Below are 50,893 nucleotides of genomic sequence, written 5' to 3' on the forward strand. Positions count from 1 at the left end.
GGTTCGAATCCCGGTTCGCCCCGATTATGTTTATAGGTTTGTCAGCACCATACCCGTGCTCGCGGGTTTCAACGAAGTGGTAAACGTCTGAGACCTGCATCACTTCGGGCTTGCCTCCCACATTAAGCTGACACGCCGCAATATAACTGGAATACTGTTAAAAGCGGCGTTAAACCCAACTCACTCACTCACTCACTCACTCACTCACGTATTTCACCAAGTCTTTCACTTGAAGTCACTACCAAATGAAAATCCAGTTCAATTCTTTGTGTATACACACATAAAACAGTTAAGCACTCAGCATATAACGTAAAAAAATATGATTATTTATCTAATTGTATGCCTGTACTAAAACAACATTTTGTAGCACGCCGTCGGGGTACGATGCCACACAATTAACCAAGTCTGACCACCCGATCCACGAATAACTTCGGCTCTTACGGCCAACATAGTTTACTGAGAACCAGTATAACTCGGAATTCCGGGTGGACGGATATAAATAACAACTAACGGTACACGACCTCCGCCACTAGACAATAATCTCAGTGTGGGTGGGCTACGGGTGGCCTAGTCATCTAAAACGCCAGAATTTGTTGTGTAGAGATGCTTCTCTTATAACAGCGAGAATCCTATAATCATGGGTTCGAACCACGGTCTACCCTGCTATGTTTCTAGGTCTGTCAGAACTAAACCAAAGCTCGTGGGTTTCACCAAAGCGGTAAGTGTCGAATAGTTGCATCATTTCGGGCTTTCCTCCCACATCAAACTGACACGTCGTGATGTAACTCAATTAATATTCAAAACCACGTTAACCCGGATCAACCGTGAACTAACGGGATCGGGTGGTAATGCTCGCTGATTTGGTTGATGCATGTCATTGTATCCCAATTGAGTGGATCGATGCTCATGTTGTCAGTCATTGGATTGTCTGGTCCAGACTCGATGATTTACAGACCGCCGTCATATAGCTGTAATATTGCTGAGTGCGGCGTTAAACAACTAAAAAACAAACAAACAAATTAACCCAGCTCACTCACTCCTTACGACTTAATCACATCTGTTCCATCCATTTCAGTCCTCGTGCACGTTGTTTCGACATTGTTGACCTAGTCGCCTTTTTAATGGTGACGTGTTGAATTAGTAAGACAACCAGATTTGAACAGGTTTGGAAAAAGTAACTTTGCTCACGTGTGCCTGACCAAGGTAACTATTTCCCTATGTTCGCTTGTATATAACTGGGACACGCCAGATGAAATAATCAAAATAATTCTTACACTGACCGTAATGATGTTTGTGTGAATGGGAACTATTACTTACGCTTTAGACAGCAACATTACAGCGATATCCCGGCGACATTTGTAACCCACAGCATATCGACAGGATGCGCTCTAAAGTCGGCCTCCTGTCAAGTCGACGCAATGACCGCAACCATCATAGTAATAATTTGATATGTGGTATGTTGTAATTGACATTGTTGTTAGGCCACGGGAAAACCTTATTTTGCTCCTTGTATTCATTGTGTAAGCAAAAGCGAGATGAATTTCATTTGTTTAGTATTGTTAATCATTTAACAATTAACACATGTAAAGATATCTCAAACCGCCAACGAATCTTACCAATTATAATGTTTCCATAAATATAACGTTCATTATACACTGGTACAAGAATGTTGTTGTTGTTGTTGTTGTTGTTTAACGCCGCGATCAACAATATTCTAGCTATTTGACGGCGGTCTGTAAATAATCGAATCTGGACCAGACAATCCAGTGACTGACATCATGAGTATCGATCCACGCAATTGGGATACGATGACATGCATCAACCAAGTCAGCGAGCCTGGGTACAAGGATGAAGTATATAGGTACATGAATGAGTAGATACGCGTTTTCACCAACATTTAGTATCCACAAAATAAAAAGTAAAATTCAAATGGAGCCCAGAACAATGCTTAATTTCAGATCATAGGCAATATAAATCACTCTAGACTTGGCTGTGGTTCCTTGTTTAATATAGTCTTTAGGATCTGGAGACAGACGAATAATCTATGTGCTTCCATAGGTCCCTTAATTAGGAGTGTCAGAATCATAAGATCGTGGATAGAACACAAGATTCACCCCCGTTATGATTCTTGTTTTTGTCACCAATGAGGTCAATGTCTAAGACCTACACCAGTTGGGGCTCGGGGCTTTCTTCCAAAATAAACACGATCCGTGAAGATCCGGGATCCACGCTTGCCCTAAGAGGCGACTATGCTTCTCGTACGAGACGACTAACGGGATCGGGTGGTCATGTTCGCTGACTTGGTTGACGCATGTCATCGTATCCCAGCTGCGAAGATCGATGCTTATAATGTCAGTCACTTGGTTGTCTTGTCCAGACTCGATTATTTACAGACCGCCGTCATATAGCTGGCATAATGATGATATGGCGTTACATAACAAACAAACAAACAAACAAACAGAGACTTAACTGACACGCCCTGATATAACGTAATATTAATACTGTTCAAAGCATCGCCAACTCCAACTCAACAAGTCCAACTCCCTACCTGGTTCATGAAAACGGAAATGTAAACAAGACTGAACCTCTATGTTTTATCCGATGACTTTATTCTATCAGCAACAGCTATGAAAACATTGTTAAGCAACGTAAATACCTTTGCAGGTTTGACACCCCTTCAGCTTCAATCATTTTCTGAAATGTAGAAATCTGCGTTATAGTGAGGGAATATTGTCGAGTAACGTCTGCTGTACATCCAGGAACATTACGCAGCATGTGTATACGAGGCACGTCTCTCTCTGAAATGAGTTCATTTAATAACATCCTGCGTTATGTCGAGGGGCCTGTGTATACAGCTATGCAGACAGCGCTACGCTGAAGTTTTATGACATTGTAAGAACTGAATGAACTTCCTCTCAACTGTTAAATCAGTCTGCCTTGTACCAAGACTTGGCTATGCTGCAAGCATGCAGATACAGTCATGGATGACCCGTCTCGTGGAGTCTCACGAGATGAAATCATGGACGTGATTTGCTGCTCTATATGAGATGAGATCGAGATATTACCGGAACTCATACGACACACAACAATTATTGACTATCATTATGCAAGCAGCGATAGAGGAAAGAACATGGTTATCGATTTGGGATAAGGATTCCGATCTAATACGAAGGTAAGTCGTGGTACTATACTATTTCTGCCTTATGCATGTATGCATCGTTTACATCAGAATACTATGGAGCTAAATACTAATTTTGGAATGAAGAGTGTGTGTTTGTTTTAAAAAGATATCAATGCATGAAGTCAAAGCTTTGATATTGCAATGGGGTGATAAATTTATTAATCAATCCATCTTAATTATTTTTTAAGGAATCGGGTCATTTTCAAGAATAAAGTTGAATAGTCTTTGATTCTATTACATGGGATTCCGGGTGAGACATTATTCCCAGCATGCTATGCTTTTCGGATTTTGTATGAATTTTGTAAAGAGATTAGATCATTTTTCATCTAGGGTTGCAAAACCAGGTATATTTTTAATAACTTTGAGCCTGAATAATATCTTTAAAGAGACACCTGCTACAATGTATTTTTTGGTGGCGACAAATCTTTATTTTCAATTATGTCTGAAGCATAATTATTTTTTAAGACTTTTCTGGGGCAATTTGTTTTCTTTCGATAAAATCGGGTGGTCAGACTCGGTGACTTGGTGGATGGAGCTGCATCGTACCCCTATGAAATGGATCGTTGCTCATGGTATCAATCACTGGGTTTTTTCTGGTCAAGATGCGATAATTTACAGGCCGTCGTGCTTTATCAGTAAGTGCAAACAGTAACGAGCTTATGATAATATGGACTGAGACCCGCTGCATCTTCACTTGATTCAGAAACCGTGGCATCTGTTTCATAATGGTACAACAGAGGTTAATGGAGATACGTGTGATGAATGCTTCTTGCATTCATTTGCGGCTTAACCTCAGGCCTTGAAGTATATAATGTAAGATTCCTTGTAAATTTGCAAGATTGATTGAGAAATTAATGGGTTTTTTTGTTTGTTTTTTGTTTTACGCCGCACTCAGCAATATTCCAGCTGTATGACGGCGGTCTGTAAATAATCGAGTCTGGACCAGAAAATCCAGTGATTGACATCTTGAACATCGATCCACGCAATAAGGATCGATGACATGCATCAACCTGACCACCCGATCCCGTTAGTCGCCTTTTACGACAAGCATAGTCGCCTTTAAGGCAAGCATGGGTTGCTGAAGACCTATTCTACCCCGGATCTTCACGGGTAGAAATTAATGTAATTATGCAGACGTATTTACATTGATCATGTAAAAATGATCTCAATCTTAGATAGTACTCATTTTTATTAAAAATATATTCTCAAAATTCTCGGGTGTTTCAATGCTTAATTGTGTATGTCATTGCATATTTAGAAGCCCACGCATGTACAATAACATTGTTACGTTAATGACGGTATGTGGTGATATTTTGCTGGACTAACACTTTGTTATGAAAACATTAAAAAAAATTTTTTTTAAAAGAACCTTTCCTCTTCAGTTATTTTCTGTTGTGGAACAAAGGAAACTAGACTTGGTTCAGTTTGATCTAGACTTTTATATATTCCACAGTAGTCATGGCGCAGGATTAATATTTTGCTAGATTGGCGATTTCTTTTAAAGTCTTCACTTAACTTCAACTGTGTCCATATTGAACATGAATTATATGACCTCGTTTTATTCAACAGTTCTACCTGATATGTCATAAGGTTTATGTCACAATCACAATTATCATTATGGGCGACAACATATGTGGATATGTCTGACATTCTTCTGATTGTGTAATTGGTTGGTTCTTCAGAACTACAGCATTCTGCGTGAATACTGAGGTCCAAGAAGTTCCTACTTTCCTACACATTTCCCACTTGTATTATTGTTTATCAAAGTCATTTATGTTTTTCACATCTCTTTAATTTTTAACTACTATTTTTTATTACAGTCAATGTTTTGCCTCCTATTACGTTTGTCATATTTGTCCAAATGCAAAATGTTACATGTTGGTGTGTTTACTTAAGAAACATATTCTCCGGTTCCAGACATTTTCAAGGCATCGTCTCTGAATACCATCATGACGGCATTCAACATCAGCCAACCAAATGATTCAGTATCAAAGGAGGACCTCTTGTGGGAGGAAAACGAAAACATGGCAAAGACTCTAATCCCTGCCATGGCATTTGTAGGATTTATAATGGTGACTGGATTCTTTGGGAACATTTTAGTGTGCTACATATTCACAAAAAAGATCCCTTTGTCTGTCAATACGTTTCTTCTCGTCTTCCTCGCGGCACTGGACTTGGTGAACTGCACATTGGCCATGCCCTTCGAAATCATGGACATGCGCTATTTTTACCTTTTTGAGAGTGAAGTAACATGTAAAATATTTCGCTTTATTGTAGCATTTCCCAACATCGACTCAGCCTTTGTGTTGCTGATCATTACAATAGACAGATACAAACGGGTGTGTAAGCCCATGTCAAATCAAATGACATTTAGGGACTCCAGGAAGTATGTTACCATAGCAACTGCTGCTGCAATCTTTTTTTCTTTACCAGCTGTGTTAATATATGGAAAACGAACAGTGAAAACAAGTATAGATGGACTGTATGGACACGATTGTACAACAAGTGACAATATGAAGGGTTCAATATTCCCCTTTATTTACCAGATATTTGGAGGAAGTGTCATGTTACTTATATCTGTGGCTATATGCTATATGTATATCCACGTTTGGAGAGAAATACGGAAACATAAAAAGAACACCTGTAACAACACACAATTTGTTCTCCATGAAAATTCAAAGAGAGGAAATATTTCAAGCACCAATTCCGATTTTCAAGATGAAGAAGTACCAGATGTAGGAAACCCAAAGCACAAATCAATCCGGGGTAAACGCATAACCGTCATTGCTTTTACGGTGACCTTTGCCTTCATACTGAGTTATCTCCCCTTTGCTGTAATCATGGCGGTGCGCAGTTTTCTACCTTTGACATTTCATCCTAATGGGGTATGGTTTGTGACGTACAACATCCTAATTCGGTCGTACTTCATCAGTTCAGCGATTAACCCTTCGGTGTTCGGATTCATGAGCCTAAGGTTTCGACAAGAGTGTTTTAATGTCGGTATTTTCAAATGTTTTTGGAAAAGACGATAGTGTTACGTTTAATGCCTTACAATAAATTTCTGGAAGACCATACATGATATGTTTGTATTTCCTTATCCAATGTCGCTGGAGATAGTTTTACAGTCATAAAACCAGTAAATAAATATGAAAAATAGATATGTTGAAATACACGATATAGTTTTTCTAGGTCCTAAAGGACTGAACATATATGACATTATTTGATCATCTTCCCGAGGCAAGGAAGTTAACTGACTATTAAAGTCTAGTTGTCACCCTTGCCTAACTAGACTTGTATTCCGGAGTAACATTTTGGCTCTGCATAGTCAAACCAAAATCGCCTAAAAAAATTGAAATCCGGTTTGTAAACAAAATGGATTTCAACATGCAGGTGTCCGTCGAGTGATTCGATCAGATCGTCTTGACTGAGCGCCGCCATTTGTTGGACGCAAATGCAAGTGGTATGAGAGATGGAATCATATCATATCATATCATATCATATCATATCATATCATATCATATCATATCATATCATATCATATCATATCATATCATATCATATCATATATCATATCATAATCGTGGTTTGGGATTGGAACGTCTTTGTGACATAAATATTTCAGGTAGTATCACCATGAGTTTTGAATAAAAAAAGACCCAGAGCTTTGCATATTAAATGATAATTCTTTCGATTTTTAATATTAATACGTACATGTGCATATAAGAAATTAGACCCAAGCACCATTCACAGATGGAATAATATATCAAGGTTATCGACTAAGGCAGGAAGTAAATCGTGAAAACAGAACCAACAGCGGTCCTTGGTCGTGATACGTGAGAGTAAGGACACATGTAGAATAAAATGACCCAATTTGGAAAATAAAGCAAACAGTAATAAAATCATATGTCCATTAACGTTATTTCCGTTCCACAAATTTGCTTTTGGTTTCGTGATAAAACTGATAATGCTGTTCAAGTTGTTTGCAATTGGTATTTATTCGATGGTGATGTATTTGAAACGGGTGACAAAGCTGTGTTTCGGTTTACAGTGTTTCGACTGTTGCAACATAGTAACGTTTTGATACTGTTTGTACGTTTTGGCTAACACATAGTTTTCAAGTGTATACTTTCTTTTGCCCCGCGGTTTATATTAGGAACAATTTATGAAACGTCGACAATGTCAAGTTGCGTTAGACGCACAATGATCTAATCATAGCACCCCGCTCTATAACGAATGGCGACGATGGAGCTTCGCGTATTCTACAAGTATGCACAATATGCTCTCGACAAAGGAAAACCTTAGGGCGGATGTAAGTCCTTATAGTGTGTTGCCTTCCCAGTCGCTTGTGTATGGTTCTATTTGTTGGTGGTTGTTACAGTCCAGCTCTATGATTGTTGCCTGTATTTAGTCGTGTCTGGACCACAAAACCCAGTGATTGATATTATGAGCAATGGCCCATGCTATCGTGTCACCAAGACTCACCAATCCGTTTCAGTGAAGCTGGCTCTCACAAGCAATAGAGCGCCGAGGAAGTTATATAACCCTGGACCGAGTGGGAAAATGCGCTTTTAAACCACACTGAGTATGTATGTGAGGGGTGCTGTGTACATCTGGGTTAAGTCAGTGAGTGAAATGGGATTAACGCCGCTTAGAAAAATATGTCAGTGAGTGAGTGAGTGAGTTGGGTTTAACGTCACTTTTAACACTATAACAGTTATATCACGGCGTGGCAGCTTAATGTGGGAGGAAAGCCCCAAGTGATGCAGGTCTCAGACGTTTACCACTTCGGTGAAACCCACGAGCACGGGTATGGTGCTGACAAACCTAGAAACATAATCGGGGCGAGCCGGGATTCGAACCCAGTATCATAGGTTTCTGGTGTGTCAAAGGGACGCAACTCTGCACAGCGAATCGCGGCGCTAAGTGATACAGGTCTCAGGCCACGAGATGATGCTTACAAAACGTGAAACATAGTAAGGGGGAATCGGGATTACAACCATGAGTACCCTAAAACATACCGATGCTGATCACATGTATTGTGAACCCCGTTAATACGGGCCGTACCGTTCTCGTTGAAACTGTACGGATTTCAAATGTCCTTATTTATGAATAATGAATATGAATAATCATGTCCTTATATTCTTAGACCGACCCATCAGTGGACGGAACTTCAGTGCGATCAGGGTTTCGGTGATCTGTGTTGAGATATGTCTTGTTTACAAGACGGCATGATTTCGCCGACAGCTTCAGGGACCAACTGTGTGTTTGTTTGTCAACTCTTTCCTTATCTGGGTCGTCTATGCATATGACCTTTGAACGCGGATGTCAAACTTTGTTCTATTCATGGATAAAATATTTTCCTTGTAATTCAAACGCCAGCCTTTGTCCCTCACGTTGTTAATAGATATGAAAGATACCAACCCAATTAGAAATTTATTTTTAGCTTCGTTTCGAAGTTGTGTTGTCCTGGTAAACAGAACACACCCATACATCAAATTGTGTTATGAGGATGTAAAACGGCTTTCCCAAAAGTAAGTATGACAACAGATATATCGCCAGTACTTTATAGCCATACATCGGCATTATTTGTTTGTTAAAGTGAGTGACCAGGTTTGGTTTAACGCCCCTTTGAACAGTATTTCAGTCATATCTCGGCGTGTTAGCTTTATGTGGGGGCGGGGAACCGAAAGGGATATACGACTTTGGTGTACGACTTTGGTGACATTAACGAGCACGGGCATGGTGCTGACAAACCTAAACCCATGAATCTGGATTCGAACCAAAGATCATAGGTTTCTGGCAAGCCCACGTAAGCTTAAGAAACTATATAATATATGATTGAGGTGCTGAACAATATTTTGGGGAACCATTTCAGGACATGCATCATGCCCAGTGACAAGAGTTGTTTTTTCTTTTAAAAACCTGAGACGTAGTTATGTAGAGGGGAATGTCCGAGTAACTCTCCATTCCTTAAAAATAATGGAGCAGAGGCCCCGCAGGGGCCGAGGCCCATTATTTTTAAGGAATGGAGAGTTACGAGGATATTCCCCTACTTAAAACTCATCCCTACTTTTACACTTTGACAAAATATTCTGTAGTTGAAAATATTTGAAAAATTCAAATGCTGCTTCAAGATAATGTACAGTTGACAAGCAACTCTCCATTCCTGAAAAATAATGGAGCGTTCAAACAATAGAATGACGTCACATATGTGTTTTAACTTTCTGTAGGGTTTTCATTTGGTTGGTTGGTTTGTTGTTTTACGCTGCACTCAGCAATATTCCAGCTATATGACGGCGGTCTGTAACTAGTCGAGTTTGGACCAGACAACCCAGTGATTAATATCATGAGCATCGATCCACGCAATTGGGATCGATCACATGCATCAACCATGTCAGCGCCTTTTACGACAAGCATAGTCGTCTTTTATGGCAAGCATGGTTTGCTGAAGACCTATTCTACCCCGGATCTCCACGGGTCGTTGGGTTTTCAGGAACATATTGTTTTTTTAATATGAAGTTATGATTTCAATGACATAGGTTGGTTTATCGCATTGATAACACTATCCATTGTGTGATAAATAAGAGTCACAAAACCCTTTCATAATCATGAGAAAACCGCTAAAAGCAGAGTCCATTGTACGATTCCGACAATAGTCTGTGCATGTGTTTATGAATCCCTATCAAATGTTGATGATATACCGTGTACGCAAAAAGATATCCAGACCCACTGGTGACACCCATCAAAAACACATGCAAAGGCAAGTCAAATGTTCACCTGAAAAACACACGGGAGCATGTAGTACACGTCAAGATAGGGAATTACATCGGACAACATCTTTGTCCCTGATGCGTCTTATTTGGAAATGTCCTCCACCTGTCCACCATCAAATCTTTTTAAAGCTTTACTAAGGCCTTGAATTGTGTAACCTTGATCAGACAAGAGAGGTATGATCATGACGCTCTTTGGAATCTTCCTAAAAAATATTGCTCGATTGTACCTTTAACTTTGAAATGTAGACACCAAAGGTTGGAGCTTCTATGACCTACATACGCTGTTCGGATGCAAAAAGACTCAAAGTTTATAAATATCCCTTCCGGACATAGAAGCTGACAGTAATCACAACTGACTCAAGGTTTATATCCGAGATAACAGTATCCTTGTGCCTCGTGTATTAGGAACCTTGCTTTGCTGGACCGAATGCGTCTGGCAACAGCATAACTGCCTGTCATAATTCAGGTGATAGGAGTGTTTTAAGGACATCAACTAGGATCGGATTGAATGCGAAAGGTAGCTATACATAAATATAAATATAAAAAATATGTATTTAACTAAATGTCATTTTCTTCACTTTGACAGTGCAACTGACCTTCAGACCTTCCTGTTAAGACGGACATGGTATTAATGTTGCAAGAATCAAAGCAGTGTAACATGCACTCACGGGGATATTTGTAGCACATTTTGATAAAACAAAGTTACCGGTTAGCATAAGTTAGTCGAATCTCTGTAATCAAAAGGATTCGCAAACTGATATGTATTATGAATTAGCATTTACTCGCCAAATTGAATAATTATGCAAAAGATATTTAAAAAACAGTTTTGTTTATTGCATATATAGTACACTACGGTTATAACGAACTCAAAGGGACCACTAGTTTTAGTTCGTTATAACCGTAGTTCGTTATAAGCATATATACAGCATACATGTATATACAACAAATGGCCGGGACTAAGAAATATGTTCGTTATATCGGTCAGTTCGTTATAAGCGTGTTCGTTATAACCGTTGTTTACTGTATTTGAAAAGTAGTCATCTCGAGTATGAAGACAGAAATACATTATCGCGGATGTATTTTCCTATTTTGCCCATCAGAAACACATGCTGACGATATACTTTAGTCGGGATCGTGCACTCGACTTTTAGGAGAAATGACGATAGATCTAGACCTTCAACTGATATGGTGGCCCAGAGGGGTCATTGCTTCATGGCCTTCAATTACGGCCGTATGGCAAGCCGTTTTCACATTTATTACGGAATTACAGATATCTTCAAATGATTTAAAGATATCTTGAAATGAATTGAAGATATCTTGAATGGAATTGAAGATATCTTGAATGGAATTGAAGATATCTTAAATGCAGATAATTGTAGATATCTGCAATAAAATTTAAGATATCTTCAATTGTTTTAAAGATATCTTGAAATGAATTGAAGATATCTTGAATGGAATTGAAGATATCTTGAAAAGAAATGCTGATATCTTAAATTCGATTTATGATATCAAAATATGATTTAAAGATATCAAAATGTCATGTTTTGTTATGATGTCATTAATTCAATTCCTGATATCTTGAAACTAAATACAGATATCAGTAATTAATTATTGATATCTTCAATTGTTGCCATTATTAAAGATGTTACATTAATAATGTTACTTAAATTAGATAACCGATACCAATAATTGATATAAAGATATCATCAAAAGTATTAATGGTATCTTTAATTGGATGTTTGATATCAGTAACGGTCAGAATTAATGATATCTTGAATTGAATTAAAGATATCTCTAATTGAATTAAAGATATCTGTAATGCATTTGTGGATATGTATAACTTATTTCAAGATATCTTGAATTGAATTTAAGATATCTTGAATTTATTTCTAATATGTTTATGTACAGTAGGATGGTAATTGTTTAATGATATTTTAAATACATTTAGAGATATCACAAACTAATTTGTTGATATCACCATAACATTTTAAGATATCAGTAATTGTATTATGGATATCAGAAATGAATTTAAGATATCTTTAATTATTTTTTTATATCTTAAAAACATGATTGATATCTTTAAATAAAATACCGATATCTGCCGCGTGAAAGCGGTAAGACGAGACGAGACGAGACTCTCGTCGTGGACCTGAGACGCCCTGAACAGGGTCAATCGTCAACATTTTGGGTTTTTGGTACCTGTTCAATAGTCTGCTAATCACAGACAGTGAAACATTGAACGTATTGGTCACTGCACGCTAACTGCCAGGTTCCAGCTTGTCAATAGTTCATACTCAAACAATGAATGGACTCAAGTAGCTCACAACTGTATGATAACCAGATTCAAAACGATTGACAGAAATAAGGTCCATTAATTATATAATTAATGATATTAAACGACCTTTTTTGAAAGTGTCAAAATCAGGAATGACACCCTACGCACGTGCAAACGAAAGGGTGTGTTTTTGTATATAATTACGTTTTACAGACGTGAACATTCTTGCATAGGATGGTTGTCAACACTTATCTTTGGTCTATTACTGGGTATTAACGTATATATTTTATGATACCCTACTTTTTTAACGGAATATAGGCAGGTGTATGCATTCCTCCCTGTCATATTATTAGCAGGATATATTATTTTGACAGGATTTGGGGGAAACAACTATATGATACGGACATATTATTTAGCAAGGACACTATTTTACTTGTCAATGACTGAATGTTGATGAGGTGAAACAATAATACGAATTCCTTAACATTTCACATATCGAGATATACTACTGTATATAAGAGCCTTTTTTCTAATTTTCACATCTGGCCACTATAATTTACTTCCATAGAAACTCCACTGTACAACCACTGAATGCAAAAAAAATGGTTTGCCCCCTATAACTTACATTTATTTTTCATGATGTAAATGTGACATGAATTCACAATGGCAATTAGAAAGTGGTCAAATGTAATGTGTGGTCTAGACTGCCAGTTGTCGGACTTTCATTTTTGTGGAAGCCTCGGTGGCTGAGTGGGTCAGATCGCTGACTTTGTGTGCTGGAAATTACGTTTCACACCCTAAGAGTGTGGGTTCGAATCCCGGATGGAACACCGCCTCCGTGGTCTAGTGGTAGAGCGTCCGCCCGGAGAGCGGAAGGTCCAGGGTTCGATCCCGGGCCGCGTCATACAAAAAGACGTTAAAAGATTGTACTTGTTGTTACCCTGTCTGGCGCTCGGCATTGAGGGGCTAAAACAAGGACTGGTCGACTCGGAGTCAGTATACTGTGTCTGAGTGGGGTATTCATGTTAAACTGCGGCATGATATCTCAGTGAGCTAGCACTATAAATCGGCATCAGTCCGGACTAGTACAAGCAGCCACACACACACATACACGTGCATGCACGTCGCTATATAAGTGCAATAATCTTGGACGCGACGTTAAAACCCAATTTCACCTCACCTCACCCGGATGGAACCCCAAAATGTACTAGAATACGTACTGTAATGAGAATGTGTTATCCTGAATATAATATTTGTTATATAAATGTTACATGTTGGTGTGTTTACTTAAGAAACATATTCTCCGGTTCCAGACATTTTCAAGGCATCATCTCTGAAAACCATCATGACGGCATTCAACATCAGCCAACCAAATGATTCAGTATCACTGGAGGACCTCTTGTGGGAGGAAAACGAAAACATGGCAAAGACTCTAATCCCTGTCATGGCGTTTGTAGGATTTATAATGGTGACTGGATTCTTTGGGAACATTTTAGTGTGCTACATATTCACAAGAAAGATCCCTTTGTCTGTCAATACGTTTCTTCTCGTCTTCCTCGCGGCACTGGACTTGGTGAACTGCACATTGGCCATGCCCTTCGAAATCATGGACATGCGCTATTTTTACCTTTTTGAGAGTGAAGTAACATGTAAAATATTTCGCTTTATTGTAGCATTTCCCAACATCGACTCAGCCTTTGTGTTGCTGATCATTACAATAGACAGATACAAACGGGTGTGTAAGCCCATGTCAATTCAAATGACATTTAGGGACTCCAGGAAGTATGTTACCATAGCAACTGCTGCTGCTATACTTCTGTCTTTGCCAGCTCTGCTGATATACGGATCTGAAACAGTGGAAACAAGCACAGATGGACTGTATGGACAGGATTGTAAATCTAGTGACACAATTACGGGTTCAGTATTCCGTTTTATTTTCCAGTTACTTTTGGGGGTAGGTATAATTATGACCTGTGGAATTTTATGTTATATTTATATCCACGTTTGGAGAGAAATACGGAAACATGAAATGAACATTCGGAAGAAAACGCAGTTCGTCCTCCTTGATAATTCAAGGAAACTTAACATTACAAGTACAAGTCCAAACCATCAAAGTGAAGATACACAAGACGAACCAAATGGAACACCAAAACGTGAGATGACCAGCGGTAAACGAATCACCTTCATTGCTTTTACCGTGACAGTCGTCTTCTTGTTGAGTTATCTGCCCCCTGGAATCATCATGGCGGTCCGTAGTGTTCCCGATCAGAAATGGCCTCTTAGTGGAGTTTTGAGTAGAATCTTTATTCGGTTCTACTTCCTCAGTTCTATGACAAACCCCCTTGTTTACGGGTTCATGAGCAAAAGGTTCCGACAAGAGTGTTTTAATGTATTTGTTCCAAAACGTCTTGTAAAATGGCGAGGTCGCCGAAGTCCGAGGTTTCAGTCAACCATAAACTATGAATAAAACTGCCGATTTGACGGGTGCACTTTTGTGGGTACAAAGTTCAATCGGCACATATTTTGTCCCTCAAATCGCTCATGCGTTGGCTTAGGCATGAACGTGTCAAAGCTACAGCAATCTTTGAGAAACAATATTTGATAATCATGATTATACGTTATATGACAGGATATTGTTGTGGCTACTGGTAGACTGATAGCTATTATATACACTTATACATTGTAGTCTTCATCCTGCTCCAACACATTGTATTCATGACAGGAGCAGATTCTCAGTCGCTTTTCAAAGAACCTACATCCACTTAAAAATGTCAAATTTATCCCTAGCTATAAAATTTTCTTGTGCCTTATAAAACAGCCTGGGTTCCCTTGAATGCTACTACCATATCTTTATATTCGAATGGCTCTTCATGTATTTCGCCACATTTCGCTGTGCACAGATGCGTCCAGAAACCTATCCCTGTGGGTTGGAATCCCGGTTCGCCATGATTATGTTTCTAGGTTTGTCAGCATCATACCCGTGCTCGCTGGTTTCACAAACGTGGTAAACGTCTGAGACCTGCATCACTTCGGCCTTTCCTCTCACATTGAGCTGACATGCCGTGATATAACTATAATATACTTTTCAAAGTGGCGTTAAACCCAACTCACGCACTCACTGTTATTCATATTCTTATCACCCTTGTCTGTGAACTGTGTCTTGTGTAAAACAGCGACAGGTATTTGGATGATTTTTAAATTACTGAACTTGTTTTACAAATTGATATGGATCTATTCTTTGCATTGAAACGTCGTGACTATAAGAAGTGTAGTAATTCTGGGATAAGTGGTAAACTGGATAATTAGATATCTTTGGTTCAGGTTGTAACCACTGAAACAGATTCGACTGTTTGTTTTGTTTGTTTATTTGCAATATTCCAGCTATATGACGGCGGTCTCTAAATAATCGAGTCTGGGCCAGACAATCCAGTGATTGGCATCATGAGCATCGATCCACGCAATTTGGATACGCTTACATGCACCAACCAAGTCAGCGAGCCTGACCACCCAATCCCGTTAGTCGCCTATTATGACAACATAGGCGCCTTTTTACAGCAAGCATGCGTTGCTGAAGAACTATTCTAACCCGGATCTTCACCGGGTCGGTTCGACTGAAGGAAATCACAGCTTTTACCACCTAAAGATTACAATGGTGTTCTTTTGAATTTGTATCGATTTGCATTATTTCGAGGAATAGATTACATAGATGTAATGTTACTTATATGCATGTGGTCATATAATATACTCCACAAAAGAAACGCATGTTGTACATCAAATGTGGATAACATTAAGACCATAAACTATATGTAGATAATGTCAAAAAATGATAATAAAGAAAACAAATGTTTGGTGACCACCATTTGTGTTTATTGAAAAATCCCCCGGAAAAAAGGGTACCCCCAAACAGTGACAAGTGTCATTGTATACGCATATTGGTGTTATTTGGCGTGATGTACCACCAGCAGCATTGTCACTTTAAAAACTAAATTTCCACTCCAAAGTAAGGATACTGTTCACCCGCTAGCTATAGGAATGGATATGTAGCATCCTTTTTAGAGTCTTCGACACATCTTTGTCTGTAACGCTTGTGATATTGAATTTTTTGTGAAGAAATTATTAATTACAAGTGACTTTCTTTACAAATAATTTTGCATTCTAACAGAAATGTCATGATGGGCGATATTTGGCCATATGTCTGCGGGGTTTTGTTTACAGACATCAATTTCTATGGACATCAGAGAACATATCATTCGAAATATTTTATTCACCTGTCTAAATAGGTACATGGATTTAGGAATTACCGGATAAAGAATTATGTCTCAGAGTACGGATCATACCAATAAGAGAACCCGCAATGCAATACGTGTTCTCGCCTTGCACAAGGCCAAGCGGAGATTGAATATGTTTCATTACAACCTCATACATTTTTAATATCCACACATTAAGAAAGTCATGTATTTAGCATACACCCTTTGTTTTGTTTACCGCCGCTGTCTGTAATTATAGCCCTGCTGTATAACGGTGTTCATATTGAACAAATCCAATAGTTGATAGAAATATCAATATCCCACATCGTCTTGGTACGATGACACACAATATGCAATAAGTCTAAATACCCAGGCCAATCACCTCTTTAGGGGGATCTTACGCCACACGTGAGGTGTCGGTTATCCAGAACTCCTACAGGGTCTTTTACAAGGAGAGTGGGTTCGATTAACATCCTTAAGACGTATAATAAATAGATGATTGTATGTCCTCCTTTAAATGAAATTCCATATAGGGTCTTTTGTCATGAGAGTGAGATCGATCAACAACCTCAAGACGTATTATAAATAGATGATTGTTTGTCATCCTTTAAAGGAAATTCTATTTTGGGTCTTTTTCAAGGAGAGTGAGATCGATCAACAACTTTAAGACGTATTATAAATAGATGATTGTATGTCCTCCTTTAAAGGAAATTCTATATAGGATCTTTTGCAAGGAGAGTGAGATCGATCAACAACTTTAAGACGTATTATAAATAGATGATTGTTTGTCCTCCTTTAAAGGAAATTCTATTTTGGGTCTTTTGCAAGGAGAGTGAGATCGATCAACAACCTTAAGACGTATTATAAATAGATGATTGTTTGTCCTCCTTTAAATGAAATACTATTTGGGCCTTTTGCAAGGAGAGTGAGATCGATCAACAACTTTAAGACGTATTATAAATAGATGATTGTATGTCCTCCTTTAAATGAAATTCTATATAGGATCTTTTGCAAGGAGAGTGAGATCGATCAACAACTTTAAGACGTATTATAGATAGATGATTGTTTGTCCTCCTTTAAATGAAATTCTATATAGGATCTTTTGCAAGGAGAGTGAGATCGATCAGCAACTTTAAGACGTATTATAAATAGATGATTGTTTGTCCTCCTTTAAAGGAAATTCTATATAGGATCTTTTGCAAGGAGAGTGAGATCGATCAACAACTGTAAGACGTATTATAGATAGACGATTGTATGTCCTCCTTTTAAGGAAATTCTATTTTGGGTCTTTTGCAAGGAGAGTGAGATCGATCAACAACTTTAAGACGTATTATAAATAGATGATTGTATGTCCTCCTTTTAAGGAAATTCTATATAGGATCTTTTGCAAGGAGAGTGAGATCGATCAACAACTTTAAGACGTATTATAAATAGATGATTGTTTGTCCTCCTTTAAAGGAAATTCTATATAGGATCTTTTGCAAGGAGAGTGAGATCGATCAGCAACTTTAAGATGTATTATAAATAGATGATTGTTTGTCCTCCTTTAACGGAAATTCTATATAGGATCTTTTGCAAGGAGAGTGAGATCGATCAACAACTTTAAGACGTATTATAAATAGATGATTGTTTGTCCTCCTTTAAAGGAAATTCTATTTTGGGTCTTTTGCAAGGAGAGTGAGATCGATCAACAACTGTAAGACGTATTATAAACAGATGATTGTTTGTCCTCCTTAAAATGAAATTCTATTTTGGGTCTTTTGCAAGGAGAGTGAGATCGATCAACAACTTTAAGACGTATTATAGATAGACGATTGTTTGTCATCCTTTAAAGGAAATTCTATATAAGGTATTTTGTCATGAGAGTGAGTTCGATCAACAACTTTAAGATGTATTATAAATAGATGATTGTATGTCCTCCTTTAAAGGAAATTCCATATAGGGTCTTTTGCAAGGAGAGTGAGATCGATCAACAACTTTTAGACGAAATATAAATATATGATTGTCCTCTTAAGGTAATTTCATTTTCAGATTCGTTTCCAATGGAAATTTTGGAGTTTCAGGTGCGTTAGTTTGTTTTGTTTTGTTTGTTGTTTAACGCCGCACTCAGAAATATTCCAGCTATATGACGGCGGTCTGTAAATAATCGAGTCTGGACCAGACAATTCGGTGATTGACAACATGAGCATCGATCTACCCAATTGGGATGCCATGACATGCATCAACCAAGTCAGCGAGCCTGACCACCCAATCCCGTTAGTCGCTCCTTACGACAAGCTTAGTCGCCTTTTACGACAAGCATGGGTTGCTGAAGACCTTTTCTAGCCCGGATCTTCATGGTTTTTTTATAGCAATATCACGGCGAGCAACACATGCCATGACATGACAACTTTCCAATGGTCAACTTTCCTTTTGTGTGAAGCAATATTCCTGCAGATCAAGCTTTTGCGATGCAATCGAGCATGATTTCAAAGAATGTCATACGAGTCTTCCTCAGAAGCAGTTTGATCAAGATTACAACATTCAAGGCCTCAGTTAAGCTTTTTAAGAGTTCTATGGTAGACATTTCCAAATTTGATGCTTCAGTGACAAAAATGATACCATATGTTCCCGTGTATGTTTTACGTTGATAATTGACTTGCCTTTGCATGTGTTTGTGGCGGATGCCTCCGGTCGGGCAGGATACGCTCCCCTTTTCGCAACACCTGGTATTATCACTATTTGATAGTGATTCATAAACATTTGCTCATGATATAGTCGTAATCGTACAATCGATTCTCAGTTTGGCAGGTTTTTTTATTCCCGTGTTTTTAAGATGAACGATTGGCTTGCCTTTGTGTGTGTTTGTGATGGATGCAGGCTACGTCGTTTAAACAGTGGAGGCCAGTGAGATAAATTAAGAATACATCAAACTTGTTGGTTCCGTTTAATGAGACGTAAATCTTCCATCACTGTTTCGCCAATCAAATGTTGACATGACGTGTGCTTAACGTAAAAAATTAACGTATCAATAAAGAAATTGGTTAATGAAATGATATTTGATATAACTAGCGTGGTATATGAGACTAAGGAGATCGACTAGAACTACCAGCAAGTATTTTCATTAAAAGCTGTAAATTGTGAAAAAAGCAATCATTCATGATAAAATTGTTTAGCCTACTCAAGAGGAGTCTCTAAATTCAAATAAAGGATTCTCTCAAAACAAATGGCCAAGTCGTCTAAGACGCCGCGATTCGCTGTGCAGAGTTGCGTCCCTTGGCATGTCAGAAACTTATAATTGTGGGTTCGAATCCAGGTTCGCCCTGATTATGTTTCCAGGTTTGTCAGCACCATGCCCATGCTCGTGGGTTTCACCGAAGTGCTTAACGTCTGAGACCAGCATCACTTCGGGCTTTCCTTGTAGGATGTTGCGAATATATGTTCGTCATATATATTGTCATAAGCTGAGGGGCAAAAGAAAGTATACCGAATTTTTATATAATTGAAAAATTGAAAGAACTTTTGTAGAATTTATTTATGTCTGTTTAACCAAGACTCATTCCTGCAACAATTTGTAAAAGGTAATTTATTTTTTATTTTGTTAAAATATATATATTGGTACAATGGATACTGTCGTAAGAAATGAATGTACAACCACAGGTTTGAATTGTTGTCAATCTGTGCTAAAAAAGCACAAACTGACAACTGCTTTATTGCTTTTCAAAGATAAGATGTTTAAGATACTCATCAGTAAATGCGAATTAGGTGATTTTTTTAATATGTTAAACTTTTTAAATTAATTATATTTTTATAAGTATTTCCATGTATAAATATTCTTTGAGCGCTGACTTTGCCTAAGTATAGTTCGTTTTTGGATACGATACAGCTAACTTTAGTTATTTTCCATTTACAATCAAACATAAGATAGAATCAACTGATTGGTATGGTTTCTTTTGCTCCTCAGTTTATCTACTTAAGTTCGTCGTTCTTTTTTATCTTGTTGACCTGCTTGATGCATTTAACAGTATTGTTGGAAACGGACCCCGATAGGTCGTCATTAACCTACAGCCTAAACATTTAAGGTCGAAGCGGTGTCGATTCAAGAAGCACTATTAGTCGAAAGTGGATATGTGCTATTAATGGTTTCTAATGGGACGCAAATGATATGGTAAAGAATAAAAGGCTTCATAAAGAAATATATCATTGGCGAATCTCATTGGAACATTAACATATATACACACACCAAGCAAGAGACTGCTTACTTCGTCATAAAACATATTCCTGTCCAATCCTAAAAACTACTGTTGATGGCAAATCTGTACACTTGACTTAGGAGCCTTTTTTGCAATGAGCATTTTGGTTTTTGTTGTTTCAAGGATGCTTGCCGTGGTGTTGTTGCTTCCGAGACTTGCAGACGCGTTGATTATACCTTCTGAATGGACAAGAACTTCGCCGGCGTTTCCAGCTCACCATATGATAGAACAGCACACATTCCCATCTACCTTAAGTCTGGGATCTCACGCCTGTTTATACCGCTGTGCGGCGATGGAGAAATGCCTCCATGCCTGTGTTCAGATAGAAACAGAATCATCACATGTCTGCTTCTTGTATGGTCATGATGGTTGGACGTCAGCAAACAACCCAGTCAACAACAGTGGCATGAGGAGCTATCGATGTGTAAAACGCAGGACTGTCAAATCAGTTGATCAGATAGGACGTTTTGGTAGTGATTCCACTCAAAACACGATCACCTCTAGGCATCCTGTCAAATCAACTGATCAGTTAGGACATGTTGGTAGTGATTCCACTCAAAACACGATCACCTCTGGGCATCCTGTCAAATCAACTGATCAGTTAGGACATGTTGGTAGCGATTCCACTCAAAACACGATCACCTCTGGGCATCCTGTCAAATCAACTGATCAGTTAGGACATGTTGGTAGTGATTCCCCTCAAAACACGATCACCTCTGAGCATCCTGTCAAATCAACTGATCAGTTAGGACATGTTGGTAGTGATTCTACTCAAAACACGATCACCTCTGAGCATCCTGTCAAATCAACTGATCAGTTAGGACATGTTGGTAGTGATTCCACTCAAAACACGATCACCTCTGAGCATCCTGTCAAATCAACTGATCAGTTAGGACATGTTGGTAGTGATTCCACTCAAAACACGATCACCTCTGAGCATCCTGTCAAATCAACTGATCAGTTAGGACAAATTGGTAGTGATTCTACTCAAAACACGATCACCTCTGGGCATCCTGTCAAATCAACTGATCAGTTAGGACATGTTGGTAGTGATTCTACTCAAAACACGATCACCTCTGGGCATCCTGTCAAATCAACTGATCAGTTAGGACATGTTGGTAGTGATTCCACTCAAAACACGATCACCTTTGGGCATTCTGTCAAATCAACTGATCAGTTAGGACATGTTGGTAGTGATTCCACTCAAAACACGATCACCTCTGGGCATCCTGTCAAATCAACTGATCAGTTAGGACATGTTGGTAGTGATTCCACTCAAAACACGATCACCTCTGAGCATCCTGTCAAATCAACTGATCAGTTAGGACATGTTGGTAGTGATTCCACTCAAAACACGATCACCTCTGAGCATCCTGTCAAATCAACTGATCAGTTAGGACATGTTGGTAGTGATTCCACTCAAAACACGATCACCTTTGGGCATTCTGTCAAATCAACTGATCAGTTAGGACATGTTGGTAGTGATTCCACTCAAAACACGATCACCTCTGAGCATCCTGTCAAATCAACTGATCAGTTAGGACATGTTGGTAGTGATTCCACTCAAAACACGATCACCTCTGAGCATCCTGTCAAATCAACTGATCAGTTAGGACATGTTGGTAGTGATTCCACTCAAAACACGATCACCTCTGAGCATCCTGTCAAATCATCTGATCAGTTAGGACATATTGGTAGTGATTCCACTCAAAACACGATCCGCTCTGAACTGGCACACACAACAACGACACGTGATGGTGGACGAATCAAACAGTCCCCATCAAAGACAATTTCAAACTGGTTTTCAGATGCAAGTAATCAGCAAAACGTGACGAAGAGGGCAGATGGAAATGAATCAACGTCAAGTGATCAAACTAAAAACTTAACACATTCAAACCACAGCTTTAATGATGCCAGACAAAGAAATAGGTTAACAAATACAGATTTGAACCTTCGTCAACCAAACAAGAAACGTGTTCATGCTCCAGGGTCACAGAACGTTACCGAACCCTATTGATCTCGAATCCACTGATGGCAGTCATTGAAGTGAGGCGATCAAACGGTATTCAGAGTAAACTGATTATGTTTAAAAACTCAACCAGAAAATTTGTAAATCTGCCCATACAGGTAGAAGGACACGCCAGCATCCTACAGCTTGACATGCGCACGTGCAGGGTCTATGCCATCACAGAAGACAGGGTTTTTTCGCAATCTCAAGCTGGGAAAAAACGCCACAACACAGAAGGACACATTAAGGGCCGCGTTGAAGACCAATTCTTGGATGTGTTCCGGAGAATTCATATATATAGTTATCAAAAACAATCCAAACGTTGTATAAATGTGACGGATATGTCAGGAGAACGCCCCGCTAATACCATTATGTGTGTAAAAGCTAATTTCCGAGTGGTTGTGATTGACCGCCCCACTTCACAAATTTTGCTGATGCCTTTTAAAGGACGTTGGATTTACCTTGTCAACTATACAAGTCCAACCCTCAAACCTCAGAGATGGATTCTGTTGGATAAAACAGCTTTGAGTTTAGCAGTATCTTTCACTGACCAAGTACTGACTTGTGCAAAAACCAATTGTTTCATATATACTCGATAGATAGCGGGATACAACGAACATTTAAAGTGCATCAGAAAAGAAAATGTTTTGATATTTACCTATGCGAGCAAGAAATCTTCATAATCACTGGAAATCGACGGTTTCAAGTTTACAGTATTACGGGGTTGTTTTCGTACAACTTCAAAGTACGGGGACACAATGCAGTACATTTTGAACTTTGCTGAAGTAGAACGCCCTAAAAATCACCCATTGATATAAGTATATAAGTATCAGTTCCGATTCTCGTCTGTGCAAGCTGATTCATCAATTCAACGTTTTTTTAAATTTTAATAAATTCCGAAAACCTACTGTTGTTGCTTCCTGTGTATAGGAAACTTTCAGTTTGTTTGTCCTCTTGGGGCAGAATTTAGTCATTTTTAAATCTCAAAGGCATTGAAGTCTTTTCATGATACTGGTATATGTCCCTCACAAATATAGAGTGTAAATTTGACACCCGTAAAGATCCGGGTTGGAATTACTGTGTGCAGCAACCCATGCTTGTCGTAAGAGGCGACTATGTTGTCGTAAGAGGCGACTAACGGAATCGGGTGGTCAGACTCGCTGACTTGGTTGATGCTTGTCATCGTATCCTAATTGCGTAGATCGATGCTCGTGATATATATCACGGGATTGTCTGGTCGAGACTCGATTATTTGTAGACCGCCGTCATAACCAACGTTAAACAACAAACAAACACACAGAATGTAAGCTTGAGTTACTGTGCATACGTATTCGAAACAATGCAAGTAAGTAACCAGAAACCTCCACAACAAATATGACAATGGTTTTTTTAAGGCTCCTAAGATATATGCGATCCCTTTCTTCCGACTATTTTCAAATATCACGTCTATGCCCATTGCTCTTGCTATTTTGATGTAGTTCTAATATTTTATCAACAGGCTTGCATCGCTTTCGTGTCATCATAAAACCGTTAACCACTACTTCTGATAAGTTGATAATAAAATTGTTACATTGTTAATGTACAATGAATCGAAACAGTACTGTGTTGTTAATTTCACTTCCTTTAACACATTCAAAATTGTATAACTAAAACCATGCGTAAGAGGTACTCTACGTTTATCTTTATTTCGCCTAGCGACCGTAAACCCTATGACAAATCTGTAATCAAAATGGGAGAGGCCTAAGCACAAGTCATACTTGTGGTATATACTCAACTCTGAAAGAAACGGGGAGTAGTAAAACTAACATGCAAAAGAAATTAAAAAGTGTTTTATAGAAACAGTTCACATGTGGCTGGGTTATGGCAAAATATTTACTTTCACATCGGCAGCATTTCATGAACATCATGTAGAATTCAAGGTCAGATTTACGTTTTAACAGAATATTTGTTTTCTTTATGAGTGAGTGAGTGAGTGAGTTGGGTTTAACGCCGCTTTTAACAGTATTCCAGTCATATCGCGGCGTGTCAGCTTAATGTGGGAGGAAAGCCCGAAGAGATGCAGGTCTTAGACGTTTATCAGCTCGGTGAAACCCACGAGCACGGGTATGGCGCTGACAAACCTAGAAACATAATCGGGGCGAACCGGGATTCAAACCCACAAGTGTTCGCAACTCTGCACAGCGAATCGCGGCGCTTTAGACGACTGGGCCACCCGTGCCCCCGTTTTCTTTATGAATGACAATCAGTTACGGGTATGACCTCCGTTGTTTTGTAGTACGGCTGCACACAGTCTCGCATTGGGTCAAAAAGGGTTTTAATAAATTGTCTTGGAATGTTATTGGAAGTGTCTGCCACTGACTGTTCAACAACATAAGGATCTGTAAACCTCTCGTCTTGACGTCTCCAAACTCGAACACAGCCTTCAGCCTGGTCAATGCAGACAGCCACGTTCACCTGTAAAGACAACATTCTCCAGTGGCTGTTCTTGTCAATCATGTGCCAATATCTGACGTTTGCGGCGATGACCTTGAGTTAATGTGGGCCCACGTAAGGTCGGTGGCATGGGAAATTGGCACCTCGCAACATACGCCGAGCCGTTTATCCACTGATTGGTCTGTTTTCAGTACCCTACGTCCTTCGAGCAGTTTCACGTAAGAGTGTATCACCATGTAACCATCTTGCCTGACGTCACTGACGGACGGCCGCTTCATAGACGAATTTAGCTATTATTTGTGAACTGAGAACAAGGTGTCCAAGCACCAATTGAAACACTCTCAAGTCTCTTGGTAATAAATATTTTTCCACTCTTTATGAAACCCTGCAATAACGTATTCTAAGCAATGTTGGACCACGGGTGGCCACGATAATGCATGCACATGGGTTGGGTTCAATGGTCTTGAAAGAAGCTACATAAATCTTAGGTCCGAGTTGGGTTGGCGATGGTTTCTCTGTTTCGGTACATGTCCGATACACGCATTCACTCACTCACTCACCCATTCCCTACTCACCCACTCACTAGTATCATACACAGAATGCATGCAAGTATCAGTGAGTTAATAGACCTATGGACACTGACGTCACCAGATCGAACACGAGACTAATAGATTCCAACAGATCAACGCAAGTGTTTACTTATACCAATATGAGATCCTAACATCGGAATAAGCCGTACCCGTGTTTATATCATCTTCCCGAAATCGACAACCGGTTCATAAACAACATGGCGACTGCCGTGCAGATTTCTGTCGATTGCAAGGTTAGCAGAGCACGATCGAGCCACGAAATTCCAGCCTTGTTCGACAAGAGTGGAAACTGCCTTGCCTCGAGAAGATGTGTCTGTATATGAGATTCCCAATATGGGACATCCTTCCCATTTCGCGTTAGTTTTGACCGGAGCCCTTAATATCAGCTTTCAACTATATTTTACATTTCATTTTATTTAATTTCTGAAATCAATGAGCTGAAACTATCCATTATGGGTACTTCTTTTGTGAAAAAGCGTTAATATAGATAAAACACATTTGCTCAATGTCTTTTTGTACAGGGAGTTGCACGTAAACATCCTCGACTTATGTGGCGCGTTAAGTGCTATCAATGTATATAATGAGCGGAAATACTAAAACCACATATGATACATGTATATCAGATAGCTGAGCCGAGTATCATCATTGTCAAGGCTTTTTGTTTATCAAAACGACTTCTACTTACCATTTGAAGAAGAGTATCATTTTACAAAAACGAATATCACATTAGATATCAGTGGAGTGATCAAGTTCCTCTAGCTCAATGACGAAGGTCGTAAACGTTTGCTACTTTCATGACACCCACGGATTTTGTGCTGAATAAAGTATTACAATCAGGCCGAATAGGGGATTCGAACTTGTGAGTATCGGATCCTTGCTCAGCTAAGGGGGGCAACTCTGCATAGAGAATTGCATTGGCTTAGTTGGCTGGGTAACACTTGTTCTCAGGTTCGTTTCGTTTCGGCTTGTATGAGATGGTCTTAAGGCGGTGTTGTTAAGTGATGGTGTAAATACAATATTATCTATTTTAATGTAGTTGTCGTTAACTTGTAATACTAGGTTACAATTGTAGGCTTTTATACAGTCTTGAGGGAACTTCATAACCAGTACGTTCGAAATGTTTATAAGCGTAATGTGTGCTTTCAAACCTACGAGTCTTATTCCATGACATTTGGGGCGGTCGGGTAGCCTTTGTAGTGGTTAAAGCGTTAGCTCGTCACGCCGAAGACCCGGGTTCGATTCCCGACATGGGTACAATGTGTGAAGCCCATTTTCTGAGGTCCCCCGCCGTGATATTGCTGGAATATTGCTAAAATCGGCGTAAAACCATACTCACTCACTCACATGACATTTACATCTGAAGCAGTACACTGTCAACGGATACAAAATAATGCGTGTTTTTGTTCTTTCCCCATCAAAGTGATTCACACTGGTCTCAGTTGGGTTTCACCTTGTGTGTCAAATTTTGCGAAAGCTAAATGCATGAAAAGAAATACAATAAAATCATATTTTGTAATGTGAAAACACATACAGCGCTGTGTGCATATCACCATACTTCCCGCACACGTATTAACAAGGAAGCCTATTGTCGCGTTGTCGCGCATTTTAACGCCTCTTTCACACAGTTCAAATGTGTCGACAATTCGGAAACGTGAGATATTTTTACTTTGAAAAATATCGCGTTGTCCCATTGTTTCCCTTTGGTAAAAAGCGAAAATAGTATTTAAAGCCAGACAATGCGATAACGCGAACAAATTGTCAAAATGTCGCTTTATCGAATTGTCGCGCTTTGGCTAATATTGAAACTTTTTGCTTCTTTTTGTATGGGTCACAAAGCGACCAATTCCGTTCAAGGATTCCATAAATATGTTCTTATTTCCGGAGATTAGAGTCGAATAACTATCATTCGTCACCTCTCGCCCCTTTCCGTAACCTGCAAGAAGACTCGTCCCCCTATCGATGAATGTTATGTGCGAAAATACGACAAACCAATCAGAATGCGCGTATGATTTCAAGTTCTTTGTCAAAGAATCCCTCAGAAATAATATTTGATTTTACATGTGTCTTGCATCTAAAAATATACCCAAGACACAGTTAAATGTGTTCAAACATACTGTATAAGTCACCACGTCCAGATCTGCTTTAAATTGTATCTAATATATATATATATATTATACGGGGAAATATGTGTGAACCATTACACAACGAGTTGACAATTGTTTTAGGTATGCCCGTTTGCGCAAAGACGGAACCCGGTTGCAAAAATGGCCACGAGAGGGGCACGAGTCGCTATTCGGCTTGTCCCGGAATAACACGAGTTGGTCACGAATGGAAAAACTATATCCCTTGCAGTGTTGCAGCCACGATCTCATTACATGTACATACGACCTGGTGAAAATCCAGGCTAGAGCAGGTATTCAGCAACCCATGCTTGTCGCAAGAGGCAAGTAACGGGATCGGCGGTCAGTTACTACATCACCCGTGAACATGTGGATTAGAATTTGTCTTCAGTATCCCATGCTTGTCTTCAGTATCCCATGCTTGTCTTCAGTATCCCATGCTTGTCTTCAGTATCCCATGCTTGTCTTCAGTATCCCATGCTTGTCTTCAGTATCCCATGCTTGTCTTCAGTATCCCATGCTTGTCTTCAGTACCCCATGCTTGTCTTCAGTGTCCCATGCTTGTCTTAAGAGGCGACTGTGCTTGTCGTAAGAGGCGACTAACGCGATCTGGTGGTCAGACTCGCTGACTTGGCTGATGCATGTCATCGTATCCCAATTGCGCGGATCGATGCTCATGATATCAATCACTGTTGCTGAGGGCGGCGTTAAACTAAAAGCCAAAAACAAACACGCGTCAACGCGTGTGACAAATAGCATGTTACACTATAATATGTTCTTTGTGAGATGGGTAGGGGATATGTCCGTGTTTCAGGGGGCACTCGTCCGGGGCCTGAGGTCAAATACTATTTTGTTCTGCATATTCGGGAACAGATTATGTTTTCAAGAAAATACAATCCAAGCAAGAAGATTAATAATCGACTACCACTTAGTAGCATATGTTTGTAAGCGTAATTCATTACAAATGCTTTAAAATAATTGTTATACAACCGAAAAGAAATTGTGAAGTCAACCTCATTAAAATCAGTTCTTAGTTCCCGCTTTCGCTAAACAACGATCTCATCCCATTACGGGTCGTGTCAGGGCGAGCTTTCGCGAACTTTGACCGACTAATGGCGGTGAGGTGAAACGGGGATTAACGTCGCGTCCAAGATTATTGCACTTATATAGCGACGTGCATGTACGTGTGTGTGTTTGTGTGGCTGCTTGTACTAGTCCGGACTGATGATACCATGCCGCAGTTTAACATGACTACCCCACTCAGACACAGTATACTGACTCCGAGCCGACCAGTCCTTGTTTTAGCCCCTTAATGCCGAGCGCCAGACAGGGTAACAACAAGTACCACCTTTTAACGTCTTTTGTATGATGCGGCCGGGGATCGAACCCCGCTTTACCACTAGACCACGGAGGCGGTCACGACCGACCAGTGAAATGACTGAGTGGACAGTAGCCAATCAGAAAGGGGCTATCTGGAGCTTTGGGTCATTAGTTTCAAACTGACTTCGCTTTGAAAAATATTTTTTTGAATTTGATTCAAAATTTGAAATTTGAACAAAAGAAAACTCTGGAATATAAAAAAGATGGCCGAGATTGTATATCAGTACTTCCCAGGGGCTATACAAAGTCTCTTGCGTTTCAAATGTTTATCCCATTTCCAAGCGAGAGATAGTCGATGATTTTGAAGTCGATGAATCAGTCGTACAACCCCTTCTGTATGGTGGCCGAGAGGGGACATCGCTTTCTCGCTTTCTCGCTCTATCGCTTTCTCGCTCTATCGCTTTCTCGCTTTATCGCTTTATCGCTTTCTCGCTCTATCGCTTTCTCGCTTTCTCGCTTTCTCGCTTTATCGCTTTACCGCTTTATCGCTTTATCGCGGTTAAGCAATATCCCCTCTTGACCACTACAGGGGCCGCATGTGATATCTGCTGCAATTTGGAGGTAATGTTGAACTTTTCTCACTATTTACTTAAAACATAATTTAACTGTAGAGACGTAGGTGATTTTTAAACAATCCACCGATTTTTGCGTAAAATGTAATTGATTTATTTATGGCCCATTCAGCTGTATGTGACCATCACGCCGAAAGCGCGTGGCAGATCATGGCAATACGCTCTAAATAAATCAGGGTAAAATCTAAATATATACTTTTTAAAAGAAGTTAAGAAGACTATGGTTAATTAGTCATGGCTGATTGTTTTGCAAAATACAATCTTATAATTGTGGGTGTTCTATAACTTGTTTTCGGTAGTATATGATGTTACAGTGTGTCATAAGGTTGTCCGTAAATGTTCTTTTTGACATTTGATGTATGTTTAACTTGAATTGTGTTTCTTGTCTTGTGCAAATCTACAAATATATGTACTTGCATATAGTAATTTGATAAACACCGCTGTGAGTGAGTGAGTGGTTTCACGTAGCTTTTAACAATAATCCAGTAATATCACGGGTAACACCAGAAATGGGCTTCACACATTGTACCCATGTGGGGAATCGAACTGGGTCTTCGGCTTGACGATCGAACGCTTTAACCACTAGGCTACCCGACTGCCCCCATCGCTGTGGCGTCTCCACAGTTGATATGTGTACTTGTGTAAACTACATATATGGAGAGACATAATTAGTGTGGCCACATAGTTATGGTTGATAACAATATGAAATGCATTACTATGATTATCTATAACATACATGTATATTAAATCAGCTATCATTGTAATATGTTATGTATATCTTAAGTATAGTTTTGTCAAAATTATGTATGTGTGTGTGTGTGTTTGTGTGTGTGTGTCCGACTCATTGTCTGTGTAAAAAGGTAGTAGATAACAACATAACTCACATCAGAACGCACAATTGTTAACCATACAGTTTAAATAGATAGAGAATTGCTACATAAATATGTATATTCCTGTCTGAGCCTATACTATAATTGGATATCTAGTCTCTCCTGGCGGGAAAGTTAAACTTATTTTACAAGCACTTTAGCATTAAATTTAATTTCCGAAGACAGTTTGATCGAAAGTCATTAAAAAAAATATTTACAACGCATTTCATTTCTATTGTCCAGGGAATGGGGTTACGGGTTAATGACGCTCTCGAAAGTCGTATATGTGACTTAAGGTAGAGACATATATCTAATTCATCTGTATTTTGTAAGGGAAACATAACTGTGTACATGCATAACTTTTGTTTGCATAATGTACATGCAACTTAATGAACATAATTGTGATCCCGAAATCGGACGAGCACATATTCGGCTTCAATTCCAAATCTAATTACCTTTTTATCAGTTTTAAGATTGATGGAGGAAGGTGTGTGTGTGTGTGGGGGGGGGGGGGGGGGGGGGGGGGGGGGGGGGGGATACTATGAACAAAATGAAAATATGAACAGTGACTATCTGTATTCTGTGAATTTTGCTTATTCATTACACTACAAGAAAATATACAAGCTCAACGAGAAAAAATTACGTGTGTATTTTGTAACATATTTACAAAATACAAGATGTTTAAAAAATCTAATCATAAGAGGCAAAATAGCGGTGAGAATTACAGGATCACTAAATATCAGGAAAAACCGTTTTAATGTACGGCATTATGGGAAATATCGCTTTCTCGCTCTATCGCTTTCTCGCTTTATCGCTTTATCGCTCTATCGCTTTCTCGCTCTATCGCTTTCTCGTCCTATCGCTTTCTCTAATGTTTAACCGTAGTCATATGAAGGAATCGGGTGTTCTTTAACTTCTTTTGAATAGTATGTACTGTAAATCTTGAAATTAACGTTCGAGTTAATTATAAATGCAAAAGAATTAGCGTAGACTTAATTACCGTTTTCGACGTAATAAGCGCCCAGGGCGCTCTCAAAATTAGAATATTATTTAGGTGAAAAAAAGTTGAGTTGAAAGATTAATTTCGTGGTTTATGCTGACAGCCTGAAATGTTTATGTACGACAGATATATTTTTCCCGAATTTAATTGCCCATAATTAAGTGTGCATATAACGAGTGCGTATTATATGCGAATAAATAAGTCTTGTGTACATTAATCAATCGGAAGGGGTGCTAATTGGGATTGTTCACTAGCCAATATATTAGCAAATATCGCTGTGGGCGTTTATTAGAGCGGGGCGCTTATTACGTCGAATACGGTAATTATACTTTGCATTTTTGTCTCAGAAATGACTGTTGATAAGACGGCCTCACTGAACATTTTGAATAGAGGAAATACCAACTTGAATATAAAACCAATCAACTATCTATTTCCACATTACGGTTACTGAGAACAATATGTCAACCAAAAACTAGAAATTACATAATGGACATCCGGTAGTATTACCATTGCTTGGTTTAGGACTTCCACTTTGATGACATCTACTCCGCAAACAGAATAAACATTGATATAAGCGTTGCTTTTAGGAAAACACTATTGCTTGTTAGGAAGTACGTACTACGCAGCGCTATTGGGCGGTGTGATTTGTTATTTGTTTTGATAACTTGGCCTGGGGGCGGGGGATCCAATAGCTAAATAGGGCCATAAGTCAATCAAATTTTGTTTTACGCAGAACTACGTGGATTGTTATAAAAGCACGTATGTCTGTACTGTTAAATTATATTTAAGTAGATAGTGAGACCATATGTATAATTTGAAATGAGACTGAAAAAATATCAGCTCTCTTTTATGATTAAAACCCACCATAGCCCCTCCCCCTCCCAACACACACACACACGGAGAGGACAATTCATTAATGTTGTTTTACGTATATACTTTTTATCGTAAAGAAAGACGTAACGCATGCGATCCACATCGTGGCCAAGAGGGAATATTGCTTTACCGCGAGAAAGCGAGAAAGCGAGAAAGCGATAGAGCGAGAGAGCGAGAAAGCGAGAAAGCGAGAAGGCGAGAAAGCGAGAAAGCGATGTCCCCTCTCGGCCACCATACTTCTGTCCTTCAGAATAACCCGTGTTAACCTTTCCAAAGTTGCATGATTAGACAAAACTTTCCGACTGTCACTTTCCCCGATCTGGAAAGCGAATCTGATTGGTCGGATAAAAGGTCGTTCTGAAGTGACCTGTAATGGGGTGTCCTCTGATCTTTGACCTCAGATCTATGTTTAGCGGCAGTGTGAACTAGGATCTGATTTAAATGAGATGGGAGTGAAGTAGGGTGAAAATAGGACTAACATATCCTTTTCATGCGAATCCTTACTTTCCCTAGGAAGGTTCTGTGACAGGATGTACAGTCAGTCTAAATTTAAATACAATAAATTAAAAAACGACTTTTGACAATAAGGTGCCACGGAACTAAATCTCATTCGTCAATATTTAACAGACTCTGGGTAATATTTTATCCACGTATTCAATTTAAAATATCTCGAGTGTGCATGCGAAAGAGAAACAGGAACTTGCGTTTTCCTGTTTATTTTCAATGTTGGGTAACACTCAGAGGAGTGACGCCGACATTAACGTGCGGGTAGCCGTCTATTTGCATTCAAATTGTGGAGGTAGTCTCTGTCAAGCTGATCCTGCGAACCAAAGCAACAAACCAACACCCACACAAAGTAAGTCACTCTCAGTTGAATATAAATATTTATATTATATTCAGTGTAGACAGAATTAATAGATGATAAATCTTCCAAAGGTTTGATTGTGCTAGACGATTGTGATACCATGCTACATGGATACCTCACTCAGACACTGACTGTCACGGTGCTGTGCTCAAGGGACCAGGGTGTCATTAAACAAGCATAAAGCAATGATGAAAAAGTAATAGGTTCACAGGTTGATCACCATCAGCTAATTCTATCAATAGGTGACGATATCAAGGAGTGAGTGAGTGAGTATGGTATTACGCCGATTTTAGCAATATTCCAGCAATATCACGGCGGGGGACACCAGAAATGGGCTTCACACATTGTACCGATTTCGGGAATCGAACCCGTGTCTTCGGCGTGGCGAGCGAACGCTTTAACCACTAGGCTACCCGACCGCCCCTCGATATCAAGGATAAAAAAACAGAATCGCAAGCTGACTGCTAAACCAATACGGAAGATGTGAGTGCAAAAATAAGGCGCTGAACAAGCTATCCAGTGGTAACACTTAAGATTTACAACCAGATATGTACAATTATTGAGGTGGCAAAAATGACCATTAATACAAGATAAATATCTACCAGATAATCCCGCTTATGTGTGAAAATCATAGTCACAAAAACATTTATTCAATACATGAATAAAGAAGCAAACATATATGTGATAACATATATCAAATCAATACATGATAAAAGTGTGCCATTAAATCTCCAGAGAATAAAAATTAAAGGTTACATCGTTACGACGACCGACGGACTTTGCCGAATGGTGACGGAAGCCGGCCAATTAAAGTAAGGGAAGCTGGGCCTTGACTAGACCGTGCCTAAACTGTTTTTTCGACCTGGTAACACACACATTATGCAAGTTCTTTGAAAGGACCAGTTCTTGTTTTACCCCCTAAATACCAAGTCCTAGCCTGGGTAACAATGTGTACCACCTTTTAACGTCTTTACGTATGACCAAGCAGGGAATCGAACCACCGACGTTCCGTTCTCCGACCAGAGGCTGTATCCACTACACCACGTAGGCTCTCCTTAGAGCAGACTAATACAAGATATGAGCAAACATGTACGTTAGAAATCGTTGTTCAAGTTATCACGTAAATGATACTTCAACCTTGCTCATTTCGACCACTTCTTTGGTCTAGTGGACGGCCTCCTTGGCCTAGTGAATAGAGCGTCAGCCTGGAAAGCGGAAGGTCGCGTGATGACGTTAAAAGATTGTACTTGTTGTATTAAATGTAACCAGACTGTCTCGGCTTTAAATGGGATAAAACAAGCACTGGTCGGCTCGGAGTCAGTATACTGTCTGGATGGGGTATCCATGTTAAACTGCTGCATGATATATTTTTAGGGGTGCTGGGATTGTTTCTAGACAATAGATATTGTTTCAGCTACCGCTTTAAAACCAGATATTTTTAAATTAAAACTATGAGCCTGATTTTTTTTTAAGAAACACATCTTGCAACAATGTAAATTTTGCGGCAGGCAATGTTGTTTTTTTTACCAATCTAAGGCATAATAATTTTATTCTAGAATTTTCTGGGACAATTTTTTTTTTTCGATAAAATCCCCAGAATATTAACTCTGACTAGCACACACACACAAACAAACACACACACACACACACACACACACACACACACACACACACACAGACTTCCGGGTATTTTCCCGTAATTTCAAAGATGAATAAAGTAAAGCTGTGTCTCTTTCCAATTTCCGTCATTATATGGCTGGAATACTGACGATTTCACGTTAACTGTTAACTCTCTCTCATTTTCGCATGTCAGGGATAGCAACGGCAACATGGCAGCATGCAACATCAGCCAACCAAATGATTCAGTATCAAAGGAGGACCTCTTGTGGGAGGAAAACGAAAACATGGCCAAGACTCTAATCCCTGCCATGGCGTTTGTAGGATTTATAATGGTGACTGGATTCTTTGGGAACATTTTAGTGTGCTACATATTCACAAGAAAGATCCCTTTGTCTGTCAATACGTTTCTTCTCGTCTTCCTCGCGGCACTGGACTTGGTGAACTGCACATTGGCCATGCCCTTCGAAATCATGGACATGCGTTATTTTTACGTTTTTGAGAGTGATGTAACATGTAAAATATTTCGCTTTATTGTAGCATTTCCCAATATCGACTCAGCCTTTGTGTTGCTGATCATTACAATTAACAGGTACACGATGTTATGTAGGCCTATGTCAATTCAAATGACCATGAAGGAGGCAAAGAGGTATGTTGCCATAGCAACCACCGTCGCCATTTTTCTCTCCCTGCCAGCTGTGTGTATATATGGAAAACAAAGAGTTGAAACAAGTATAGATGGACTGTGTGGACAAGATTGTACAACAAGTGACAATATGAAGGGTTCAATATTCCCCTTTGTTTACCAGATATTTGGAGGAAGTGTCATGTTACTTATATCTGTGGCTATATGCTATATGTATATCCACGTTTGGAGAGAAGTACGGAAACATAAAAAGAACATATGTAACAACACACAATTTGTTCTCCATGAAAATTCAAAGAGAGGGAATATTTCAAGCACCAATTCCGATTTTCAAGATGAAGAAGTACCAGATGTAGGAAACACAAAGCACAAATCAATCCGGGGTAAACGCATAACCGTCATTGCTTGTACGGTGACCTTTGCCTTCATACTGAGTTATCTCCCCTTTGCTGTAATCATGGCGGTGCGCAGTTTTCTACCTTTGACATTTCATCCTAATGGGGTATGGTATGTGACGTACAATATCCTAATTCGGTCGTACTTCATCAGTTCGATGACAAACTCTTTTGTGTACGGATTCGTGAGTCTAACGTTTCGCCAAGAGTGTTGGAAACTGATTTTTGCAAAATGTCCTGGAAAATGACGGGAGTGCTAAGTTTATAGATTCACAATTAAAATATCGAAACGGGCTAACATAGTGTTGGTCGTTCTTTGTCCAGTGTTGCCATTAAAAGAATAACTTAAAATGTGTCTAGAAGTCCCCTAGATGCCTGCCTACCTATATGTGTAATGTTTTAAGAGCGACGTCAACACAGGGCTTGTTCCACACAGCGATCTCAGCGTGATGACGATCTTACTTTAACACGGACAATCACGGCATCAAGATAGATTGGTGGAACAGAATCCTGGTCAACAACGCAAACACATCGTTCACTTTGACCTCGATCGGCGATTATCGCTGAAAATTGAATGTTTACAGCGTATTTCAGTGACGTCGTGATCATAACGCTTGTTTTGTTTACTCAAAGCATATATATTCCGACATAGTTTATTAATCATGCTCGCTAGTTGGGTCCTGTTGTTTTGCGTAGCATTCAGTAATAATCGGGCTACATCGTGGCAGCATGTACATAACAAAATCTTGACGAGGCAAACCAGTGATTGAAAGCATGGGCTACGATCCTTGCAACTCTGACGGGTGAGTGAGTGAGTTATGTATAAGCCCCCTTTAACAATATTCCAGCAATATCACGACAGGCGAATCCGGTCTTCACATATTGTACCCATGTGGGAATCGAACTCAGGCCTTTTCAGGCCAACGTGGTCGGCGGCCTATGACGTAAGAGGTCAGATGGGAAATTTCAAAGTTTGTGGTGGAGCAGTGCAAAATACCGCCATGATTTGTCAAACATTCAGTGTCCATTTACCCTTCCTTGCACAATATGGAGTACAGTTCGCTCAGTCATAGTGATGCCGACCCACACAATAACCGATCCGCCGCCAAAATATGTCATGAGGTCTCAGATTGGCATTGGCTTGACGTTTATTTCGGCGTCGCCAGACACGACCATGCCTAACGTGAATCGGGACTATCTCGAAACACGACACGTGACCAGCGACGAGTACCCCAGTTTCTACGTTGCGTTCACCATTGGCGTCTTTTGGCAATGTGACAATTTGAACATGGGGATGAGTTGCACGTTGACGATTTCTAATCGTCTGACCCTGAACTCGTACTCCAGTACCCTGATGAAAGTTTGCAGCAATTTGATTCACCGTTTGAGCTCGATTTCGTTGAGCCTGGTTTCGGACTGTTGATCCTTAAACGAGGTCGATTGTCAACATTTTGGGTTTGTTGGTACTTGTTCCATAGTCTGCTAATCACAGACTGTGAAACATTGAACGTATTGGTCACTGCACGCTAACTTCTGCCAGTTTCCAGCATGCAAATAGCCCGTAGACGCTCCGCGCGTTGCAGACGCCGCTTTGTTACTTCATACAATGAATGAAATCAAGTAAATCACGCACAACTGTATAATTTCAGACTGACAGAAATAATGGTCCACAGAGATAAATCGACCTTCTTTGTAAGTTTCATAATCAGGAATGACACCCTACGCACGTTAAGTAATTTGTGGCGCTACTGCGTGTGGCATGTGCAAGCTATAGGATGTGTTTTGGTGTTAAGTTTACAGACATAGCCGTTCTTGCATGGGATGTTTGCTGTCAACACTTATTTACGATAAACGGACTAATGCCGATTTATAGTGCAAGCCCACTGAGATACCATGCCGCGGTTTAACATGAATACCCCACTCAGACACAGAAAACTCCGTACTACTAGTCTGGACTAATGCCGATTTATAGTGCTAGCCAACTGAGATACCATGCCGCGGTTTAACATGAATACCCCACTCAGACACAGAAAACTCCGTACTACTAGTCTGGACTAATGCCGATTTATAGTGCTAGCCCACTGAGATACCATGCCGCGGTTTAACATGAATACCCCACTCAGACACAGAAAGCTCAGTACTACTAGTCTGGACTAATGCCGATTTATAGTGCTAGTGAACAATTGACTTGCCTTTACATGTGTTTGTGAGTGGTGCCACCGGTGGGGCAGGGTACGCTCGCCTTTTCGCGAGCACCTGGTATCATCACTGTTTGATAGTGATTTATAAATCCATGTTCATGATATAGCCGTTATCGTACAATCGACTGCTTTTGGCAGATATTTGTTATGTATTTGGAAACGGTTTTGTCGCTTCTCTTTATAGAAAAAGAGCTTGTGATTTCATCCGACGTTTGGCACTGAAAGTTCAATTTAGGGTAACAAGCGTAGACACATACTTGATATCCTGTGTATTGCATATCCACTCTATAATGAAAAACACCCTGGTTTCATACACTACCATAGCTTCCTTTCGAAAGTGACGTCATCATCTCCATCTGACGCATCTTTGACATAGCACAATAGGTCTCTCGTTCTGAGAGTAATTTAATTGGGCGGCTATTTTCTTCTCAATCGGGGGCACGTGTAGACCAGGCGTCAAAGGCGCCGCAAACCGCTGTGCAGAGTTGTTGTCCCTTGGGTACGCCAGAAACCTGTTTGTGGGGTGAGATGAGGTAAAACGGATTTAACTTCGCGTTCAAGATTATTGCACTCACACAGCGACGTGCATGAACGTGTGTGTGTGTGTGTGTGTGTGTGTGTGCGTGCGTGCGTATGTGTGTGTGCGTGTGTGTGCGTATGTGTGTGTGCGTGCGTGCGTGCGTGCGTGTGTGGTTTGCCCACTGAGGTACCATGACTCAGTTTAACTTGAATACCCCACTATACTGACCCCGAGCCGACCAGTTCTTGTTTTGACCCCATCTGACGCATCTTTGACATAGCACAATAGGTCTCTCGTTCTGAGAGTAATTTAATTGGGCGGCTATTTTCTTCTCAATCGGGGGCACGTGTAGACCAGGCGTCAAAGGCGCCGCAAACCGCTGTGCAGAGTTGTTGTCCCTTGGGTACGCCAGAAACCTGTTTGTGGGGTGAGATGAGGTAAAACGGATTTAACTTCGCGTTCAAGATTATTGCACTCACACAGCGACGTGCATGAACGTGTGTGTGTGTGTGTGTGTGTGTGCGTGCGTGCGTATGTGTGTGTGCGTGTGTGTGTGTGTGTGCGTATGTGTGTGCGTGCGTGCGTGTGTATGTGTGCGCGCGCGCGTGCGTGCGTGCGTGCGTGCGTGCGTGTGTGGTTTGCCCACTGAGGTACCATGACTCAGTTTAACTTGAATACCCCACTATACTGACCCCGAGCCGACCAGTTCTTGTTTTGACCCCTTGATGCCAAGCCAAGCACCAGGCAGGGTAGCCATCTTTTAAGGTCTTTTGGTAAGACGAAGCCGGAGATCGAATCCCCGACCTTCCGCACTCCGGACAGACGCTCCACCACTAGACAACGGAGGTGGTTATGATTGTGGGTTCAAATCCCGATTCGCCCCGATTATGTTTCTAGGCTTGTCAGCACCATACCAGAGCTCGTGTGTTTCACCGAAGTGGTAAATGAATACGACCAGCGTCACTTCAGGCTTTCCTCCCACATAAAGCCGACACGCCGTGATATGACTGGAACACTGTTCAAAGCGGCGTCAAACCAAATTCACTCACTCCTTATGGGTGAAGGGTATGTATCATAATAGAATCAAGATGTAAATAATTCATACCCATGAATAGCGAGGATGAGGTGGACACAATGAGCTGTATCCAAGTAAGAAGTTCAAGGAATATTCAAATGTGACATTTGAGAATTCTCAATCATATCGGTCAGAGGTTTCAAATCGTAATAATATGTTGCTGATGAAAACAGCTGATTCTGAAGGCAACTGGTGTGTGAGTATACATGTATTCTACCTCGTCTGCCCAAAACGCATGCTAGACCATGGCATGTGACAAAGTACCACTTAACGTCGCATCGGCGTTATGTCAGCCATGGAGCGATTGAAGCTGTTTGTTTGTTTGTTGTTTAACGCCGCACTCAGCAATATTCCGGCTATATGACTGCGGTCTGTAAATAATCGAGTCTGGACCAGACAATCCAGTGATTGACATCATGAGCATCGATCCACACAATTGGGATACGATGACATGCATCAACCATGTCAGTTAGTCTGACCACCCTATCCTCAGTGTTAGTCGCCTTTTACGACAAGCATAGTCGCCTTTTACGGCAAGCATAGTCGCCTTTTACGGCAAGCATAGTCGCCTTTTACGACAAGCATAGTCGCCTTTTACGGCAAGCATAGTCGCCTTTTTCGGCAAGCATAGTCGCCTTTTACGGCAAGCATGGGTTCCATTGAAGCTGAAGGAGCTTTCACTAATTTGATGTTTTCAACAATATAACTTTCTCTCGATTTTTCGTGAGAACCGGACGGGTTTAAAATCCGACGCGGAAGAAAATGAAACCATGTACGGATATATTATGTAACTGTGACGCCCGTTCCCATCAACTAGGAATAAATACGATACAGACTGAGGAACTTTGAAACTATGCCTCTGAACTGATTTTATCAAGTTTGATTTTCAGTTGAAAATATCTCATGTTAGCGATATCATATACAAAAAATACAAAAACTGTACTGGCGTAAGTGAACTCTCGAAGAATACCCCAACGTGGTTATATTTTTTAAATATAGTTTGATTTGAAACTTTTGAAAATTAAAAAATTCGCATACAGTTCCAAACTACTGATTTGTATCTAAGCCATCATATCTTTGAAAATCAATAAATTTGCTTTTTGGGCACAAATGTACAACATTTCAAACATGGTAAGGGCCATATGGTTGCAAATTCATTTCTTACCCCAGTCTTCATTGAACCAAGTTATTTGTACACAAAATTACTCAGACACAGATTACTTTTTACAAACTGTTGCAGGAATGGGTAATAGTTAAAGAGACACAATCAAACAACAGTACTTTCAATGTTTAATTGCTTATTTTGTTTTAAAATCGGTATACTTTCTTTTGTCCCTCCGTACAAATAACATTCCGGCAGGGGGAACTTTGTTTCCATAGTAACCAGGGCCCTCATTTTCCTTCCTGCGTTTGTGTATACATCCATATAAAATACGGAAACATAACAAGAATATCTTGCGCTTTTAATGCGAATTCAGAAGAGACAGTTTGGATTCACCAGGAGAAACTATTCAAACTAGAACATATGCAGGTAGGGTGAAGAATTAACGTCTTTTTTTCAACCGTGACGGGTGCACGGTCGGCCCAGTCGTCTTAGGCGCCGCAATTCGCGGTGCAGAGTTGCGCCCCTTGGGCACGCCAGAAACCTATGATTGTGGGTTCGAATCCCAGTTTCCCCCGATTATGTTTCTAGGTTTGTCAGCAACATACCCGTGCTCGTGGGTTTTATCGAAGTGGTAAACATCTGAGACCTGCATCACTTCGGGCTTTCCTCCCCCATTAAGCTGACATACCGCGATATAACTGGAATACCGTTAAAAGCAGCGTTAAACCCAACTCACTCACTCACTTGAACCGTGACAGTTTGCCTCTGTCTTGAGTTATCTCCCCATTTTTGCAGTAATAACAATGCAATGTGCTCCAGATGTGCAGTTTTCTCTGTTGTGGTGGTGCATACTACGCTCAGTTCAGTGATGCTCACTTTTCTGTACGGATTCAGGAGCAAGCGTTTCAGGTAACACGCTTTTAAAACGGCTGTGTCCCCACAGGTATAGGTATCCATCCTGTTTCAATAACCACACATCACCACTATAAAAGTTATACCCATATAATTCAGCAGAACTTTAGGACGTATCTGCTGCACTCCATCAGGTCCAAAGTCTAAAGGGGGCACGGGTGGCCCAGTCGTCTAAGGCGCCGCGATTCGCTGTGCAGAGTTGCGTCCCTTAGGCATGCCAGAAACAAAGGATTGTGGGTTCGAATCCCGGTTTGCCCCGATTATGTTTCTAGGTTTGTCAGCAACATACCCGTGCTCGTGGTTTTCACTGAAGTGGTAAACGTCTGAGACCTGCGTCACTTCGGGCTATCCTCCCACATTAAGCTGACACGCCGTGATATAACTGGAATAGTGTTAAAAGCGGCGCGAAATCCAACTCATTCACTCACTCACTCCAAAGTCTAAACCAATGAATGCACATTATTGCCACTTTATTAAAATTAAAGAACACAATTTTATACATAAAGCATTATTGTTTAGTATCATTCTCCCGGACGCTTCATGACGTTGCCCGGGCGCCTTTTTGACGCCCTCGGGGGTTATTTTGCAGGATCGCACGCGCACGCACATGCACACGCACACGCTCACACCGTTATTTCTTAACTTCCCCACGCTTACTCCTTTATCAATCTTGCAAAACTGGCGGGTAATGAAGGCCCGGCGTTTATTGGAGATAACTACGATGCTTCAAAAGCGGACGTGAACACAGTTACATGAAACTACAACAAATACACTTTGGGTGACGTGTTAACAAAATAACAAAGGGAACATCCATTTCATTTGTATCTATGCGTTGAGGAAAACAAGCTTTTATGAGCGCTTCTTGCAACTGCTACTACGCGAACATGAACATACCGGTTTGTGCACGAGTGCAATATTCACAGTTAAAAATTAAACCATTAGAAAAATAATTTTGCAAAGCTTAATATGAAATTTCTACTTCGTAGTGTTAAAACGTCTTCTACCATGTGCACTAAATGCATTTCTTGAGTGTCACATACTATAAACATGATAAATAAATATAAGGTTCTGTCTGGATGTGGAACGGGGTTTGGGAGTACAGTGAAATCTCTTTAACTCGAACTACGTTGTCTCAAGTTATCGCTTAAGACTATGTAACGTTCTTGTCCCTATAGAACCCATATTGTGTGCTTTGCTGTCGGTACTCTCGTTGTCCCGAACTACGAATATTTCAACATTATATTTATATATTGCCGTTTGTCTTTGATTATGACGATTGGAAACAATTCAGAAAAAAACCTTCTTATAATAATTCCCATTTTCTCACTAATACCTTGTAAAATGTCTAATCCGTAAGTGAGATCCTTAAGAGAAGATATTGCATATAGTTATTAATTGGGTTAACGATTTTTAATTTGTTCACGAATACACGTACAATCGCAATTCATTGTAACTGTCTCCCTGTATATGCGGGGGGCGGTCGGGTAGCCTAGTGGTTAAAGCGTTAGCTCGTCTCGCCGAAGACCCGGGTTCGATTCCCAACATGGGTACAATGAGTGAAGCCCATTTCTGGTGTCCCCGCCGAGATATTTCTGGAATAGTGCTAAAAGCGGCGTAAAACCATACTCATTCACTGTATATGCGGATTGATTAACACTTTCAGTAAAAACCTCATCTTCTTATAATTAGGTCACAATGAATACACAATGTCACTGAAATATAAGAGAACGTTGTATCTCATGGTTATGATCTGAAATCTTATAGCGTTAGATTAGGAAGGGGAACATTAAGGTGTTTTATTATAAACGAGATAAAAGGGTATAGAGAAAATGGTAGCAACACATTGAAATAGATTTTAATAAAAACATATTGTATTAAACAACTTGAATGTGCAGAAGCGCTTCCCATGGATAAGATATAATAATTGCATAGACAACACAAGTTGAGTGAGTGAGTTGGTTTTAACGCCGCTTTTAACAGTATTACAGTTATATCACGGCGTGTCACCTTAATGTGGGAGGAAATTTGAAGTGATGCAGGTCTCAGGCGTTTACCACTTCGGTGAAACCCACGAGCACGGGTATGGTGCTGACAAACCTAGAAACATAATTGGGGCAAACCGGGATTCGAACCCACAATCATAGGTTTCTGGCGTGCCCAAGGGACGCACTCTGCACAGCGAATCGCGGCGCCTTAGATGACTGGGCCACCCGTGCCCCCATACACTTTATGACTTTTACCCGATCGAATGATTGGTACCACACATTCCAGCAGAGAGTTGGTTGGGTTGTTTGTATTATATACATGTACTGTTAATTGTTGTAGATACTTACATCACTGATCTCAGAAGACATTAAGTATGACTGATTTTTCAAGGTAAACTGATTTTTTTCACTGAATCCTTGCCATCTGGAACGAGCAACGATACAAACATATCACGCCCAGTGACTTAAGCCTAAGGTACTGAATGTAGATTCCATTAAAATCTCTCAGATCACTTCGTACGTGTTGTCACTACTCTCCTGTGCGTCCTGTGCCGTGAGGTACTCCTGATACGCTTTGTCATCCATCTTCATACAACTTCTGTCCTTATTCTGATTTATTCTCAGCCGCGTCAATTTTCTACAATGAAATGCTATGACATAAAGATATCATTGCTACAGTCATTATTCAATCATGATATAATACAGAATGTTGCCACTCCTATAGGCGGCAATTATTAACACATGGAAGTCTTGATCTATTTACATAGAACGGCCATTTTGATTTTTTTCATGTATCTAAACATGATGTACCTACACAATATTAAGTTGGTCTCAAACATAAACATGATGTACCCACACAATATTAAGTTGGTCTCAAACATAAACATGATGTACCCACACAATATTAAGTTGGTCTCAAACATAAACATGATGTGCCAACACAATATTAAGTTGGTCTCAAACATAAACATGATGTACCCACAAAATATTAAGTTGGTCTCAAACATAAACATGATGTACCAACACAATATTAAGTTGGTCTCAAACATAAACATGATGTTCCCACACAATATTAAGTTGGTCTCAAACATAAACATGACCTTATCATAGTGTTATCATCCAGAATGACATTTAGTAATTGATAAAATCACACCATCGTTTCTATTGAAGCTTTGGAACTCTAAACGACTTTAAACGACTCGTGCTTATAATCCTTTTTTACTATCATGGTATAGAAATCATATGACATGGTAGTATACCATAGATACCTATTACATCTGCATAAGACCACTACCAGTGCACACACGAGAAGGGCGAGCAGACCACACCCACCCACCAGTGTCCAGAGAACAGGCTTGCCTTCTAAAATTAAAAGTAGTGTTTTAATATGGGAACAGATGGATCAGTGCTGACTGCATTGCATGAACTAGATAAATCTTGTTCAAATAGAATTTGTATTGCATAATGTCATATATCAATAGTCATAATAACACAACATCTAACATCTAAATCATCTGGGGCGGTCGGGTAGCCTAGTGGTTAAAGCGTTCGCTCGTCACACCGAAGACCCGGGTTCGATTCCCGACATGGGTACAATGTGTGAAGCCCATTTCTGGTGTCCCCCGCCGTGATATTGCTGGAATATTGCTAAAGGTGGCGTAAAACCATACTCACTCACTCACTCTTTTTGGTATTATTTCTACCGCTTCCTTAAAGAACAGATCCCTAGGGTACATACGTATAACATAGAAATAACGCTTACACGTCATACTTGTTTAAGGTGGAAGGTTTGTTTTCTATTGGCGAGCCATATTTAGATAGTTTTACATTGAAATAAATTATCTTTTTTTTGTCATCTTTGAAATTTTACAGGATGTATATTTGTCTCAGCACATGGGTTTAAACACTAAATAGTGACATGTTTACAGGTCTTGTCCTACGATATTTCTTCTCGCTGCTTTATGCCTGAAACAATGTCGATGCGGCGTTCACACTGACCAATCTACCGAGATAAGGAAATTAAACGCTAACCAGTAAGTTCGATCCACCCCTGCTTGCATCCCACCCCCCAGGGGCTTGTCTGAGAAGCAGGAGGAGAAGTAGTCCAAGAACCGAATGACCCGTCCTTAGACTCTGAAAGTAATTTGACTAGATTTCTTTATCGTTCCAGAATCCAGTGCACACATGATTATCAATATCAATATAGAACTGCATGCAATTTGGTCTTCAGCAACCCATGCTTGCCGTAAAAGGCGACTGTGTTCGTCGTAAGAGGCGACTAACGGGATCGAGAGGTCAGACTCGCTGACTTGGTTGATGCATGTCTCCGTATCCCAATTGCGTAGATCGATGCTCATGATGTCAATCACTGGATTTTCCCCCGATCTGTCTGGCTGACTTCTTAGGTTACTGGGAAGAAGAGGACTCATGCGGCGTGGTACAAACACTTTAATGGTACTAAAGATGAGCGACAAAACCATTTTCAAAATCATAATTATTAAATTACTGCTAAGCATGTCCTATGTACGATTCTGACTATATCACAAGGATGTAGTCATGAATCACCATCAAACAGTCATGATACCAGGTGTTTGTGGAAAGGTGAGTGTATTCTGCCTCGCCGTTGTCACCCGTCACAAATACATGCAAAGTCAAGTCAACTGATGGCCTGAACACATGGTGCAAGACAAAATAGAGAATTGCATCAGGCATAACTTTTGTCAAGGAACTTTAAATTATCGTCCACATGCCTGCTGTAAGTCTTTTTCAAAGCTTTACAAGGGCCTTGACTGTTCAACCCTGTTGAAACAACTTTTGCGCATGAAACGTTATCATTGCTACAATTTACATAACTCGATGTTCCAGAACCAACAATTGTAACATTACCCAGCTGTTTAACTTCTATTCTACGACAATATGCCGCTACCTTCTCTTTAATAATATGCTTGTGGACAAACAAAAATACCCATGCTGGTAAGGGTTTGGTTTGGTTTGGTTTGGTTTGGTTTGTAGTTTAACGCCGCACTCAGCAATATTCAAGCTATATGACAGCGGTCTGTAAATAATCGAGACTGGACCAGACAATCCAGTGATTTATATCAGGTGCATCGATCCACGCAATTGGGATTGATGACATGCATCAACCAAGTCAGCGAGCCTGACCACCCGATCCCGTTAGTCGCCTTTTACTCGGGTGGTCAGGCTCGATGACTTGGTTGATGAATATCATCGTATCCCACTTGCGCAGATCGATGTTCATGATGTCAGTCTCTGGATTGTCTGGTCCAAACGCGATTAAATACAGATCGCCGTCATATTGCTCAAATATTGCTTTAATAGTCCGACGTTAAACAACAAACAAGCAAACAAACAAACAAAACATGTTGACAAACACCTATGTTATCTGTTACGTCTGGCGTTGACGTGTTATTACAGCTTGCATTGTTTCTTATTGTACTGGGCGGTCGGGTAGCCTAGTGGTTAAAGCGTTCGCTCGTCACACCGAAGACCCGGGTTCGATTCCCGACATAGGTACAATGTGTGAATCCCATTTCTGGTGTCCCCCGCCGTGATATTGCTGGAATATTGCTAAAGGTGGCGTAAAACCATACTCACTCTCTCACTCTTTTTGTACTATTTCTGCCGCTTCCTCAAAGAACAGATCCCTAGGGTACATACATATAACATAGAAATAACGCTTACACGTCATACTTGTTTAAGGTGGAAGGTTTGCATTTGTTTTCTATTGACGAGCCATATTTAGATAGTTTTACATTGAAATATTTCATGTTAAACATGCATTCTCACCCATTTCGTCAATTTCACATGCGTATGTACAATCGTCCTCTTTCCTCATCCCTGAAGTAACAAAGACTGGTGTTTGGTTGATTATTTTGTTGTGCGACACCTTTATGATAATTTTTTCGGGACTGATTCTCGACATTGTCACACAACACAGGTTAATAACTTTTCGGATTTATCCTCCCCCTACAGTAAAAAATTAAAAAAGACATTAAGATAATAATTAATACTAATAAAAACCTGATCTCTCCCTTTTTATAACTTACTACGTTAAATTATTCCTCGCCAATACAATATAAAAACTGAAATTTTGTTTGCTTTTGTTTTTGTTCAACACCGCACTTAGTAATACCATTGAGTCTGGACTAGAAAATGCACTGATTGACGTCATGAGGATCGAACCACGCAATTGTAATACGATGACATGCAATCAAGCAAGTGGGCGAGCCTGATCACCCGATCCCTTTAGTCGCCTTACAACGCTGTGCAGAGTTGCGTCCCTTGGGCACGCCACAAACCTTTCATTTAATGCTGTCATGTACAACACGCCTTCATAGAGGGCCATAGACAGATACTGACAGTTGAAGGAGTATGTTGTAGTGTCCCTTGTGTGAATGTTCACAGATCTAAATGTCTTCAACGTCCATAGGTTATAGTATAACGTCTGGCCTGGAACAAACATTGTCTACAATTAGGTGCTGTTGAAAGGAGTGAACCGAATACCTGGCTTGGGTGTGCAGTGTGTATGACACTAGATAGAGATTATTCCATCTGTCGAAAGGAGTGAAATATCATGTTTCTCTACCGGAAAATTAAATTATTTCATTACAAATGTAAAACCTTGAAACGTAAATTCTCCCTACCTAACACACAGGGGCGGTTCGCCAAACACTTGTATTTGCGACGAAAAAAGTAGTTTCGTGTTTGCAAAATCATAAAAAATATAAACAAAAGTAACCAAAAGTATTTAGGGTCACGATTCTGTATCATACATAGAGATATGACTATTTACAAAATCAACTTCAACAAAAAATATTCTTGAAAACTACGAGACGACGAGGCGCTTTGCGAAACGAACAGTCTCGATTGACGAGTTACAGTTTATAACGAAACATTTTCAAAAGAATAACAAACGGCCTGAGGCGATATTAACTCCATAAATGACCATCTGTTATTAAATTGCCTTGTCAATGTTGAACAAACGTGAAAAAGGAAGTCAACAGTTTGTGTACGGGCCAGACACTTATGATAACGGGAGACAATTTGAGGGGAGGTAACTCTTGTATGACAATAGTTCCGTCAAAGTGTTACGTTCACAACAGTGAAATATCAAGTGTTATGTTCACAGAAGTGAAATATCAAGTGTTATGTTCACTGCAGTGAAAATATCATTTTTCCCAGAAAACACAGTCTCTCACACTTAAGCATATAATAAATTATGTTATTTCACACGATAAGGAAGGAAGTACATACTCCGAAGCGTTGTGTGTCTAGCCACAATATAGAAGCTGACATCGATGAAACGTTGGTCTCAGTCTATATGTATATTGGATCAGAAATCAATGTATCAATGTTAATTTAACATTGACCCCTAGGGATTCTCGATGAGCGGTGACCCCAGTGCCTCGTGCTTGTCGTTAAGAGCGGACACATATGGGAATCAGTCATGCTCCGTGATTTGATGAATGGAACACGTGTCCACTGTACCCGACGGCGAGATGGAACACGTGTCCACTGTACCCGACGGCGAGATGGAACACGTGTTCCACTGTACCCGACGGCGAGATGGAACACGTGTCCACTGTACCCGACGGCGAGATGGAACACGTGTTCCACTGTACCCGACGGCGAGATGGAACACGTGTTCCACTGTACCCGACGGCGAGATTGAACACGTGTCCACTGTACCCGACGGCGAGATGGAACACGTGTCCACTGTACCCGACGGCGAGATGGAACACGTGTTCCACTGTACCCGACGGCGAGATGGAACACGTGTCCACTGTACCCGACGGCGAGATGGAACACGTGTTCCACTGTACGCGACGGCGAGATTGAACACGTGTCCACTGTACCCGACGGCGAGATGGAAAACGTGTTCCACTGTACCCGACGGCGAGGGACAATAATTTACAGTCCGGTCTGACATATATAGAATTCTGTTGACTGTAGACTGAAAAACAAATTACAAATTAATTCAACATCCGATTACCAACAGACCGATAAAAACATTAAGACAGGATACCTTCCGGGTCAAATGCCATCCCGACGTGATAGTCGACATTTATTCTGACGAGTGTGTCACGCGCGGTTCCGTCATATCTCATCATGGTGAGTCTTGTAGCGTCTGCTAGAAATATCTTCCTGCAAAGTAACACTGCAATGTACATTTTGCATTAATTATGTAAATTCATTCATTCATTCATTCCCGATGCTTTGTCGTAAGAGGTGACTAATCAGGTGGACAGGCTCGCCGGCTGGTTGATGCACGTCATCGTATCCCATTCGCGTAGATCGATGCTCAGTCAGTAACTGAATACTTACAGACCAACGCAATAGAGCTGGAATACTGTTGAGTGTGGCGTTAAACAATTAACAAACTAAAAACAAATATTTGATACATTAATTTTTAGTTTCGAAACGTGCGTCACACATAAATTTATATGTAAATCTAATGACAATATGGCGATTCTAGAGAGCATTAGACTCAGTGCCTGCCTACTTCATGAGTGAATCCACAGCGAGGCCCTACAGGCCGGTACTTCGGGTACGGATCTCCGTTTGGCGTCTTGTCTGTAGGGACACTGACCGCAAGGATGAGTTGCCAGAGGAGAACAGCACAAACATCAACCTCGAGGAATGGTCAATGGCAACAGCAGATGGTTCTGTGAAATGAAAGATTGTCATAACGTTACTGCCATTTTGTTTATAACGAAGAACGGTTGAAGCGAACAACATCTCAACTTCGGCGCAGATCGTTACAACCGGATTTTACTGTAAACGAGGTGAAATGGGGTTTAACGTCGCGTCCAAGGTTATTGCACTTATATAGCGACGTGCATGTACGTGTGTGTGTGGCTGCTTCATCGACTGATGCCGATTTATAGTGCAAGCACACTGAGATACCATGCCGCAGTTTAACATGAATACCCTACTCAGACACTGTATACTGACTCTGAGCTGACCAGTCCTTGTTTTAGCCCCTTAATGCCGAGCGC

At 40.2% G+C, this 50,893-nt stretch overlaps 3 protein-coding genes across 5 annotated transcripts; all 3 read left to right on the top strand.

Annotated features, from left to right (window-relative positions):
• Positions 1-2,768: 2,768 nt before the first annotated feature.
• Positions 2,769-6,255, top strand: LOC124150070 (nematocin receptor 2-like). 2 transcript variants are annotated; one of them, XM_046521985.2, is made up of 2 exons: positions 2,769-3,172; positions 5,099-6,255. In XM_046521985.2, the coding sequence occupies exon 2, from the start codon at positions 5,131-5,133 to the stop codon at positions 6,211-6,213; it is 1,083 nt and encodes a 360-aa protein (XP_046377941.2). In that variant the 5' UTR covers positions 2,769-3,172; positions 5,099-5,130; the 3' UTR covers positions 6,214-6,255. The 2 variants fall into 2 exon arrangements, with proteins under 2 accessions (XP_046377941.2, XP_046377932.2); XM_046521976.2 differs by lacking the exon at positions 2,769-3,172 and adding an exon at positions 3,228-3,816.
• A 2,381-nt stretch (positions 6,256-8,636) lies between these two features.
• LOC124150086 (neuromedin-U receptor 2-like) lies at positions 8,637-15,699 on the top strand. 2 transcript variants are annotated; one of them, XM_046522005.2, is made up of 2 exons: positions 8,637-8,712; positions 13,554-15,699. In XM_046522005.2, the coding sequence occupies exon 2, from the start codon at positions 13,575-13,577 to the stop codon at positions 14,694-14,696; it is 1,122 nt and encodes a 373-aa protein (XP_046377961.2). In that variant the 5' UTR covers positions 8,637-8,712; positions 13,554-13,574; the 3' UTR covers positions 14,697-15,699. The 2 variants fall into 2 exon arrangements, with proteins under 2 accessions (XP_046377961.2, XP_046377954.2); XM_046521998.2 differs by having other exon boundaries at positions 8,651-8,712; positions 13,543-15,699.
• Positions 15,700-33,298: 17,599 nt separating this feature from the next.
• LOC124150640 (nematocin receptor 2-like) lies at positions 33,299-36,364 on the top strand. Its single transcript, XM_046522603.2, has 2 exons — positions 33,299-33,409; positions 35,232-36,364. Exon 2 carries the CDS (start codon positions 35,248-35,250, stop codon positions 36,322-36,324), a length of 1,077 nt encoding a protein of 358 aa, XP_046378559.2. The 5' UTR covers positions 33,299-33,409; positions 35,232-35,247; the 3' UTR covers positions 36,325-36,364.
• The last annotated feature ends 14,529 nt before the right edge of the window (positions 36,365-50,893 follow it).

This window comes from Haliotis rufescens, unplaced genomic scaffold, assembly GCF_023055435.1.
Source record: "Haliotis rufescens isolate VD_foot unplaced genomic scaffold, xgHalRufe1.0.p SCAF_1, whole genome shotgun sequence".
Classification (NCBI taxonomy): domain Eukaryota; kingdom Metazoa; phylum Mollusca; class Gastropoda; order Lepetellida; family Haliotidae; genus Haliotis; species Haliotis rufescens.

Bases quoted from the DNA above. Each gene is read 5' to 3' on its own strand.
- LOC124150070 (XM_046521976.2), top strand. From the start codon at position 3,420: ATGGGATTCCGGGTGAGACATTATTCCCAGCATGCTATGCTTTTCGGA. The intron at 3,817-5,098 runs GTAAGTGCAAAC...CTCCGGTTCCAG, and splicing joins CAGGCCGTCGTGCTTTATCA to ACATTTTCAAGGCATCGTCT.
- LOC124150086 (XM_046522005.2), top strand. From the start codon at position 13,575: ATGACGGCATTCAACATCAGCCAACCAAATGATTCAGTATCACTGGAG.
- LOC124150640 (XM_046522603.2), top strand. From the start codon at position 35,248: ATGGCAGCATGCAACATCAGCCAACCAAATGATTCAGTATCAAAGGAG.